General features: G+C 41.9%; 3 protein-coding genes and 2 non-coding genes across 7 annotated transcripts; 1 reads left to right on the top strand and 4 right to left on the bottom strand.

Annotated features, from left to right (window-relative positions):
* The first annotated feature begins 5,670 nt into the window (after positions 1-5,670).
* On the top strand, positions 5,671-25,120 carry slc6a17 (solute carrier family 6 member 17). The gene is made up of 12 exons (XM_034590474.1): positions 5,671-6,037; positions 10,291-10,718; positions 14,482-14,639; positions 15,846-15,972; positions 17,205-17,386; positions 18,306-18,416; positions 19,721-19,962; positions 20,065-20,257; positions 20,849-21,041; positions 21,125-21,284; positions 21,461-21,623; positions 21,729-25,120. Exons 2-12 carry the CDS (start codon positions 10,418-10,420, stop codon positions 22,089-22,091), a joined length of 2,193 nt encoding a protein of 730 aa, XP_034446365.1. The 5' UTR covers positions 5,671-6,037; positions 10,291-10,417; the 3' UTR covers positions 22,092-25,120.
* A 16,254-nt stretch (positions 25,121-41,374) lies between these two features.
* kcnc4 (potassium voltage-gated channel, Shaw-related subfamily, member 4) lies at positions 41,375-61,471 on the bottom strand. The gene is made up of 4 exons (XM_034592031.1): positions 60,087-61,471; positions 48,075-49,011; positions 47,129-47,305; positions 41,375-42,906 (listed from the first exon to the last, which is right to left on the bottom strand). Exons 1-4 carry the CDS (start codon positions 60,702-60,704, stop codon positions 42,839-42,841), a joined length of 1,800 nt encoding a protein of 599 aa, XP_034447922.1. The 5' UTR covers positions 60,705-61,471; the 3' UTR covers positions 41,375-42,838.
* Positions 53,010-69,392, bottom strand: LOC117765415 (heat shock 70 kDa protein-like). Of its 3 annotated transcripts, XR_004614572.1 has the most exons (4): positions 69,372-69,386; positions 63,678-65,674; positions 54,313-54,321; positions 53,010-53,020 (listed from the first exon to the last, which is right to left on the bottom strand). XR_004614572.1 is itself a non-coding variant. In XM_034592029.1 (3 exons), the coding sequence occupies exon 3, from the start codon at positions 65,651-65,653 to the stop codon at positions 63,731-63,733; it is 1,923 nt and encodes a 640-aa protein (XP_034447920.1). In that variant the 5' UTR covers positions 65,654-65,670; positions 66,412-66,416; positions 69,372-69,392; the 3' UTR covers positions 63,422-63,730. The 3 variants fall into 3 exon arrangements, 2 of the variants coding, with proteins under 2 accessions (XP_034447920.1, XP_034447919.1); XM_034592029.1 differs by lacking the exons at positions 53,010-53,020; positions 54,313-54,321 and adding an exon at positions 66,412-66,416 and having other exon boundaries at positions 63,422-65,670; positions 69,372-69,392; XM_034592028.1 differs by lacking the exons at positions 53,010-53,020; positions 54,313-54,321 and having other exon boundaries at positions 63,422-65,674.
* trnae-uuc lies at positions 53,173-53,244 on the bottom strand. Its single transcript has one exon. It is a non-coding gene; the product is annotated as a tRNA-Glu (tRNA).
* Positions 54,292-54,363, bottom strand: trnae-uuc. Its single transcript has one exon. It is a non-coding gene; the product is annotated as a tRNA-Glu (tRNA).
* Positions 69,393-72,089: the final 2,697 nt, after the last annotated feature.

Genomic DNA, 72,089 nt, shown 5'->3' with positions numbered 1-72,089 from the left:
TTTCCTCTCACCACTTCTCCATCTTAATTTCATACAGAAGAAATAAATGTCCTGAAATGATCTTCATATATTTGTTGTTCTTTAAATTCACATTATATGGTGATGCCACGATTCTAACCAGCAGAGGGTGCAATAATATCACAAGCGACCCTCCACACAGTACTTTCTCTTCAGTACATAAAAGATGCACAGATTGGAATAATAATTATATCAATCAAATTGTATTTGCATAGCCCATGTTCACAAATCACAACTTGTCTCATGGGGCTTCACAAGGGGCCACATCCTCTGCATACTGCATACGGTCAGTGATCATGTTATTTGCATTGAACCAGGTGATTAATGGACTAATGGAGATCACACTGTTGACCAAAGCAAAAACAACATACAAGTGGGGCAAGATTTTTCAAATTTAAAACCAAAAGACTGCAAAGTACTACTTTTTTTTTAAATGATTGATATAAAAAATGAAATATCTCAGTTTGTGCATAATTTGCCTGCCTGTCTTCTCCTTTTTGCAGGAAGGTGGGGGTGTCGTACGCAGTGGAACATGAGTCACCCTGTGGACTGTTTGCGAGCAGTGGCCTTTTAAAGTGCATGGGGCCATTAGGTGTTCATCCATGAATAAATAAGTCTCACTGCCTTGGTTTCCTCTTGGCATCAGAGCTCTGAAATAATGTTATCCAAGGCTGGATACCTAATATAGATATGGCATGTTGTGTTAGTTATGTTTAGATAAATATACAGTGTCGGGTCAACAGGGGGGGGGTCGTGATTATGTAAATTTGGCAAACAGGAAGTGAAGTGGAAGTGCTCCAGGTGTAGCATGGATTTTAGAGAAATGCGACAAAGAGAGACCTCGTTACATCCTCTGCTCTTCATTGCACTACAGCATCTGAAGTGGTCGAGGCTGGTTATTAGGGAGTTTAGTTAATAGAGATGTACAAAGTACCACCAACCATACACAAACACATGTACAACTTACAACACAATACACCATTTGACAAGAATGCAACCGACAGCATCACAACAGCCTGGTAAGCAAATATTTTGCTCACATGTCGTTACATAAAAGACGGTGCATGCTCTGCTTCTTTAAGCACTGTAGTGGCCTCTGGCACCGGGCGCTGTGGATTACTCATTGTGAGGTGGGAGAGAGGTGTCGCTCTCACTTGGACTTTTCACAGGCCATTGACTGGGTCTGTGGGGTTTTGGTATCATGTCAGTGTGTTTAGATGTGGTTCTCTGCCTACAGTGATACATGTCACTGCACTGCTGAGGTAGTAGAGGTACAATAATTATCCATATTTCATAATAAAGTAAAACATAACTAGAATAGCATTCAGTAGATTGCAGTCCCCTTATGAAACCATATTTAAATTCACTAGATCTGAATTTTTCTCTGAAAAATCGGTGAAATGTTGAAATCTCACAATATTAAAGAAATTGAAGGGGGGGAAATATCCTGGATCAGCTCCCTGATCCAGATTAACATCAAAGTTTAATGGATTTCTCCTCGACACATAGGCTACTGCATCCTTCCACTAAGTGTCTGGGTAATCTGCCCAGTAGTTTTTACGTAATCCCAAACCAACAATCAAAGGGTTGAAAACACAACCTCCCTGGTGGAGTTAAATATAAACGGTGTGAGTTAACATCTACTTTTCAAATTTTTTTTTTTTACAGGATTTTAAAAAGATCATACGTAATAACTTTACTGTTCCTATCGCAGCAAAATGTCTCATGCCTATTTATACTTACAAGGCCTGGTTCATTTTCATTATTCATGATATGGTTGAATGCTCATTGATCTATGAACTAGAGTAGAGTCATGGCTGTTTGCTTATTTCTTTTACTGTACAGCCTCGGACCAGCGTGGTGCTGAGCAGCCATCTGCTGTACTGGAGGAGCCGTGTTCACACAATACCCCCAAAACCTAAATAGATGACTTTAACCCTCTCTCAGCTTTTAATTAATGCTGTGACCTTTACATCTTGTTGCGTTGCTCTGTCAATTACCTGAACCAGCTGGTGGGAACGCTCTAAACTAAGAAATCAGGAAATGCGACATTTGTTTAATTTCACAATCCGTCGATTTCGCTGCAAGCAAATTAACATTCAGAATCGTTTCTGCTGCCTTTAGCAAAGCAATCGCCCAACGAGGCAGTTACACTATAGTACTGATTGCTTCAAGGGCACTGCACAATCGTTGCATCACATGTTCTACAGAGAATAGAAGGGACAGTGACGTGATCATCCTGCTGACATGATGGGACGTGTGATCTATTTCCAGCAGCTCCCCTCGCTCTCCTCACACACCCACACACACATGCTGCATGCATCCACAGGGCACAGGGCTTTCATGGAGGAGTTGGGCATTACTTGGTTTGTGATGCAGTGAACAGACCATCAATCGTCACTCGACCAATATGAATCTTTGCATCTCAACACATCCAGTTTTTTCAACGGATTGACAGGATATTAAAAGAGGTCGTGATCATCAGGGGGTTGAAGTGATAAATGACAGATTTCAGATTAAGAGATGTTTGAATGGTGAAATGCCTGGTGAGTTATGTCTAAAGTCAGGATTTTATAGTTATATCTAAGTTCATTTTTCTTCTCTAAATAACAGGCAAACTGTTGTAAATCCACTCTCTCTCTTTTTATCAAACACCTTTTTCGTCTATTCCTCGGAGAGAGCCAGACTTCTTTGTAGTCATCCAGCAGAATCACAGCCAAAATATTCGATGAGCCAAACCTGAGTGGTGTCTTGTTTCAACCGCGCATCATCATACATCATCGGCTTACATTAAAGTTTATTACACGGCCTCAAGACCATATCTCGGTTATCGATTTTGGCGCTGCACATTCATCACGGGTGTCAATACTCGTGCTTGTCCTCTTGCGGTCGTGACATTTGAGCATGTTTCTTTATCTAGGGAGGACGTGTGAAGCCTTACCAGAGAGCTAATGAGCCTCTTGTCACTGAACAGCAGGGATGGGCGATTAAAAAGAAACAAGGCAGGGGAGGAATATCAAATGAGTTGTCTCTCCTGGAGCAGCAGACACCAGATGAATTAATACAGGGTTTTTTCAGTTTTGGGAATAAATGTGAATGTCTACCTTTTCAGTGCTGTTACATCAGCAGCAGTATTTCTGTAAAGAGGACAGACAGAGGTTTAGGTCAGTGTGTTTACAGCATAGGTACAGTTCCAACGCTTTCTCCTAATTCATGGACGGAGAAGCAGCAGGTTTAGGAGACTGGCTGAGGCGTCCCTCTCTCCTCATTTGTCCATCTCTTTCCAAAGGTTGTACTTTCACTCCCAGAGGGGAGTAGGCAAGGTGTCAGAACATTGACGGAGTTGGGAATGCACCATTAATTGCGGGCAAAAGGGGGGAGCAGAGAGAGGAAGTTGAATCGTTGGTGCGGACGAGGCTCAGCTGCACAGCAACACCCCCCGAGACACGGATCAGATTTTGCCCGCCGGTGTTCGTCAGCATGTTTAATTTGCGACCTTGGCAACCTGCTTCTCCTGAGATTTGAGGTAACGGCTGCTGCTCCGCCAATGATGAATGGGAGTTCTCACAATATTATCAAAGGTATAAACATCACCACCATTCATAAGGAAAACCTAGCATCTCATTGAGCAGTGAGGTGGGGAAACATGTTATCTCTCATCTGTTGCCAGAATTCCCACTTAAAGAGTAAAATCAATATTTGATAGTGTACCTTTGGATCATATCATTGCATATGACTGCAATCAGTCTGTGGAGGCAGTCTGACCTCTCTCTATTCACTGGGTCTTTAGTTGTCCAACTCCACAGAACTAAGCCCTTATAGAGGACCTTAAAAAGCTCAGTAAATCACAGCCCAGTCTAACGGCTCATTACCCCTCCATTCGGAGCGCTAATATATAATCTAATGTAAACTACATGTGAAATATTAAGGCTGCATTTAAGGGCCTTAATGCAGTTTCTGCCTCAACAGCCCTCTGTGCTGTGGGAGACAGATAACAATAAAAGCACCCAGCTCAAGGTCAAGACTCTTAAGGTCAGAGCTGCAATGATGGAGAGCTGAGTGACATTTCTTCCTCGTTGCACCATTTATCAAATATGAAACCTGATTTTTTTTTTTTTCTCCCAACCAACCTTACCTGCCTCAGTGATGCTCTGTAACTCTGAGACTTACGACCGGTGAAGGTTTAAGATGAATAATCCTGCAGCAGAGCCCTGACTGTGACAGGAGACATGACACATTGTGTCTCCTTTTGCATAATTTAAAGATGTGATACACTGGGTGATTACAAGTCAAGTCAGACATCAGCGGCAATGAACCACAGGAAGGAAAACCTGGCATTGTGATAAGTTGTGTTTTGTAAGGTGGAGGGATGTTGTAGACTACTATACTTCAGGGGCTCATTCACAGCTGTACTGCAGAGCACCAGTGGGTGCTGGAGAGGAGGAAAACCAAAAAAGAAAGAAAAATGCTCACAGGGTGAGTAGCCATCATATGATCTACGGTTGCCATGGCAACTGATCCCAGCAGTCAGCCCTTGGAAAGTGAGTCACATGAGTGAATTGGAGGAGACAGGAAGCATACTGTGCATAGATGTTGTACTACTACTGTGCATGTGAGAGAAAGGAGGGAGGTGTGTTTTCGGGGGTGTCTTGTGATAGGAGCACCTGGGGTTAGCACGTGCAGCTTTGTTCATTTTTTACAAACCTTACTTATCATAGCAAGGGACAAGATTTACAGATAGAACAGGAGCAGTTTGAAAGTGATCCCTGAACACCTTTACTGTGAAAATCTGACAGCCCTGACACTTTGGTCGACTAGTCGATGCAGCGATATCCAAGATGTTTATCAGTGGAACAGCAAACTGTCACAGCAGATATCAGACACACTGGTAGCACATTCCACCTCTAATCCCTCAAACAATATCCCTGTCCCTTTTTGACTCCCACCGTCTCATTTCCCCCCCTCTAAGCTTGTTCTGGTGAAAGAGGGAGGATGTTGATATAAGCTGCTCTATGAAACACCTCTGCTCAGGCTGCACCTGCACTATTATGTCCCTGACACTTGGGTTGTCTTGATAATGCGACATGCAAATTTCTCTGGTGTCTATTTTTGTAAAAATAAAAGACCTTCCAGACAGGCAGGAGAAAAACTATGGAGTGTGGAGCAGTGGCAGGCAGAGCCGAGGGCAGAATAAATTGCCGGTGTCAGGGAGAAAAATGAGTGTGCAGTAAATGATCTATACACTTGAGAGGGAGCCATTAGGAAGCAGTCTTTTCACACCTGAAGTAGAAGCAGCATCACCATGGACACCACAGCCAACTCTGACATGTCCATTAGGTGTAAACAGCACTTCCTCTGTCATGGAGGTAAACTGTGTCAGATAAGCTTCCACTTATGACAACTGGGGAAATGTGGTGAATCAATTCATTTCTCATGATAATTCTGCAGAGAATATTTGTATTATATTTCATGGGGCTGTTGGGAAAGCATGTTGACCAATCCGAACACAATTTACACAAGAATCATCTTCAATCGATTCCCGTGGTGGACCTGATTGAAAGCTAATACCTGTGTGATGCTTCCACTATCGTCCTGGGAACACTGCAGATGTTTTTTTTTTGCAGGATGAGCTGCTGACGTACGCACGGACGGCGGGTGAGTCAAACCTGCGTCAGACTTCGTCGTGACTTGCCATAGTAATTTCTGCGTTCTGTGGGCGGCGGATTTATCCCACAACACAACCACAGCCACGTGGAAACCAGAGGTGTGAGCGGCTCCTGTGACGGGTCGTTAAAAACGCCATTACCTGCAACGGTGAATGTTACTGTAACGTGTGGCAGACTCTCAGCTCCTGCGTCAGACTTTACGCACCATGCGCCCTGGTGCGGTGTGATTTCGCGTCTCTTTGCGCGCAGATATGTTGGAGCCTGAGCCTGAATGAAGACACCGTGCACTCTTCTCTGGATTCACCCCGTCACGCTCACTCTGACTTTACAGCCCATCCTGCAAACGACACACGGTAAGACCGGCTGTACCCACTTCCACCATGTGATCGATTTAAATGCATCCGTGCCACATAAATTCGTCCGCATTGGTGTGAATTGCGCGAATAACCAGCTTTAGTTCCTCTCCTCCTGCAAATCAGCTGATAAGAGTCGAGAGTCAGTTTTCACCTCATCACCTGAAAAAAATGCTGTTTTCGTCGCAGCACCGGCGGTGATCGTCGCACATTAATCCTCTATCTTCTTTGACGATGGCGCGCCGCGTGTGGCCCCGTTCGGCTGGAATATGACAGATTCTCTGCTGATCACCACGCTGCCTTACATCGGTGTTGTGTGTGTGTGTGTGTGTGTGCGTGTGTGCGCGCATCTCTGCATTGCTTTTATTTGGGTTATTCACTTGACCTTGACGTGGCATCAGAGGTTATATCTACGTACAGTCAGCCCCCCAGCTTTGGTGCATGGGCCTGTGTGTAACGTGTTTTAAAGGATGCCTGAACATGAACGTGCAGGTGCAGTGTTTTTTTTTTTAACCTGTCACAATCACTGTGCTGTTCAGGATCAAATCTCAGTGAGAGGTAGTTCATCACAATCTTATATTTTTCAATGACATGTTTATACCCAGAAAGGGTTTTAAATCCAACATGCATCTGCCTGTGTCTGGCTGCAGGATTCACACTGCAGCAGATCCCACAACCCACTGTTCCCTCCTGCAGCTTTGCCACAGTCACAGTCACAGAGGCTACGTGGTGTTTGCAGACGTCCTTCAGGAAATATCACGCCTGTCCGTTTAAGAAGTTGAGAGCAGAGATAGGCGACCACTGATGCTGCAGGGACGGGATTTCAATTTTGCAGAAAGAGCCATTGCCTAGCAACCAGACTAGATAAAAGTGGAGCATATCTTTGTGGCAGGGAACAGAGAACCTGAGCAGGTATATGATAATCAACACCCAACTGTCTGTGGAGCTTCAGGAATACACATATCTGCCTCTGAGGCCTATGCACATGTTTGTTACAGGGGTCTGTTACCACGCCTCCCATAATGCCTTTCAACAGCTCACATGTAGGCTACTTAAGTGTCTGCAGCACAAGGTTCTTAAACACTTCTAATTCCTTGCATCGTTATCTCTTTAGTACACTCGTGCAGAGTATCATGGAAAAGAAACCCACTTGTGGCCACTTGATTACTCCTAATACTGTGTCGTTCAGTGGATGTTGAAAGCGGCGTTCTCTCTAATGGGCCATCTGTGTCAGCACATACTGTGAAAGTCGTGAAGTCGCTTGTGTGTCTCTGCATCAACATTGAAAAACCTTCACTCCACACACGATTAAACAGCCAAACAGAAAATTGATGCCCCCATCTTCTCGACCCATAGTTAGTAAATGGGGCTGGTTGTTACTAACTATACCAACATTTCCGTTCATATGAAAATAGGGCAAAAATAGAGTGTGACAAGCCTTCCGGAGCTCCAACTCTACACAACTGAAAATCCAGGTCAGCAACCTGACAAAAAGACGCATTTTTGTTTTCAAACATTCACACCGTCGCCCCCACACCTCATTCACAGAGTTTTGGATGGTGACTCAGTGTTGTGTAGTTGTAGGCTGCTGTGGGAAAAGGGTCATTGCAGCTCCGGGATCTCTGTCGAGCTTGCAGCCTCGGAGCTGCTGTGTGTCGTGACTACAAGGGGCTCATCGCCACCTTTGAGGAATGTGATGTGCGTGCTGCTGGTGTGGCCTCTGGGTGGGCTTTAGCGCTGGCAACCCTGCTTGCGAAGTCAACGTGAATAAAAGCTGAGCTTTAATCTCTGTTGCCTAGTTGACTCCAGATCTCATTTATCAGCTAAACCAGAAAACTGTGCACAAAGTCGTTTCAGTCATTTTCTGCTCTTGAAGCTCTGTAATTTTGTATTTAAACACATATTATTATTGTAAAGCCGACCTTTAGGTAATTATAGTTTATTTATAGTAGAAGCTAAAGACCTCACGTTGATTTCATGACTTTCCAAACACTATTGTTTGGAAGAAGAAAAGAAAACTTGTTTGTTATCCAGTTGTGCTTTTACACACAGGAAAATCCAACTGCATTCAACTCATCTGTAAGTAGTGAACACACGTGGAACCGGGATCAATGAGCACACAAACACACACACTGGGAGTTGTGGGCAGTGGCATCAGTAAGTTGGCTTGGTGCCTTGCTCAAAAGCATCACTTCATCTAATGATGTTGAAGGAAGCTTCCTGCCAGCTTCTGTAAACTCGAGGCCACAGCTGCATCTTCAGCACGGTCAAGCATCGTGTCATTTTGTGCTTGCAGCTACAAATTTTCATTTTAATTTTAAACGATCATGACTCCAGATTATAGGGGTTTACAGCAAAGATAAAGAGAGATGCTTTGTTGTTTAGAAATTCCATATGTTAAGGGGCAAAGACTGGTACTTTCATGCTTTATCTGTAAGAAACTGACCATTGTGAGTCTGACAATGTTTTAGGAGGGCAATTGGCTGATAAATCGCCATAGAACTGTTTTAATCACTGTTTAATATCTCAGACAAGGATCTGAGTGGTTTAGTCCTGCTGCTAAAACAAATCGCAGCTGGTATTTGTAAAATCCTCATGTTCACAAGAGTTTCAGACCTCCTGGAATTTCAGATGCAGTAGCTCATATGCTGCAATGTGATTTAGACCTTTACACCAGTTTCTGTTGTAGGAGACTTAAAGGAAACAGGTCTGTAGGACTATTAAAGGGCCTGTGATAAAGTAGTACATGCCAGAGAATGTGGAGACACTAACACTCCAAACAAATGCAGTACAACAGCCAGTAAATACTGGAGCACTGGACTCTTTCAATACAACAACTGAAACGTTAAAACAACCTGCAGACAAGAAGCTGAAGCTGATGTTTGTGCTCGGAGGCGATAGTTTTACTGCAGCGTGTTCCCCTGACACCAGACGGCTCTCTGCTGTTCACATGACTCAACTTTAGTATAATGGGCTCTGCTGTGAAATGGATTGTAATTCAATCTGTGTCTCACTCACCATAATGAAGTGGATTACTGAAATACCTCACTTATGGCCTTAAAGTGCTCTGTAAAATACTGTTTTCTCCATAATAGGAGGAGCAGCAGAACCAAAATAGTCACTTGTCATAAGTCTGACTGTTTCCTATTATGCTGCCTTAAATACCAATTATTATCTTTTATTGATTGATTTATATAAATACCCAATACAAAAATCACAGTATCCCAAAGATCAACAATGCAAATTCTGATATCTTGTTTGTTCAATCAGCTTTTTAAACCCAAACTATTTGGTTTATTATCATAGAAGAAGAATAAACACAGCGAATGTTCACGTTTGAGAAGCTACAGCCAGAGAACTTTGGACATTTTGAATTCAACAAAACCCATAAAGCTTAATTGATACATTTTGCGATTAAACCAGTTCATTAGCTTTTTATCATCCAGTAGCATATTGGTGGATTTACTGTAGAAGTGAAATAGCTGAAATAGCACTCAGTAGAGCCAATACCAAGCCCCAACAGTCCCCTTAAATTCAACTAAGCTGCACTGAATTTCACACACTCATAGACATCAGTCCCCTAGGCGTCCCTGATATATTTTTTTAATCAACATCCATCAATTATTCCCTGCAAAAAACCGTGGAGATGTTGAATAACGCCTGATCTCAAAATGTTGAAGAGAGTGAAAAACTATTTCCTGGAACTGCACCACACATTAATGGGTTCTTCCCTGAGCCATACCGCATCCTTCTATACCAAGTTTCTTGGAAATCTGTTCTGTTGTTTCTATGTAATCTTGTTAGCAAACAAAGAAACAAAAAACAAATGGGCATCGGTGAAAATACAACCTCCTTGGCGAAGGCAATCAATCTCATTGTTTATTTCATTTAAGATGTCAGAAAATAGTGAAAAGGAAAAATCAAGTTGTCAATAAAAAAAATTTTTGCAGCTCTTATTTACTGTGATCTACGCTTCTTAAGGTGGAATGGTTACTGTCCCTCAACTCTTTGACAATTCTTCAACCTTCGTAGACATCTGCCAGTTTGAACGTTCTGTTATTCAGCTTTTTTAGTTAATGAGGGAAATGATGTCTAAAGGTAGATGATGACGTAAAAACATTATGAGAAAAACGTGTGTCTCCTTATGGAAAGTCTTGTTATAATAACATTGTATGGTATAAGTAGAAAGTGTGCAAAAGTTTTAACTAAGCACCTACATTTAAAGGTCTGTCTCCAACCATTTTTCTTCACAGATTCAAGATAAAAGCACACCTTTCTCTCCCTGGCACCTTCCCATCTTCCTGCACCTCCTGATCTCACGCTCTGCTCTCCTTGCTGCTGACACCTTCACCCCTCTGAAAGACCTCCTGGGCTGCTGCCATGCCAAAGAACACCAAGGTGACCCAGCGGGAGCACAGCAATGAGCCCGTCACTGAGTCTGTGGCCGACCTGCTGTCCCTGGAGCACCCCATGGACTATAAGAGCAGTCAGATGAGTATGGGCCTGAGCCCTGGCTCGACTGCTCCTGTAAAGGCCCTGCTGCCCTCCCCTGACCCAGACGCTGAGGACGGCCGGCCGGCCTGGAACAACAAGCTCCAGTACATCCTGGCCCAGGTTGGCTTCTCTGTGGGCTTGGGTAACGTCTGGAGGTTTCCCTATCTGTGCCAGAAGAACGGTGGAGGTAGGTGAAATGATGTCTGTACGAGATTCTGTTGCATTTGAGCAGTTCAGTGTCTGTCTGAGCCACAGAAATCTGAAAGTTTTGTTCAGTCCAATGTGCAAAGTGCACTAACATTCCCAGATCTGGAAGTTTCTAATTGTGCCACCCATAGGTAACATCTGTACCCTCGGGGTGCTGACTAATTGGTAACAATGAAGAATTCATGGCTGTTTATGTGAGCTTTTTTGTATTAGTCCTGTAAAATAAGTGACCATATGGAAGTAGTAAATGAAATTGTATGTTTGATTTTGTTCATTCACTTGAATAGGGGATTTGTTTGCTGTCCACAGTCTTGTCCAGGATCCTGTTGGAGTCTGGCAACTACTCACACATGATTTGATTGAGAAAGCCCAGGAGCCTTGGTGATTGTTGTGGAGTTCAGTGATGTAAAGAGTTATCTCATGAAACCAGAATTTTGCATCACATTATAGAAATAAACACTGCAGCAATTACAGTTGTTATTATGGTCAGTACCAGATATGGTCAGTGGTTACTGCTCTGGAAATTCCGCGTTCTGTGGGGGCGGCGGAGTCTGAACATTTGTCAATGTCTGAACATTTCACCAAAGGACGTGAACATTTTGCACTGATTAAACTGCGTTACATATTTTTTTGTGGATCCATTTGCCATCTGCTGACAGTCTAAGGAGTAACTGTGCAATATCGTGCTCCGCGGAATGTCCAATTTCCCGAGTTGTGAAGTCATTGTTCCAACTGTTGGAATGTGGAAAAAATACGTGGACACTGAATAAAATGTGTAAATGAAAAAAACGAAACCTGGACACCAATTTCCAATATTTGCAAAATAACAAAAAGCATAGAAAACGGATGAGGTGAGGCAGGCATATAAATGATTTAAAACACATTAATGAATAAAACGTCTGTTTTGACTAAAAAGTGAGGTTGAACACATGGGTTTGATTGATATGCAGTTTGCATGTGACAGATTGACATTGGAAGCTACTATTTTAAACTGATTTTAAAATTACGTTAAATTGGTTTATAAGGGATGATGTCAGCAACGTTTGTGTGCAAAACATTCATTCAGTTTGTTGCTATGTTTGTTCACATCATGTATAAATATTGGTGGAAGGGCCTTTATGCTAATTAAGCTAAGCTGCTGGTAGCAGTGATCTTCACATCTAACTCCTGCCAAGAAAGCAAAACAGCTCAATTGCCAAAATTTCAATTTCATTCCTTTAAGGTAATAATTTGATATAATTGACTGATGCTGGAAATGTATGGTGGTGATATGATCATGAAGACTGAGTCAAATAAAAAATATGTCTTGTATAAAACCTTCCAAGGGAAAACTTCCTTTAACATTGGTTTCATATTTTAATGCGTAATTTTGTCTACATTTTCATAGAGTTTTAATTTTAGTTTTAGTATTCAATAATTACCAGTATCATGGCTTGTATACGTGAGGGTTACGGAAAGAAGATGTAGCTCCCTGTACAGATTGTTAAGCCCAATGGTGCAAATTGTGATTCGTGAACATCGGCTATACAAATACAATTTGATTTGATGCAGTACTCTCTCACTTTTTATTTAAACCTCTTTCTCAGTTCACATGTTGACGGAGATGCAGCCTCCTCCTCTTTGATAAATTGCGTCCTGTCAACCAATCAGCCAACTAATCGCACAAGTCACAGGAGCAGTCTCTTCAACGTTTCTCAGTGAACTTGAGCCGCCAGCAGCTACAAGATGAGGAACTTTCTCCTCCGAATAATGTGGTACCACTGAGAGGTTTAGCATCATATCGGGAGACCCTCCAGTCTAATCTGTATTTGTTTTTCTTGCAGATTTCTCAGCCTTATCTGATCGGTATTTTGATTTACTGGTATTACGATGAGATGAAAGGGTTGTGGCCAAGATGTATGAAGTGGAAGAGTAAACATTGATTTTCTGGGCTCTCACCATTGTGGGTGCGACCTTGTGTGGGAGGTGTGTGTAAAGAGGGTATTTGAAATGCATGATATAACAAAGCTGAATGTGTGTGTGTGTATTTGCACAGTTTAATCACAGCGTGTGCAGTAGAGTGTGTATCCCCCGCTGACTCAGTGGTATAGGTGCTGCATTGTCTTGTCTGGGCTTGTCCTCGTTATAAGAACAAACTGCCAGAGACTTACACATATAATTTAGTTTGATTTGTTTTTTGTTCATTTTCTAAATATAGAATATAAATATAGTCTTATTAAAGTGTTGGACAGAAAAACATGAAGATTATCTTCCCACTTGATCCTTATTGGCTGTTCTGCAAAAACATGTTCAAAAATAGTCATTATAATCAAAACTGGGACAAACTAATATGCAGTAATTCACTAACCTGAAATGTAATGTTTGATATCGCCACAGTAATCTCATGATAATGATAACCTACTTCTATTAAGACTACATTTACATGCAGGTTATGTTATCATTGTTTGTTGGTTGGTTGGTTTGTTAGCAGGATTATGCAAAAACTACTGAGCGGATTACCATGAAACTTGGGGGTAGTAGGAAGTAAGGGTCAGGGAACAACCCATTACATTTGGAGACAGATCCGGATCTTCACTTCTTCACGTCTTTTAACATTGTGAGATTGAGCATTTTTCAAATATTTCCTTGATTTCTCAGAGAGTAAATCTTTATGAAAAAATGCAGGTACATTTAGGGAACAGATATTTATGAGTCTGTGAAATCTGATGCAGCTTCATTGGATTCAAGGGAGCTGTTTGGCCTAGGGTTAGGGTTTCTTTTAATTACAACTGGCTTGTAATCATTTATTTTCAGGACATTAAGTGTGATTTAGAATGTGAACGGTTGTCGTCTCAATGTGGACCCTGTGACACGCTGGCGTCCTGCTCGGGCTGCACCATGCCTCTCGCCCATTGTCAGCTGATAATAGAGGGATATTTATGGTCTAAATTCACATTTTATTCTATTTGTCTTATTATGTGTTACCTAGTGATATATATACCACTAGGTAACACATTCATATAAGGTCTCTCCACCTGCATGGCTCATACGTGATATTTGGTAGGAAAAACAAAGCTCCACAGTTCCCCACAAACACATTTTCTTTTCCTCTGTCTGGTGCATTTGTCTCAGAATAGACATCAAAGATCTGTAAAAGTCGGCAGCAGCACAGTAGTCGCTTGTAACAGTCCACATAATAATACCTCTCTGTAACACAACACTGTGTTCTTCTCTTTGTTTCCTCTGTCTGCTGCTGTAGCTCTAATAGCCACTCACAACGTTATCAGTGTGTCTGATTGAGTCAAACATCACAGTCATTTGTTTTTCATCTGGAAACAGCGGCTGTCCATCAGTGTGAGCCCGTCCTCGATGGCTCTGGATGGTTTTGTCACCATGGTGTCCATTCATGTCTTGACGTAAGCAGGTCTGAACGTGCTTTCTGTCTCTCTCTCTCCATTGTTCCCTCTGCAAAAAAAAAAAAATGTTATCTGACAAAGTGGTGAAAGGAAATTGAAGATGAAGAAAGCGAAAGTGTGAAAGGGAAAAGGAGAAGACAGGAGTGGAAACGGTGAAATTAGAGCAGTGGATAGAGAGAATAATCCTCAAAATAGAACCAGAAGGAGAGAAATTAATTATGTCCCAGCTTCTATTTGTACCATCAGATTTTGTCCTTCACTACACATGGATTTCCATCACATAAAAATGATCAAAGCATCGTAGATTCTGCAATAATTCCTCCTCCCTCTGACCTCCCTCTGTCTCAGGTGCCTACTTGGTTCCCTACTCTATTCTCCTCCTGCTCATCGGCATCCCCTTGTTCTTCCTGGAGCTGGCGGTGGGTCAGAGGATCAGGCGCGGCAGCATCGGAGTGTGGAACTATGTCTACCCGCAGCTGGGAGGCATCGGAGTTTCCAGCCTGATGGTAAGTGTCGACATTAATCCATTATCACAAACTGAAATTAAAATTAATTATCTGAGAAACATAAAGATCTGTACAATAGCTGTGTAGACAAGACTGTACATAAAGATGAAAGATATTGCAGCTATTTTTTTATAGCCAGATTGTTACATGTAAGTTTATATAAAGCACGGACATCTAAAATCTGTGATTGAGTCATTAAACATTAAAACCACATAGGATTAATAAATAGGCTGTAAAATGGCTGTGTACGACTGATATACTGATGACATACTAACCTTTGAGGTCCTGTTATTGGCAAAACAGTTTTTCCCACTTTAAAGTCATTGAGACTGTAAAACAATTAAGCAAAGCTTCAATTACAAAAGATACACATGCACCAACAAAAGGGACACGGCACAATATGTCTTTTGTATTTTAAAGCTGATCTGGTAAACAATCAAACATGGTTAATGAACCATTAATAAAGATATTGGTGACAATTCATGATCTCTCTACAAAATGCCACTCAGTATTGTGGAAGCTGTAATTATTGAGCATGACAGTTAAAGTACCCTGTGAAGAAATATAATGTGTATTTATGACCAGTGTCTCCATGTCACTGGATTGGAGCTGGATTTAATTTGTCTCACTTTCACAGCTCGGCTCAGCGTTACACAGAGACAACAAACGTGCTGCAGACCTCAGTCCTCTGCCTTCTCACGTTACTTCCTCTTGATGCTTTACAGCGACTGGCATCCAAAGACCAGTCCCCATCACTGTCATAACATGTCCCCATCATCAGCAGGAGTAGTGACCCATCATGTCCCCACCTCCTCAGCAGCATAAAAACATATTCATTCAGCCGCTCAGTCAGTGATCTACTGCGTCACTTTTTCTGTCAGTCGTCATGAGAGGGATTTCATCAATTTAGTGTCAATGAGGGAGGGGGAGAGGTTTGGCCTGGGGCAGTGAGGCGTGTGGCAGCTCGGAGGTGGCACAGGGAGATTCAGCAGCTATAAATAAACACCTTCTCAAACAGGACCCCAGCCTTGGCTGCTGAGAGCAAACGGCTCAATAATTCATACGCTCTCCAGCTTAAGCTGTGTGCCCTGACTCAAGAAGAGGTAATCACCTCCACAAACCCGCTGGCTGCTCCTCCGCTGTGCTGCTTGTATATTGTCTCTTCAGGAGTGACACGTGTTGTTGTTTCCTCTCATTCCCCCTCAGGTTTGCGGTTTTGTGGGCCTTTATTATAACGTGATTATCGGCTGGAGCATCTTCTATTTCGTCCAGTCCTTCCAGTTTCCACTGCCTTGGGCTGAGTGCCCCATCCTGATAAATGGAACCCAAGCCAGTGAGTCACCAGAACACAATACACTGCACAACACAGCTGAAAGTTTAACAGAGATGAACAGCAAAAACACAACATAGTGTTTCATTGTTCAGCCTTTGACATCAAATAGAGAAAAAATGAAGTGAATGCTTCAGAGTCCTGTAAGACATATATTCTGTATGTATTCAGCAAAGTATCCCAGCAGACGCAGATAGGCAGCCCAACACTACACTGCTTAAATCTGAACGTGTCTTTGCTTCGAAGCAGCTCCTCGTCTCGCTGTGGCTGTGCACAGTTGTGTCTCTGCTGACTAACAGAGAAGTGGTTGAGCTGTCTCTGTAGTCTGGCTGTCCCTGCACTTCATCCTACAGAGCAGCTCTGTTGGTGAGGTCTGTCAGAGAGTTTGACCCAGACCACAGTGTCAGGAGCTCGAATGGGTGGCAGCCTGTGGAGAGGGCTGTGGCATCATAAAGTGCATCAGCTTTTATTAGCATTCAAGGGCAGGATGTCGCCTCTTCTTAGGGTTAAGAATGCAGCCGGGATAGAGTATTCATATATAGAATTTTGTTTGGCTATGGGCAGAGCTGACATTTACCCATGTGCACTTATTATGCACTTTACAATTGTATTTCTATTTCGTCCTTTTTACTCCTCTACATATATCTGAGCGCTAGTCACTGGTCACTTGACAAATTAAGATTTTACATTCAGTCACTACACTGGACGATTCTACTTATTAGGGCTGCAATTTTTATTATCACAAAATCTGCAGATTATTTCCTGGATTAATCGAAATTAATACAAAAAATGCCACTCACAGTTTTTTACAGCAGAAAGTAACTTATTCAAAGATTTTGCTTGGAAAACAACTGGATATAAAGGACAGATAAAGTATCAAAATCATTGGCAATTCATTTAATGTCAATTGACTAATCTTTTTTTTCGACTTGTGGATATTATGTAAAAATAAGTCCACACACACACACATTTATATATAGAGCTTGAAGAAAGGTGAAAAAATCAGTACAGTAGAGGATTTGAATTTTATTTTATTGGTTTTCTGGAAGTGAACAACAGTGATAAGTCATATTAGATTTTACTGCATTAAATCAAGACAAATGCCACAAATATTATAAATACTTTAAACAAGTTGATCTGTTTCAAAAAGTACGTATAACCTCTCTGAATTAAAAAAAATAATAGTTTAAGCATTGTTTAAGCCAGTTCCCTTACTTTTCTCTTTACTCTTATAGTTGTGGAGCCAGAGTGTGAGAAGAGCTCAGCCACCACTTACTTCTGGTACCGCCAGACTCTCAACATAACCAGCTCCATCGACGACACCGGTGGCTTGAACTGGAAGATGACCCTGTCCCTGCTGGTGGCCTGGATCTTGGTCTGCCTGGCTGTCATCAAGGGCATCCAGTCCTCTGGGAAGGTACGGCTGGTGTCTGTGGCTTCACAGCAGCAGCAGAGCCTGCAAACTGTAGAGATTAACTCTGTGCACGTAACTCACCACAGCATAGACTCTGTGTGAAGACGTAGACAAAACATCATTTCAGCAAAAGCTTTGAAATCCTTTTTCTAATCAATGATCCTTATCGGCGAGTGTTTTATCCACTGTGCTGATGCTTTTCAGTCATAGATAATATGCTAAAGTCTCTCGCCAGCACTTGTCTATTTTTGGAATCTCATCTATATTATGGAGGAGAGAGACATGCAACATTAATAAGCTTAAACTGAACCAAGCAAAGACAGGATGGAAAAGGATGGGAAAAACGCTCCTTTTGGCAACAACAGCCTGTTATGTCGATCCAGAGAGTGAGTCATGTTCCACATCGCAACATCCGGCCCGCTGCTTCGATAGATAAACAGTGAGTCGATCGCCGAGGTCTGACACGTTTTGTTTTCTAACGCTAAAATTGGCGATCCAGTTATCATAGTACTGTATGTGCTGCGGTGGTTACCCACAATGCTGCAGGAAGGATTTTTGACTCATCTCCATAAACCTCAAGGAGTCTTCTCCACATTTGGTCGGATTTCACAGATTTAGTGCCAAGCAAACACAAAATAGTTCTGGGATATGTTCATTGTGTGTGTGTGTGTGTGTGTGTGTGTGTGTGTGTGTGTGTGTGTGTGTGTGTGTGTGTGTGTGTGTGTGTGTGTGTGTGTGTGTGTGTGTGTGTGTGTGTGTGTGTGTGTGTGTGTGTGTATGAGTGTATTGTCACAGTTCCTCCTTCATGTGTGGGGCCTCAGAAAACTGTGTCCATGGCAACACTGTGTGATGTACTTGACTCTCTTTCTCTCTCTCTCTCTCTCTCTCTCTCTCTCTCTCTCTCTCTCTCTCTCTCTCTCAGGTGATGTACTTCAGCTCCCTGTTCCCGTACGTGGTGCTCTTCTGTTTCCTGGTACGAGGTTTGATGCTGAAAGGAGCAGTGGACGGCATCGCTCACATGTTCACCCCCAAGGTGAGATGAAAAACGGAGGCCATTTTGGCTCAGCGAAGGTGCAATTCTAAAAGAGGGTTAACTCAGCAGGATGTTGGTGAAATTTACACAATGGAGAGAGCTTTCTCTAACATGTAAGTGTGTGGTGCTGGAGGGCTAAATGAATTCTGAAGCCGGCTGCCGTCTCAGTGCTGATCACTCATACACGGATTACTGGCAGAGCACATATTTAACTTGATTTTGTTCAGCCTTGAGCAGCTGATGGTTTCAGCACCTAGACCACTTACACCACTCACATTTCCTCATAGAGCATAAACATAAACAACCCTATTATGTCAAGTGTTGGGTTGATGTCTCCCTCTAGTGGTGTCTGTGGTTGCATACCAAAATGCACAGTTAATAGGAGCAGTGTTACTTACTGTGAACTACAACGCTTTATAGGATTTAAATTTGCACCCAAATGACACTGGCTCATAAATGAGCCTGGATTAATGGATTATTCTCACATAAATTGTTGGAAAAGTTTTAAGACACCCCATCTGTCAATGTGGAGGATAGTGAAAAAACATTCCCTTGATCCACAGCTTTGTCCGGATCTGCTCAATAATTGACTGTGTTCTTTCTTGTCCCATCCTTCCACCAAGTTTTGTGGAAATTTGTTGAGCAGTTTCTGTGTAATCCTGCTCACAAACAAACAAATGGGGTGAAAACATCACCTCCTTGACGAGGTTATTGCTGTGTAGTTATCTGATATCTGTGATCATGCAATGTGAGTTAATTTGTAGTTGGAAGAAGAGTAGGAAACAACAAAAATATGGCAGATCCATGGATTCATGGCTTTTACGTTTCACTGTGAGATCAACATTTTAGCCTTTGGTGGAACTGTAAGTTGACTTCATACTGCCATGTATTGCAACAGGGGTAGTTGTAGAATTTACTGTTGTAATACAATATGTATATTAAAGATAAACCAGGTATTGTTTGTAGAATTTAGACTTTTTACTGAATATTTCTGTATCCACAGACTTGAATGTGGCTGTTATAACAAATACATGTTTCCAAATACAAGAAGAAAAAGGACAAAGAACAAAAATAAAAATTTAAAAAAGAAGAAAAAAATAATAAATAAAAGAAGAATCAAAAATATATTTAGAATTTGTGAATATGCTGTCAGTCATGTGTTCAAGGAGGCAGATATCCATTTATCTATCAATCAAGAATATCTATGTAATACTATAATGTAGCTAATTGAGAGGAGAACATGATAAATGCCAATAAATATGACGTAATCCATCACTGATCTTTTTCTCTCCTCTTGTCTTCAGCTGGAAAAGATGTTGGAGCCGCAGGTGTGGAGAGAAGCAGCCACTCAGGTCTTCTTCGCCCTCGGTCTGGGCTTTGGAGGCGTCATCGCTTTCTCCAGCTACAACAAGCGAGACAACAACTGCCACTTCGATGCATTGCTTGTCTCCATCATCAACTTTGTTACGTCCATCCTGGCCACTTTAGTCGTGTTTGCTGTGCTGGGCTTCAAGGCGAACGTAATGAACGAGAAGTGTGTCGTCGAGTGAGTGTGTCACACTGTAACACACGCTGCATGGCTTTCCTGATTTTCACTCTAACCTTCCCTCCCTAACCCGAACATCCTCTCCACATCTCTAATGTGCAGGAATGCAGAGAGGATCCTGGGCTTCCTAAGCACCGATGTGCTGAGCAAAGAGCTCATCCCACCTCACATCAACTTCTCCCATCTGTCTGCCCAGGACTACGAAGAGATGTACGGCGTCATTAAGACGGTAAAGGAGGACAGCTTCGACCAGCTGGGCCTGGACGCCTGCCTCCTGGAGGACGAACTCAACAAGGTCAGTGAGCCAGATGTTTTCATGTTTTCATGTTCTCCTCCCTCTCCGTTTGTTTGTTTGTTTGTTTGTTTTTAAGCAAGATTACGCTAAAACAACTGAGCGGGTTACCATGAAACTTTGTGAGAGGATGTGTTATGGTTCTGGGAAGAAACCGTTACATTTTGGTGTGGATCTGGATCAGGGGGCAGGTCACTCTGTTTAAAATGTATCTATGAGTGTGTAAACATTTGGTGCAGCTTGATTTCATTTAAGCAGACTTTTGGGCCTTGGCTGCGGTATGCGCTTTACTGAGTGCCATTCTAGTATGTTATTTGTCTGAGTCTTCATTTCCAATTTATATTAATATTTGTCACAACTTCAAGGAAACCGATCTCGTCCATTTTCTTGAGTTTTCAATGTTATGTAAAGAAATATTGTTCGGACACTGTGATCATTTCCTTTTCCCCTTTTTTTCTCCTTTGTTGGTGAAGGTGGGATTTTAAGTGTCATCTAATATCACATCAATTAATGGAAGTAGTTTTTTTTTCAAGCAGCACATTAGCCATCCTTGACAAGCGTAAACCTCTTCACCTCCTTCTCTCCATCATCCAGGCTGTTCAGGGCACAGGCCTGGCATTCATTGCCTTCACAGAGGCCATGACACATTTCCCCGCCAGTCCTTTCTGGTCCGTCATGTTCTTCTTCATGCTAATCAACTTGGGGTTAGGAAGCATGATCGGCACCATGACCGGCATCACCACGCCCATACTGGATGCCTTCAAGATCCGCAAGGAGATCCTGTGTGGTGAGTCTGGATTCTGGTTGTTAAAATAAAAAATATTTTTACTTGATCTCAGATTCTGACAGTTTTCTTCTTCTCTCCCTCAGTGGCCTGCTGTGTCATAGCCTTCCTGTTAGGCCTGCTGTTCGTGCAGCGTTCAGGGAACTACTTTGTCACCATGTTTGACGACTACTCAGCTGGTTTGCCTCTCACTGTGGTGGTGATCCTGGAGAACATCTCTGTAGCCTGGATCTATGGCACTAAGAGGTAACTTTATATTCATCACTTTTCCCTTCATTTTAAAGGAAATGTTCACCACAGATCAATATGTTTTTCTTACCTAGAGTGTGTTTAATTTAGTCAGCACAGTGGCATCTAGGATGTTGGGTCAAAGACATATATCTGATGGGACATCTATTGTTCCTTCTTTCATTCCTTCACAGGTTCATGCAGGACCTGGAGGACATGCTTGGTTTCAGGCCCTACTCTTTCTATTACTACATGTGGAGGTACGTTTCTCCAGCTATCTTGGTGTTGCTCATCATCTCCACTGTCATTGAGATGGCTGTGAGTCCTGCAGGATACAACGCCTGGGTGGAGGCCGAGGTCAGTGTTCAGTTTTCTCCTGTCTATGACTGTGTTCTCTCCCTTCTCTTCTTTCCCTTTTTTTCATACCTTTTTGTCTCTTTCTCTTTCTCTTCCCGCTGCCAGGGCGCAGAGCGTTTCCATAGCTACCCCCCCTGGGCTTTAGCCATGGCCTACGCCCTCATTTTTGCGGCCATGCTGCCTTTACCCGTCGTCTTCCTCGTCCGCCACTTCAACCTGATCTCAGACGGCTCCAACAAGCTGTCTGTCTCCTACCGTAAAGGCATGATGAAGGAGATCTCCAACCTGGAAGAGCAGGACGAGCAGCGCTTCATCCTCAGCAAGAACCCCAGCGAGGCTCCCTCCCCGATGCCCGCCCACCGTGCCCAACTGGGCCCTGGCGGCACTCAAGAGATGACCAACACCAACTACGGCACCAGCACCAAGACGGGCTACCAGAACATCGGCTCGCCCGAGTCTGAGCTATGATCCACTGAGCTTGTTGATCCTCCCGCCAGTTAAACCCCGGCTCTGCTTCGAGAGAGGGAGTCAGAGGAAGAGAGGGAGGAGCAGAGGAAGTCAAGAAGGAGAGAAAATTCACTGCCAGTTGTTGCAGCGTTCATCACACCTTAACCCCCAGAGCTGAATCCCACTGTCCCCCCTTCTCTGGTCCTATGGTTCTTCCCCATCAAAGGATTCATGCTGCTGATTGCCCATCGACCCCGGCTGAGATGAAGGGATCATGGGAATGTGAGTCTCACCAGATATGATGAGCTATTTCATCTGTCAAGATATTACAGGGGCAGAGAGAGGGGGATAGAGGGGGCAACAGACGGAGGAATGAAGCTTACATACAGGCTTTGTTTTGTAATAAGCTCTGGCCGAGGTTAAGGTGTGTGCAACACCAGATGATTAATGTTATACTGAAATGTAATCCCACGTGTTTACCTGTCTGGAGAAGGTTCTTTTTTGAGACAGCTGGATGTCCGTAGCTCTGGGAGGTCATCATCTTACTCCGGGTTCGGCTGTAGAGGATTGTTATTTGTGGGGACAGGGTGGAAGAAGACTCCGAAAACGAAACACACTCATCTTTGTCCTAATCTCTATCGCTGTATGGGAACGTCTCTCATGTACAGTATTTGACAAAATGATTCCATCGCATCCATAGCAGTGTGTAATAAGTGATTCTGATCGTGTACACAGTGTTACAAGCACATTAGTATATCTTCACGTTTATTGTGCCTATCATGCATCAGCAATAATGACCAGTCAAAGTAGGGTCCTCGTGAAGCTGGGGATCTCCTTCTATTCCCCTTTTCCCCACCGGTGTAGAATACTATACATATGTGTCGTGCAGTAGTCTGAGATGTCACCGTAAATCGTGTATATACACCACTGTAGTGCAAAACCAGCGGAAACTATTCGCGTCCTCATTTATTTTCCATCAACACTGAAGCACAGACGCCCCCTATCGTTAGAGCATCTCTGCGCTTGAACACAGAGACGCACTTTTCTTTTTAAACAATCTCCTCCTCGATAAAAACAAGGCTCTGCACACATCCTCTCTGTGCCGCTCCAGTTGCAGCTGGGTCAGACAAAGCTTTTCCATTTGAATCAATCACTTTAATCAAGCGATTCCATTTTTAATCAATGCCTTAGAAGGCCAGAGGTGACGGTGCACAGGTAGAGATAAGCAGAGCGGCTTAGAGAGGCAGACACAGAAGGAATAGGTTATGTGAGTTTTGTCTTTGTGCGCAGGCAGATGTGCATGTGCGCGTGTTAGTGTGTTGTCGTCCACCGCTGAACGAGAGCTCCCGGTGACCCTGCCTGGTTAAAAATAGAGTTGTGTTACCCGGGGGATGCCGTGGCAACGCACCATAGATACGGATCCTCTTCTGATGTGCAGGAGAAAGAGAAGAGTTGGCACCTTGCTTTGTCTGCTCCACCTGCACATCTGTTTGTTCAGCAATACAGGGATGAGACATTTTACTGTCCATGTCCTTCAATGATATTAATGCTACAGTGCATTGAACAAGAGGTTCACTGCCACGCTGTGGACCAATCCCATCTCCTCCCTGAGAGGTTGATGTCTCGGGCCTAATTGTTGTACATTCCTCAATGACGTCATTTCATAAGCACTACGATATACACTTTGATGTCTTTTTTGTGGAAAACTTAAAGCTCTTTATTTTGTAATGTATAATATTGTATGACAATGTATGTGGAAGGGTGTGATGTGAAAAATGTACCATGATGTAAATGTTTGGAATAATAATGTTTGGTCCTCACCACTGGGTGTCTCTGATGGCCAGCAGGGGGAGCCAGTGACTCGCGGTCTCCTGTGGCCCCTCCCTGAGACAACACAGATACTTGAGACTGAACAGATGTAGTGTGAAGCACAGTCACATTGTTTTGGTGCCTGAGCAGCATCTCCGTCGTCTGTATCGCCTTATGCTTTTCTCTTCTTCCTTTCTCTTGATCCCGCGTTACTGTCGACGTCTCGTTCACTTGAGCACTTTAATTAGACCGAGACCCTGGAGTTGTTTGTGAAGCACAAATCTGGCAAAAAAGGCTCTGTGGAGGTTAAACATTTATCATTCCAATACCATCACTGAATAGATAAGCAATATTTATACATATTCAGTAAATACAGCATGTACTGTGTATATACAAGAGACACAAGTCACTGTCTAATGTATCTTATCCTAGAGGATATTATTAGTGTATTAGGTACAGTAAAAGCACAAGAGTTGCTGATTAGATTAAAGTGGCCTCTGTTCAGTTGTAGTGTCCCAGTCAGACATGACAGTGTGAGCCAGCTTGCAGAAAACAAGGATCCTGAAACTGAAGAAGTCGTTATTTCAATATATCTATTTATACACGTTAATACAAAACACAGATATGGTCATAAGGGGCTATAATCTGGCTTTTAATGATTTTGAAAACATGTGTTGGTTGATGCTTCCATTCCTTTGGTTGGTACCGTCGTCACTCTGTGTGCTGACCCAGGCCTGTGAGCTATAACAGGCGGTTAATGCTAGCGCTTCACAGTCAGAAGGTTGCTGGTTTGAATCTCAGTTAGACCAGGGTGGAGTTGACACCTTCTTCCCATGTCTGCATGGGTTTTCTCCAGTTACTCTGGCTTCCTCCCACAGTCCAACAACATGCAGATTTCAGTTAGGTTATTTGGACACTGTTAATCAGCCACTGCTTTGAGAGTGAATGTTTCTGTGTTTCTAATGACAAGCTGGCGACCTGTCAACAGCACAGATAATGGATGGAGGGTTGGTCTCCATTTTGAAGGAGTTAGGACCTTACAAATGAGTACGTGCACAACTGTTAATGTTAATCTTCTGTGATAATATACTGGATGTTTAATGGCCAATCGACTTGTGGCCTCAGGTGAAGGCTCTCACCTGTGTAAAAAAAGTTTTGGCTCGGGAGTAAAAGCACATTTAGGGGAAGCACAGGAACGTGAGCACAAAAGTGAGCTTCATGTCTGTTTCGAGGATCAGAAAGTACAGAGTCAGACACTTGTAGATCACGTTAGTTATGGTCTGATTGCTGCATCTGCCGAGAGGTCAGTGGAGGGTGAAGCTGCTCTCTGCACTGCCATCCTCACTGGACGCTTAACTGCACCAGTAGTTTCTGTCGCTGTAGTTACAGACTGATGTGCACGATATAAAGATGGAGTCTGACAAACTACTGATGTGGTGGATCTCACACAAAGAGCACAGAGTTTTTTATTTTCCTCTATTCACTGCTATTGATAGAATTACAGAATTACAATTAGATCAATCAAAAATTAGAGTTATTTCCAGTCTAGGCACAGCAGGTCTTGCCTCTAATATTTAATAAATTATTTCGAATACTGTTCAAGTGAATAGGATATTGTGATATTTATTATTGAAGAGTCCAACACCAGGGTCTTTTTGTATCGTCCATGTGTCGGCTGTGTTGCATTACGTACCACAGAGCAACTTCTAGAGCTTAACTCAGTTTAAATACTGCGATTATCTCAACAAAGGTAGAGTAATAGTGTATTTTATTTTATGTGCAGATAGTCTTTATGTGAGCAAACCATAGTTATATTTATAGTATTTAAGATGATGTATTTAATCTGTACATATTGATGTACATTCTGATGAATTCACACTGAGCATCTATAGTAAGAGTGACAGGATGTAAACTTGAGCTGTAAATAATAATTGTATATTTTGAGATATTTTTGATTTTTGTACTGTAGGTAATGTTACTTTAGAGTCTGTTGGTTTGTGGTGTTAGTGTGTGGTTGTTCTCAATCCAAATAGCTGAGCGACTGTGACTGTGTGTGTATCCGAGTGTGTGCGTGTGTGTGTGTGTAAATGTAGGTTTTTGATGTTTAAATGTGTGGTTTCTTTCTCCTCTGTCAGTGTTGTGTGCTGCTGATCTAATCCGGTAGATTAAATCCTGTTGTTACAGTGACCTGGGACCTCTAATGTAAGCAATCTCTTCTTATTGTTTCTCACTGGAGCTGCGGTGGTTTCCAGCACAAAACTGGCAACACCATCACGAAGGAATGTTCGACTGTAACAGAACGTCAGAAACTTTAGTTTTTTGGACTTAGAGTTATGAACTGTACAAACATGTTGGACGAAGCAAACCGGAAATTAAAATCACCACTTTTATGAAACAGAAACACGTTGTCTGTGTAATTTATTCTGGGTTCGAATGCAGTGATGTGCTGTTGAGTTTTATTTATACTTATGTGACGTTAATAACTTTACTCATAATAAATATTCAGAGGCGCTCGGTAAGATAACTTCTAACCATGAGGAACATTTTTATCATCCTAAGCACATCGATGGGTAAAATGACTTCCTACTAATTCAAAGTTTAATATTAATTTATTATCAATCATATATTTTATCAAATATTATAGATCACATGCTTTATAGCAAGTACGGAGGAGGTGTATGACAATATACATGTGTGTGTGAGAGGCAAGTAGAGGACATATTTTTAGAAGAAGCAGAATTTTAGTTATGTAAAAGAACTGATACCAGACAGCATTTAAAGAGAGAGTTCACCAATTGGAGATAAGATTTAAAACCAAGATCAAGCAGTAAAATATACTCATGTATCAATTCTCAATTTGGAAAAAAATATATTAAACGCTGCAGAAGTTGAGTTGTGTTGTGTTACAGTTTTATTTCCATCGAATAAATCACCTCTACAGGCTGAGTAGATTCTCTAGGTTTATCACTATGACGCGGCTCTTTGGGAAAGGCCTGTTCACAGCAGTGGCATTTCATTGTCTCTTTATAAATTGTCACCACAGTCAAGAGATGATCTCATTCTTATCTGTGTATTAGCCTGCTCCTGATGATAAAGTGATAATCAATTGTTGTATATTTCTATTTAATAACCGAAGAGGACGTTTTTATTCATTCCTCCCTCATCATCCACCACAGCTCACTTTGTCTCTGTGGACGACTTTACCCCTGTGGCTCCTTTTTAAAACCCTCTTCCCCCAACTAGATTGGGTTTGTGTCCCGCTGTGGCAGACACTGGTTCAGAAATGGAAGCTGCAGTTTGGTCTGGTCGCCTTCAGGGTTTTCCACCATCTCCAGTTAAACCTACAACAGCACCATGAGCTCCACTGTGGTCGTGTGCAGGGCTGCGAGCTCCATCCCCTGCTGGCTCCATACGGCTGCTCACGGTGGCGTTCAGATGCAGAACATCAGTGCTCGCAATGGTGTGAAAATGTTCTCGTTGCCATTTGTAAACACGTGACTCATGGAGTTTTAATGTACTCGATTTTGAGAAATGACTGAGATGAGTCTTCCAGTCTAATTGAAGCTTCGCTTCTGCTGAGAAGTGGATTTAATAAAATGCCTCTCCACTCCCACGGGCCATCTTGGAGTCTATAGAGTGATGCACTTAGTATTCCAATAAAACGGGGACTGCTGCTGCTGCTGCTGCTGCTGCTGCTGCTGCTGCTGCTATGTTGGTTTTGGCCACACAGGTTGTGTAAATATCAAGCTATTTGTCTCCCCTGGTTGCGTCACACTTCCCCTCTTGAGTCAGCTGTCCGGTACACTTTGTAGAACTTTGAAGAACGTCAAACTATTCTGTATCCTGTAAACAAATCATTTCCCACCACAGCACATGAGACCCAAATAGGCTGCGGTGACTTGATAGTACACACACACACACACACACACACACACACACACACACACACACACACACACACACACAGTGCACATGCAGGCATATTAATGGGAATCCCACCTGCAGCTTCCTTTACAGATGATTATCTAAAAACAGCACAAGAAGCCAAGAGGCCACTTCCCATTTTCCCACTGCCCCGCCACCTGGTCCAGGAAAAGGCCGTCCCTGGATATTTTTCACACTTTGAGCGGCACTTTCCTGGCAGGTTGAGAGTGCGCGGGCGTCAATCCATCAGTCATTTTCTCACATGGCTCTTTCAGCTGCTGTCAGCTCCCACAGCCGAGGCCAGATGGTCCTGTGTGAGGCCTGTCCAGACGACTGAGCCGACAGCCGCAACAGCTCATTACTGATCAGCTCGTCTCACTGCAAACAAGGCTCGATTTAAAAGCACTGTCAGTGAAGGGGGCCACATGCCACATGTTAGAGGGACAGACAGTGATTTCATGCTTTGGAAATGGATTTTTTATCAGAAGGGGTTCAGGTCTGAATGCTTGGATCGTCTGCCCAGTAGATAAAAACTGCACGACTGCAAAGATTGTTGTGTGAATGTGTCATAACGTCAATGTAAAGCATCAAAACAAAACCTCCCCAGGATACAACCAGTAATCCTCTGTTATCCTTCTTATTTTACTAAGCTAGTGTCAAATACTAAACATTAAAAACAAATATTTTATTTGTTTATTTGTTCCAATTTGTTTTTCAATTCATATCTGGTGTTCATTATGGTTTTAGCTGCCTGCTTTTCATTTCTTCACATGTAAAATCATTTGTTCACACTGTATCTTCGTTTTGTCTATCAGCAGGCTATCTTTAAACTTGTCAAATCAACTTTATCACATACAGATAACAGGTACAGCAGGCATTTTGGCAGAATTAAGGAAACACTGAGCACATCTAGACATTTCTGCCACCAGACAGATTCTGTTTTGAGCAATTTAACTCCACCAATTTACCGTTGCACGCATGAGGAACAAATTTGATAAAATAAAGAGAAAAGATAATCAGGTTTAATTTCCCTACAGGTTGAATCTACTGTGTTGCAGCTGCAAAGGGAACAGTAAAAGATGAGAAACATCAGTAAAAATCAATGAATAAGTAAACATCCAATATAAACACAAGGAAATATAAAAAAGAGTAATAATATACACAATGTAAACCAAATATATACATAACGTAAACAGAACATTAACAATGTAAACGGGATTGCACTAATACTGTATCTAAATGAGTTTACCTTCAATGACAAAACAAACTGCAGGTATTGTCTTTTTAATGACATGCATTCTTCTTCCTGGTGAAATCCTGGTGTCTACATTACCCACAATGCACCTTGATAACTGACGAATCTGTCGGAGCCACAGGTGAGTTAAAGTAGAGGGGCAATGTTGACTCAAGCCTTAAGCTTCAAGCAGAGAGGAAAACCAGGCTACAGAGTTCTGATGCACTTATTTCTATATTGATAATAAACTTAACTCATAATAAAATAAAGAATAATGAAATAAAATAAAATTTGATTAAATTAAATAGACTTATAATATTGTAAGGCCTCAACCTTATTATGTAAAGTCGAATACATGTTGTGATTTGGTGCTATACAAATACAATTGAATACAGAATTTCTCACTAGTTCCAAACCTCAGGTTTATTTTTACTTCTAAGACTTTCAGCCCCAACAAACGCTGACTTGAAAACCTGCGCAGCTTCCTTCTGGAGCCACAAAATTCCCTATACAATTGTTTTTTTAAAGAAAAATTTAAATTGAAAATGTATAGTATTTTGAAACAGGAATAGAGAAATTGATCCTCATTGTTCCTGGACTTGCATGTCAGGGAATAAAATAGCCCAACAGTCACAGGTCTGATGTCCCTGGGTTAGACTGTTGACAAATGTTCCACAATTTCTTTACAACAAGGCGAAAAGAACTGATGTTGAAATACTGGATATCCAGCAATGTCCTCATACCCTGTTGAATAGTGGGAAGGTGATATGACGATGAATGTGAGCAGTATTCACAATCAGCTGGGACTCAGAGAAACAGGTAGAGCAGGTCACGAGAGGCGGCCGTTTCCGCTCCATTTGTTTTTTCCTGTCGGATGAGCAACAAGTTGAACACGAGGATTAGAGCAGTGCTGCGAGAGCTGGAGAGGTCAATCATCTGACGCAGAGCGAAGGGAAGCAGGAAGCAAAGAGACAAATCTAAGAAACATCCAAATTTATCTTGTAAGATTTGTTTCTCTTACATGTCATCAGACGTGCAGGAGCTGAGGAAAAACATTGATCTTTACATTAGAGTATAAAGTAATGTAAAATTATCAAGAAAATAATTATCCCGCATAAGACGTGAGGAACATGGACTGCTGCATTTATCTCCACACTCAAGCACCGCTGGACCACAATGCACCTTGTCTTCCTGGATCCCAATTACATGGCTGAGTCGACTGCGGCCCCAGAAACCCACTGAAAACCAGTTCCGACTTTTAACGACTGTTCAGAGGAGAACATTTCCTGTTTCACTTGTGTTGTATACACGCTGTGCCAGAAATATCTCAGAACGGGCGATAGAGACAGACGACTTTGTTTTTACCCGAAGCAGAGCTGATTGGCCGGTAACAGCAGCCGTTGATGGACATGGATAGAAAATCTCTTTACTTGACAGTAAGTGAACATGGGAAGCTAAAACAAAACAACGATACATTACAGAAAAAAAAGTTGAGCCGTCCTCTTTCTTTTTATAGAGATAATGTTTGCACACACAAAGCAGGTCATTTCATCTTCATATACGTAAAACCTGGCCGAGGTAAACAGGAAGACTTTTGAAAACCGCCAGGAAGAGAGAGGGGAAGCGCAGAGATCACAGGATCCTTCAGAAGTGAAACAGTATAAACAGTCGGGTCCAAAGACAAACACATATGACTGCATCATTTCTCAGATACATGGATGTCTGACATTTGTGATTTAAGACGAAATATACTTTTTGTATAATCACACTGCACTTTGTTTTAAAGTGAAAAAGCATGTTGTTTGTAGACAAGTCGTAAATCATATAATATAATATAAATCTAGTCTTTTTTGATATTTTAATGAAGAATTGTTGCATATTTTATCTTTAAGTCAAAGTAAATAACGAATTTTTAAAATACTCCCACAACACATTACTAGCTACAATTGCACAACAATAATTCTGTTTCAGTAAGTAGAGTAAATGTAACTTGTTACGTCCTCACCTGCAAACTGTTGCAAGTACAAATCTTGAAAATTTAGAATGAAGGCTTTTAACACAAAAACAAAACACTCAAAGTGAACTGATGGAAATATCGACGTGCGTCCTGGGGGTTGGCTCACAGGGAGAAATCTGCCAGCGAGCAGCAAGTTCTCTGGAAATATTCGGAGCCAGTTCATTCTCTCATTTTCTTCTCCAGCAGCACTTGGCAGAAATCTTGCCAGTCAGGAATGTGATATTGATCTCACTTAATCGGGCATCATAACACGAAATACGACATCCGAGGACATGTGACAGTGATGGCTCACACCAATTTCAACGGCAGACATTCTGTATTTCCCACATGAGTGATTTCTACCTCTGATTTCCTGCAGGGAAACCCTTCAGAAAATGTGAAAAACAAAAATGTACTGCAAGAAATGGGTTTGTGGCTCCAGAGCAAATCACTGATAGAACTGTGGCTGAATAATCATTTGTCTTTCAGGTATGTACAGATTTGAACATTCATATTTAATTTACTTTTGCAGCTGTCCCACAGGGGGTGAGGGGGGGGGGGGGAGTGGTTTAAATTTCTTCAGATGGTTGAGGAGGCTGATTTGTTGCATTGATCCCTACATTGATTGAGACTGCTCCTATAGAGATCCTCATTGGTTGCTATGGTTTCGTGTCTACGCTATATTTGTCTGTTGACGCAGCCTCGCAGCAGCTTTTGCTCTCGCCAGACAGGGGGGTGTGAATGAAGGGCGGGAAAACACCGCCTATGAAGAAATGACCCAGATGGTGATGACTTATTTACAGAGAAGTTGTTGCAGGTAAACATGTCGCTGCAGATTCAGCTGCCAGAGCTACAGTGTGCTACACTATTTCCTTTTTATAGTCGGGACAAAATGGTTTCTGTGCATTGGTCTAATAGTCAGAAATTCAAGATGTGTCACTGCTGTTATTTACCAGGTCACAATATACACTTTTATTTATCCCACGTCAAGTTAGGTTCAAGTCCACTTCCATTTTGAATCAAACACAGGAAATATGACTTCATTAAATACACTCAGACATTTTATCACGTAGCAAAATTGTTTTGGCCCAGATTTGTCATCCAAACAACACACCGCATGGAATGATGGCTCTTTGGCTTTCAATCCTTTTTGCCAGAAGTGAGCCACAGTAATACCACATGTCAACCAAAGGTGCCAAAGTTAGTCCAGATGTGTTTTGTGCTGTTAGGGCCACATTCATAATTTACCACATTGGCCACTTTAGGTTCACATCCAGATTACACCTTCCCTAGAGCACTGCATGTTTTCGGGATATTGGGCAAAGTCTGATATTTGACAAATGGGTCACTTTAGACTCACATCCATTATGTCCCGGGCCACAAGACGGCCTGAAGTGCTGCATCATTGCCTAACCGCTAAAAGAAGGCAATTGACTCCTTTCCCATTGGCAGTAGATAAGTTTGCCTTTCTGTGTTTTTCCCCTTGTCATGAACGCACCAAAACGGATGTTGTGTTATATTTCCATCACTGCTGATCAGAGCCTGGAGCAGATAAAAACCTGTGTCTACTGCAGACTCATTTGACCCAGGAGTGAAAGCAGATTGTATCCATTCCTATTGCAGACAAAAGCCAGATGTTAGGTGACAAATAAGGGTGACGGTGGTGTCCTTCCAGTCCATCTTGATGAGATAGATACCCAAGTATCTGTAGGACTGAACGGCCTCCATCTCCACCGGCTGGATGCTCACTGGGCTTTCTGATGAAAGGTTTGCACCAAGAACCATCTCCTCAGTCTCATTGGCATTGAGCTGGAGACAATTTCACTGGCAACACTCTCCGAAGTCACCGATGAGGCCCCTGCACGTACTCTCCACATTTACTGATACAGCCAATAGAGAAGTCTGCCATGCCCAATGTGAAACGAAATGGAGCCAACACGGTTCCTTGTGGAGCTCCTGTGAACTGTCATCAGTACATATAAGAATTTACCAGGGCTCTGTCTGCACACAGTTCTACAAAGAGTCTACCAAATTTTAACAATGAAAATAATGTCAATGTTGATCAATGCCGGTCAGCTATTGCAGGCCGCCACAAATAAATCAATATCAATAGATCAATGACTGTAAAAATGATTAACTGTAGAGTAGCGTCCTCCAGTGTGGCCCGGGATGCATTCGTGTTACGCTGCTAAAGGAATGTGGGCAGATCCATCCCTGACCACATCTGAATGTGGTCTGAGTGATCGGACCTCAAATAGGTCCTCAGCGGCTCTCAGCTGCGTCCTCTTAGGGTTGCCCACATGTGATCGGACCACTCAGGAGGGATGAGAATCCAGATATCTGAACAGGATCTGAGCGAACGCAACCTTCTCGGTCTTGTTCGTCATGTTGTTGTTAGATCAGGCCCTTTTGATGTAAGTCTGACTCAAGTTCAAGTCACAGAGTCGCCTCCAACCCAGCTTCAAGTCAGATAATCTACCACTAGTTACTTGACGTGGCTGCAATTAAAGCACAAAAAGCAATATGAAATATTTAACAACTTTCCGTTGTATTGAGGAGCTGAACGTAAAACACAACAATCCCTTGATGAATAACCTCGGCGCCATAATGATTCCCCTCCTATTGTGGGGATGCCTCATCACTAATGCATTAGCCATTTAGTGTGTGCTGGCCCGGTCAGAAGAGATGATTGCACTCATTCAAGCGTTCTGCTGGAGTGCAGCTCTGAAACACCGTAATGACGGTTGAAGAGCAGTGGGCACTGATTAGACCACCGCTGAGAAAAGACTACAAAATGCACGTGTTCTCGCTCTCTAACTCATCATTGATCTCAGAAGGATGTAAAGACTTCATTGTGCATTAGGGATGACGCACTGTCAGATCTGAAGTGTGCAGTGTGGTGTTACTGTAAAGAGAAGAGATAGAGTCTGCTGGCGGGTTTTCACCGAGGCCTTTACAGTATGTGAAGAGGAGGATTTGAGGGAAGCCATTGTAGCGATAAATATTCATGAGCTCCGACTGTCCACTTCTATTATCCATTTCTTTTTTTCCTTTCAAAGTGTCAGGAAGTGACGGCATGTGGACGTATCTAAATGGACCCTTTGTTTCAGAGACTTGAGAGGGTACGATAAAGAGGCAAATGCACATACTAATGGCTGTTATTTCCCGCCTGTCTTTAGACATAATGGCCAAGCTCTGAGACGTCCCTCCCACTTGAGGGGAAGAATCTCATCCCCAGAAACACGAATTTACTAAATGGTTGTAAAGAGCCTGTACAGACAACACTCAAAGTTTCATATGCTCTCCTGCTGCTGACTCCAGATTCCAAGACGTACAGACACAGCGCACATGACAGTTACATGTCAGTTTTATGAATGGTATTATTTGTGAGTTTGTTCAGGGTGAATAAATATTTCTTGGAAAAACTCCTCGTGATTGTCAAACAGTTTCCAGGCACAGTCCACCTGGGAGCTACGTGTGAAAGTTTGACTTCTGAGAAAAAGCAGAGTTTTATTTATTTATTTTTTTTCATTTATTGGCACAAATCCAATCAGGCAGGCCACTCGGTGAAGGTTGATTACTGAGAGTTATTGTTCTCTCATGAAGCAGGAAGCTCGAGAGGTAAAAGGTTGAGCACACACGGCTCAGATTGTGTAGAGTTCACACTCTGTGTTGTTTGAAATACGAACGCGTGTTTTTCCTGTTCCTTTTTATTATTTAAAATTTATTTATTTATTTATGTCGATTCTTGTTTCACAAATAAGCAAAATGAAATGTGTAACTTACAAAATATACAACATGATTAAGTCCCTGTTCTTAAAATGTGGAAATATCTGTGTTGGACACTGTTCATGGTCATTTTATAACATTGTTTATTTTTGGATTATTATTATTATTATTATTATTATTATTAAAGCTTGTTCAAATTATATATATATATAATGTCTTACTATAACCTTTAACTATGGATATCTTATACGGCTGGACAGATCTCCCTCCATCATAGATATAATTTGGGCCAAGCACATTTGGCCCAAATTACATTACAAATCCTCATCATCATATATCGTCTGACATCTTGGACCCATAGACATCAGCAGTAGTGATGCTCCACAGTCTGCTCAAGCTGTTGCTTGTTGTTGTGTCTCTCTGTCCTCTTCAGCAGGTGGACCACTGTCACTGACACGAGGACATTCAGCGTTCAACATTTCAGAGTAAGGAGGCACTTTTCCCCCGAAATGTTCTCTGGTTGCTTTTGTTTGGAATCGTTGTGGAGTGAGTCAGTGTGCCAGTTTCAGCCATGTAGAACCACCACCAGGTCTGACAGATGATGTGGGGGGGTCATGAGCCTGTTCCTTTTTTTCTCCACACTTTCCTCTTCCCTATATTTGATCGGGGGTTTATTTTTTCATCAGTCCACTGAGCCGTGTTCCGGGACTCCACCGCTCAGAAACACAGCTGTATATAGATGAATCCAGACACCACATTCTCATATTTTCCTCCCTCGGTCGAGGCCAAATGAGCTCAAAATGAAGTGGCCCTGCTGGCTGGCCTTTCCACAGGCTCGCAACCCACACACCTCCAGTCTCTCATTTAAATGAAGACGCACAACATCTGAGTCATCTGGACGAGAACTGAAAGCAGCCAGTTATTCACAACCACAGGCATTTATCATCAGCCCTAAAATCTAACTATCAATTCAAATTAAAACATCAATATCTAATATATATTCTTATATATTCTAATCCTATCCTATCCTGATATCAATATTTATTCTTACCTCATCTTAAAAACAACTCATGAGGTCATTTACTGGGTTTTCACGTGTCATTATTTCCGTGCTCTGTGGGGAAGCATATTCAGCAAGAATAAAACGTCACTGATCAAACCTTTCTTGTGTTATTTTAGCCACAAGCTGTCTGTGACTGACTCATCTGTCCCCCATATATCTCATGTATAAACTTCATCAGTAGAGTGTTAGTAGTGGTCATAGTAGTGATCGTTAACCGGTCCAGAAAATAAGGATTTATGTTCCATTTGAAAAAAATGAAATAAAGTTTTTGATTACACAGTTGCTGGTTGTTCGGCCGGTGTGTTGTTGATGGTGTGATCATCACATGAGGGCTGCAGAGGAAGAGAGTGGTGGTAGGAGTGTCGGGAGTGGTGAGATGTTGATGGTCAACGTTGATGGAGACATAGATATTTGTTCTACTTTGACATAGAACAAATATCAAAGTTCTTTCACTCTGGGACATTGTGTTTCCCACTTTTTTCTCTCTCTCTCCCTCTCCTTCTCTCTCTCACACACTCTCACACACACACACACAAATAGGGGCACAGGAGAAAAGGGAGCAGTGTCCATTAGTGGCCCACAGGAGATTGGCCTTCTGCTGAACACGTAATGCTTCTGCGGCGGGGGGAAAGTCCCTTTAGGATAGTTGACTGAGAAATAATTCTCCTGCTCGCTACAGATCATTACGTCTCCATCCCCACTTACAGGTCTGTGGGCCTTTCTCTTCAGGACAGGGATGATCACAAAGCGCTGAGGCAGAACGGTCGTCAGCTGCTGAGACAAATGTTGATTTTTGGTGCCCTGATGACATTCCAGTTGTAAACGAGACTGTCAACAGTTTATTAAGAGCCTCCGTTGCGATTTATCTTTTATTTTATCTTTTTTAGCAAACTACATGGGTACGTTAAACTGGCAGAGCCCTCTAGTGGCTGTTGTATTAATGATGCACGCAAAGGAGGAAGTCAGGAGACGTAGAGCAACAAAGTCCACATTGGGAGGAGGTCGAGGTCGATGGATGAGTCAGTAAAAGTTTTTTTAACATATGTATCGTTAGATGTTTCGGTTGAGTCGAAGCATTAAAACGTAAGCATCTGACGTGTGGGTCTCACCGCTTGGCCCTGCCTGAGATGGATCCACCCTCGGAGTCCTTCAGTCCTTGGGGATGAAATGATGCTCTTGCAGGTTGCATTTGAAGAAACTGTCAAAGCCGAGTCGTGCTGCAGAGACGCAATCGGTCTTCAAATGGACAATCCCCTGAATTTTGGCACAGATAGTCACATGATTAGATAGAAATTGGGCAAACTATACAGATAGAAACAGATAAATTAGCAATCTTAAATTCTAAAAGTAATATTTTTACAAAGTGGGTTTAATGAACTGATTTATTATTATTATTATTATTATTATTATTATTATTATTATTATTATTATAGTTAAAAGATGGATATTAAATACATTCGCTATTTAAACCCACCCTCTAAATTACACCCTCATAAATAATATATATAAATGAGAGAAATCTTGTTACTGGCATGATAAGAAGTCAAGATGGTCTCTTTTCCACAGTTTGGCACGAATGAATGAAAGGGTGTAATGGCTGGGGCTCAGCCTCTCTCCATGGAAACAGTGTTCAATATTGTCATGACAACCTTCAACAGAGGAGGGGGGGGAAAAAAGAAAACATGGAATGAGGGAAACAATGAAAGGGAATAATCTAGGATGACAGGACAAGCCCTGACAGATTCTCTCTCTCAACCCCGACTCCTTCTCCTCTGCTCCGGCTCGTCTTGTTTCTTGAATCACAGCCTCGCCAATCCGTCCATCGCCTTTTTCCCCAGGCCCCCTGAGCGGCCAGTGTGGCTTTAGTAATGGAGTAATTCAGGTGTGAAAAACTATTAGCTAGTAATGCGATAGCTGCTTTGTGTTGATAGAGTCATCAAAATATGACATTTAACCAAATCACAGGATCCAGCCGGGCAATTATCACCTCTGAGCACAGTGACTTAAAGACGACGGTTAAGGTGGCATTTCCCTTCGGAGTCAGTGAGATCCTCAACATCTTAAATTAAAAGATAGAAATGACAAGCTATGGACAGAAATCACTTTATTAGGGACAAAATTAAATTGAAATTTAAGAAGATTATAATGTTCACTTTCTTGACTTTCCATATTGTTATTGTTGAGATCGCAGTTAATGGTCCTGAACATATTTCTGCTATCTTACACTCCTTGTGCTTGTGAAATAAAGTGGACAAAATATTAGAGACACTTTTCTATATGATGTAGTCCAGTACAACCCCACTGCAAATAATCTCAATAATAAACATATATTTAAATTAATACTTTGTCTCTGACAGAATCAGTCATCTTAATCTTAATTCGTTCCTAATAAAGTGGCCACTGTGTGCACTTCCTCACTTATATCTACAGCTAACCAGTCACGCAGGTATTTATATATTTTTTCTTAATATGTCTTTTGGTTTATTTGGAAGTTTTAAAAACCGATTCGATTTCTACTTCCACCCAAATATTATGGATGTGACTAGAATTGTGTTTGTGGTGCCCACACTACAGACAATTGTCTTTTAATCGTAAATGTGCCAGTGATACTTTGCCTGCTCTCAATCAGCCGTGGTTCTTTGGAAACTACTTCAACGGAAATGAGACACCAGAATGACGACAAAAGCAACAAAATCAGCATGCACAGCACCAAGCAGCGAAACAACAATATAACAATACAATGACAATGACACTATTCAGGACGTGTGTTCATGTAAAGCGGTACCAAGAGGGACAGAACACAAAAGAGCAACACTGTTAATAAACAGCATTTCATAAGAAAATACTTTGTACTGAAGAAATACCTGCAATGAATTATTTTCTGTGAAGATTCTTGTTAATGATTATTTTTCATGAGGAATAAGAGATTAGTGCTTGTTCAAATATAACTTTTCAATTCTGTTGACACCATAAATCCTTTCATTTCTATCTTGTTGTGGTGAAAGCAGAAGGATTACATTACATTTCATTTAGCTGACGCTTTTATCCAAAGCGACTTACAATAAGTGCATTCAACCACGAGGGTACAAACCCAGAACAACAAGAATCAAGAAAGTACAATTTCTTGTATGGTGTGTTTCAAAGCCGGGAGAAGCAAATCTGAACGTCAGCATGAGATACCTATAGAGCTTGTAGCTTCGGTAAAACACGTGTCTGCTTTTATATGACCACATAGTGTCTCATTTTCATTCATCCCTGATGGTGTGGTCTGACCCGTAACATCGTACTAGCCCCCCCCCCACCCCTTTCATTAACCACAACGCATCCCCTGAACATCAAAATGTTCCTTGTGGGCAACAACAGCAATGAGGATCCCACTGGGCTGAGGTGGAGTGAGTGTGTGTCTGTGAGGATGTGCGTGTGTGCGTGTGTGTGTGCCTGTACAGACGTCTTTGTGAGGACCATTTTGAGCCTATAACCTTCAGAGTGAGGACATGTTGGCCGTTCCTCACTTTCTGACCCACTTTATGGGCTGTTTCAGGGTAAAGACTTGGTTTTAGTGTTAGGCACTTTGGTTCGATGGTTTAGGTTAGGGGCTAGTAAATGCATTATGTCAAGAGTGTCCTCACCATGATAGATGTACAAAGATTTGTGCATTTCTCTTTTGGGGTTTGAACTAGGTTTAGGCAGTAGTTTAGGAAGTACAGGAACATTTTACTTACAAATAAATAAATTAAAATGTACTTATGTAAAAGTCAAAGTACCAGAAGAAAAACTTTTCTATTGAGTAAAAGAAGGAAAGTGCTTGCTTTTAAATGCACTATAAGTATTAAAGTAAAAGTACTTGCACAGAGAGGCCTATTTGTTAATGCAACTGTCTACTATATCATTATGGTTGAGTCTCGGCGGTGGCCTCTTCTGAATCCATTTCAGCAGTGATGCTCTCATTGAAGGAGGCGTGGTCTGTTACCTGCCTGCTCTGATTGGATCAGTGGACCAATTGCCCATTTGTTATTGATTACTTATAAGAAAAATATGAGAAACAATGTGAAGATGTAACGCAATGCTTTATAAAAGTGTGGTGGAGTAGAAAGTGCATATATTTGCTGATATATGTAGAGGAGTAGAAGTAAAGCCAAGGAAAATACATCGACTTAAGTAAAGTATAGATACATTAAAAACATACTTAAGTACGTTAATTAAGTAGTTGTACTTTGTTACATTCCACCCCTGGGTTTAGGTTATGGTTAGGGAATTAGCTGTGATGGTAAAGGTTAGGGTAACAGGGTAGAAAATACATTATACCTATGAGTGTCCTCACTAAGATTCTAGTACAAGATTTGTGTGTGTGTGTGTGTGTGCTCTTGTACAGCTTTGTGAGGACCAGTTTGAGCCTACAACCGAATGAGGACATTTTGGGAAAGTGAGGTCCTCACTTTGTGACCCCCCCCCTTTAATGGACTGTTTGGGGATTAAGACTTGGTTTTAGGGTTAGGGTTAAAATATTAGGTTTAGGTTAGGTTAAGGGTTAGGGTTAGACATTTAGTTTGGATGGTTAGGGTTAGGGTAAGGGGCTAGGGAATGCATTATGCCAATGAGTGTCCTCACTAAGATAGCTGTAAAAACATGGGCATCTGTGTGTGTGTGTGTGTGTGTGTGTGTGTGTGTGTGTGTGTGTGTGCGTGTGTGTGTGTGTGTGTGTGTGTGTGTGTGTGTTTGTGTGTTTGTGTGTTTGTGTTTGTGTGTGAATGAGTGGTGTTTCTTTGCATGTGAAAGACAGAGGGGCGGGGGGGCGGGGGGGGGGGGGGGGTGGAGGGTTAGGCATCCAAGCAATAAATAGCGGTGCCTGTCATCCCAAATCTCCATGGAGATGAGCTCTGTGAGCCATCTCCACCTTCACTACATCCTCACAGAGGCACAGGAGAGCAGGAGGCACGGCCATGACTGTTACATTACACCACTTTAACCGAGCACAAGATCAACCAGAATGCACTTGTGTGTCACTGGGATAAATAGTCGTACAGTATAACAGCTTCACTGTACTGACGCACACTGTGCAGTTAATGACCAAAATTCAGATTCCACAGAGCAAGCTGTGAATGGAAATAAAAACAAGAGTGCACGTAAACAATGAGATTTCATATTCCACACCAGGAGGGGAAATGGATTTTATTTGTATTTCTGCAAAGAAACACATGCCTACATTATACAACACACACACACACACACACTCGCACACACTCCCTCACACGCATACATCTGACACCATAACAGTCACCTATATAATCCATAATGGGGAGAAATGAAATTGACGTGCTCTGTGCTTCTCCATCACATTCGAGTATATATACAACAGAGGAAAAGAGAAAATGAGGCTAAAAACGTGAATTATCAAAATGATAATCTGCTACAGAGATGGTTAGGGTTAGAGAGGAGAGGAGGAGAACAGAGTCAAAGGAATGATCCAGAATATTGTCCTGTGCTACATACGTGAAACTGTGCTTATACATAATTACAGAGCTGTGGGTCAGCAGAGAAACAGAGTCTAATGAAGATGAAATGAAGTTTCTCTTTGTTCATTAAACATAAGGCCACTATGGTCGACCACAAGGAACATATTATATAAGTCACGAGTGAAAGAAACATTCCTTCTGCTACTACAGAGGGTTTCTACCAAATCTAATGAAGTCACTGCACATATCTAAGCTCCATTACTCAACATGAGGCACAAGTGGAACTGATGGCATTGCACTGCGTGTATGTTTTACTAACAATGGTACTGAAAATCTACCATGTGATCTACTGGAGTCTTTGGTCCTGACTCAACCGTAATGATGCATCAACTGTATGCGGCTAATGTAATAGACAGGCAATACTGCTCCTTTTTTTCTCTTATTGTACAAGGATTTACAAACAATGTGTTGCCTGAGCAGCATTCATAACCACGGCTGTGTCCCCTTGTAAGGATATCTACGCGTTGGCCCTGTGGTCAGTGTTAAGAAGCAGTGGCACGACAGAAGGCAGAGACCGGATGATCAACATAGAACTCTGGGTCTGTTCGGTCGAGAATCAAACAAATTATTTCAAGTTTTCATCTAATCCTAGTTCACAGTTACAGTTTTGCTGTACAGACTCATAATTACAAGTGTCTTGGTGTTCTTACTTGACAGTTGATGACATTTATGGATATAAGACACGAATCCAAAGCGAGAAGGCAGTGTTTTGAGTTCCAAAAAGAGCTCAAAGTGACTGTTTCTGTACATAGGACTACAAACATGAACGGACAAACACGCAAACAAACGCCAAATCTCATGAGCGAAGAAGGTTGCCAAGCAATTAAAACAGACAGCCTCATGATTACAGCCCCTGAAATATCTCAACCTGTCCTCTATAACATGAAACATTCATGAGTAAATAAGCTGAAGTGTGAAAAATATATATTTAAAGTCTACAGACCTAAAACTAATAAGATTCGTCAGGACGCTGTGGTTTGATGAGATTTGATTAACAGTGACAAATCCTGATGCAGATTCAAATGTTGCTAAACCCTGTTTGCTGGATAGAAATATGTCACATTTCTCATCAAACCAGGGAGAAGAATACAGATGAAAACCAAATCCCTTGTGTGAAATAACCAAAACTCTTCCAGCTCTGGCAGAAACTTCACCGGTCATGACAAGAAAATACACTCTCGGGGTCTGTACGACAACCAGTGACAGTTAAGTGTATTAACAGTGAATTAATGGTACAGTACATTTTACAATAATTGATCATGCATACATGCAAAATGCTCTGTAACATGTAAATGAATGCACCTATGGCAAATCTGCTTTGCAGCACCACAAGGTCCAGGATGTATGACCGAAACCAAACAAAACAACAAGACTTTGTCATGACTAAAAGAATCAGGTCTGCAGTTCATTTAGGACAGAAAATAAATCAGGGTGAATCTCTGAACAGCTTGGACTCCACTGCGGGTTCACACTCTTCTTCCTCCTGGTGGCCAATCAGCATCAGGTCAGAGTGGTGACCTCGGGCTGAGCGTAGTTTCCAGTGGCAGCGAGCATGTCTTTACAGATGTCTGTTAGGAGAGACAAAAGACAGCAACACACTGACTTATGGTACGAGCAGGAAAGACTATAGAAAAAAAGATCTTCGGTGTGCGACTTCTACTAAAGTATTTGTTTGAATTGCGTATGATAATTTTCTGTTGGATGCCTCAGCTCTCCACCACAGAGAAGCCGTTTTCAGACGTGAACTCTAGAAAATGTCAGGAGAGAATTTGCCTTTCACACATGAAAACTGCAGCAGAGGACACATTCACAACAAATGGAAAATGTCTGGCGGCTCATATCACCAAAAGAGATATTTGTTTTCCTTTTATTTTTTCGTTTTTTTTGCATCTGTTGCATATTAAAAACATCATTAAAACACCCCACTTGCTTGTTGTGAATTTTCCAGACATTGTCTTGCTACATTCTCATATGGGCTCACTCTGACACTTTCTGGATATTTTACCAGACACAGGAAGGTCCCAGAAAATGTCCTGTGGAACTGACATGGACATTTGCCTTCAAGCCCTTCCATATAATGTCAGGAAAATGTCCAGAGTTCGACGCATGGGAAAGCAGCAACAGAGGACTTCTACAGATCTAAACCCAGTAGAAGACATCACTTTCACCACCCATGTTGTTAATGGAAACCTATTAGTAGCAATCATCCAGAGGAGAGAGTTCATCCACGCTCAGCAGCCTTTTCTCTGCTTGTCTGAATGGCCACCTGCTGCCTCCTCTTAGCAGCGCTCATCATAAGGAAACACGCTGGTGGTTGTCACATCGCAGGGACCACGTGCTTTCAGCCAGGTCACGCAATCCGTGTGACTGACTTAATGACCTCAAATCCACCAACGTTTTGCTCCAAACTGCAGGGTGGGCGACCATTTCCTGACGCCGATAACCATCGGAGCATCTTCAGACCTGCTGGCCCTCTTTCTGTTTCCTGCCATACTGCTCTGTTGAAATATTATCCATACCTTCTATCCCCTAACCCAGCAATTAGCCAAACACCATCCCCTGTGGGCATAGCTCTGAACAGCAGAGCCGCGGTGCCTTCGTCTATCTCCATCTAACTCAAAACGGCTGCAAACACACAAAGGCCTTGAAACTTTGAATTCTGCCATAACAGATTCTTCAGGAATATTGAGATTCTACTTGAACTCTTTTTGAATGTAATGAGCACAAAATGTGTTGTGTATGTGTGATCTTCTCCTGTAATAGACTGGGATGTCATTGTCCACATACTCAGCAGACACAGAGCTCCAGATTGAATTACCCCCCCTCCTCCCTCTTGTCTAAGATTCATTTTGAGGTGTTCTGGCTTTGCTCAGCTTTCCATGGTTTTTGTCTTTGTGATCAGAAGAGAGCTCGGATGATCTCATGAGCTGACCAGATCATTTAGCTTAAATGTAGGGTACTCAGCGTGAACACAGGCTGTGGACGCTTTGTGTTTGTCTTTCCCACTGTGACTGTGGGGCTGTAACATTTATATTGATTTCCTCCCCTGAGCAGAATTAGATCTCCACACACTTCCCTTCTATCTGACAGATAGAAGCAAGGTTGTGGGGTTTTTTTGCATATGACAACATGCCATTAACCTACACCAGTCTACAACACTCAACACATGCAGGGACTGACAAGGCTTTCAGGAAAAACATTCGGACACAATTTCCTTGTAATGGGCTGTCGGGGGGGGGGACGAGATTGTATACATCTCAAAGGAGCCAAGCTATACAGTAAGTGCCCCATTTATGTGCTGTTTTTTCCTCAACAGTGATGTGCTAATGAGCGTCGGTAGAAAAAATGCACCTCCGTAAAGTGCAGTTTCGCAGGAAAACACCTTTACTGTCGCCGGGCTGTTTGCAGACAAGAGTCAGGATGTTGACTGGGTGGGATGTGTGCTCAGGATGTCAGGAATGAATCCATGGCTGCCAAATATAGAGCCTCTTCTCACAAGTGGCTTTTGGGTACTTTGGGAAGCTCAGATGTGAGATCCAGGAGAGAGATAGCAGGCTGCAGCGGATGCCAATTGAGAGAATTGCAAGAACGTCATCTCCTTTATTGTGTTACCTCTGTCAGATGACTGTTTAAAATAGTCACCAATACAAAGCATCGGAGGGGTGATACCCGCGCTGTATCTACCCCAATCAGGCAATGCTAATGTTTTTTATATTATAATGACTAATGCAGTGCCCATTGAAAACCTGCCTGTTTGGAAAGGACTGTTTGCTTTCTCTGTGGTTGACCTGCAGTAATTCAGCCGCAGCAAGTAGCGACCGACGACAGGACTCAGTCCACAGAACCCTTAACTGCACCGCTGCTGCTGCTGCACAAAGAGCTGTTCACCTGTTTAATCAGTGTTCGGTGAAGCTCAGCTCAGTACACAGAAGCCCGAACAGGAGAATCAGTACCATTGCCCATCTTCAACGTGCCGTTGTTGTGATCTGCAACACCACTGATGTTGATGAAATGAACGCTTCTCCAGACATGGCTAACACATGCAGACAGACAGACTGCAATCATAAGATGCCAGCACTTAGTGAAGCCATCAGGATGTAACAGTATATTAGGTCATTTTCTGACTTCATTGTGACACAATTCCTCACATATAGTAAACACATTTTTAGGTTCATTCATCATTTTCCGGCTTCTGTGTGACTTCTTCATGATGTCATATGATATCATGAGGTGGGGAGTCATGATCTATTCGTTATAAGCTTTAGATTGTCTCCCTGTTATATGTCTTTGATAATGTGATTGTGGACCTTTTTTTTTTTTTACCTTGACCTTTGACTTTCGATTAATCAGCTCCAATAGGTCTCTGGAGAAACCCTAAGTTTGGTAAATATCAACTCTTGTGTTAATAAGAAATTTTGCATGTAAGTACAGACATGTGCGCAGGGTGAATATTAGTAGTGTATCGTTAAAATGTGTTGCTAAGGCATCATTAATGCAGTCTGTGAACAATCACAGCAAAACTATTTTGTGGTATTTCCTTGACTGAACCTGAGTGTATGGGACTTTTTCTTCCATATTTAGACACAACAGGTTGATTGGTACCTTATGCTGCTGCTTACCCTAAGCTAGTACAGCTCCTTGAGACACACAGACAGATGGATGATGCAATTAGTACTGCAAAGCTCTCCCATTGATTTCCTTTGGATCTGTCAGCTGAATAATGACAGTGGGAGGTTGCAAGAGATGATTGAAGTTAAGGTAGGAAGAGGCTACATACCCTGGAGTTTTTCTTTCACCTTCTCAGCAGCAAACAAAGCTTGTTGTGGTGAGTCTATAGACATTTACACCTCGCCCCAGAGCTACAGGGATGACACTGTCTGTCAGGTGATCACCAAAATAGCTCTATTTTTCTTCATGGGTTATCTAGTGTCATCATCAGGTCAAAATTTCGTATCATATCTCTTCATCTATATCCTATCTTACATTATGTATCGTACCCTTAAACATGTCTTACAGTAAAACACAGGAACATTTAGCTTCCACCTTCTAATAACACCAATCTAATAACATGGTCCTTTGTCTGTCAACACCCTGAGGCCAAATCTTAATGTTTTCATCCATCCATCCATCAGCTGTGTTTTTCTGGTGTATATTTACAGTGTGGGCTCCAAGCCTGGCTGTAGGTCTCTATTCTTGTGAAACCTTTTATTTTGAGGATTATTGCACGTCTTTGCTTTCTTGCTGAGAGTTAGATGATTGTTAGATGACAATTAATAACACATAATACCATTTTATATCTTGTTCGGTTTTTTTATTTGTACAAAAAGTTTGGAAATGACAAGTGCTCTTTATATGGTTCTGACCATTTATTTGGCAGGCATGTAGACTTTAAACAGTAGGGACTCCATGAAGTTGAGATAATTGCTGATCGGTCGTATTTTGTTGCCCTTGGACAGAGCCTGTGTAGCTTTTTCCAGTCTTATGCAAAGCTAAGGCCTCCTGGCTATAGTTTTATATTGAGCATTCAGAAATGGTACGAATAAAGCAAATAACAATAAATATGAGCTAAGTTGGGAACTAGTTCCATGTGGCTAAATCCTGGTTTTGAATAATACAACATTATTTCAGTCCCTGAACGCAACAGTTGAGAAAACACCACTGACCTGCCGAAACGCCTTTGAATTTTCCCAGGGGAGTCAATTAAAACCTACAGTGCAGCAGGATTGCAGTACAACATGCAACACTGTAAATGTAGCTGGTCATGTGCAAACTGACATGTATGTAACCTACCAGTATGGACAGATGGGTCTCCTGATGTCAGGAGGAAGCAGGTGGCCTCTTTCTTATTCTTGTCTCGCCCTCGGGTGCACCGCAGGGACCACTTTTCACTGGGGGACAGCGGCTGGGTCAGGCTACAGCCTTCCTCCTCTGAAAGGGCCACTTTCGCATCACCGTTCTGTTTGGAACCTGACAGGATGACAAAAAACACACAGCGCCGTAAATGCCAAAGCTTTTACCGAGCCTCCCCCCAGGGCTCAGACAAAGGCAGAGGTATATTGCGTGAAATCTGTATTTTTCTGTGATAAAATCCAATTTGACTGAGATCTCATGAGGAGTAATTTGATCCCGGTGTGTTACTCTCTTTGTGACTAAGTGCGGTTCGTCTGTCAGGAAAACTCTGAGAAGCCTCAGGAGCTGTGAGACACAGTGGACGTTTACGTTACTATCAGACACTCTGATGTCTATCATGTGGTTTCTGGAAAGATGAACTATCCAATTTAATGAATGGTGTAAAATTCATCTAAATTAAAAGCTTATGAGTAAAAACTAAAAACTGTAACATCATCTTAAAGGTGGAGTTCACCCAAATTACAAAAGTAAGCATTTTCTCACTTGCATCTAGTGGTGCTTGTATTTAGCCGTGCTTGGCTTAGTTGCCCAGGTTTTGAGAGTTCACACGATTTATCATTACAATGGAGGTGAATAACTTAAAAATTAAACATCTCTTTCTACCAAATATGTGGATAAATCAATATTTAAATTAAAGGGTATTTTTTCATCAAGGTGACAATTTTTTTTACATTTTTTTTTATTGGATCAGCAGCATCCAACCTGAGAGTGAAATTTACAGTAAATTAGACTAAAAATATCTGCTTGGTTCCACACCACAAAAGGCGAGTGAGAAAATGTTTTCCTATTGTTTGAGAGAACTGGTCTTTTATCATCACAGTCTGACCTGAACGATTCCTGCTGACACTCTCCTCAGCAGCCAGCGGACACGTGTCACTCTGCGTGCTGTCTCTGTGTGAGTTTGTTTCCGACTTCCCAAACGAGGCTGAGTCAGTCGGAGCGTCTGGGTTCGGGTTGTGCTTCTTCTTCTTCTTCGGCAGTTTCTGTTTGGCCATAGCCAGCGAGTAGTACATCCCAAAGTTATTGACGATGACGGGGACCGGCATGGCAATGGTCAGGACCCCAGCCAGTGCGCACAGGGCCCCCACCATCATGCCCAACCACGTCTGTGGGTACATGTCTCCGTAGCCCAGTGTCGTCATGGTAACCACTGCCCACCAGAAGCTGATGGGGATGTTCTTGAAGTGTGTGTGGTTGGAGCCCGTGGGGTCGTCGGGCTTGGCCCCGATGCGCTCAGCGTAGTAAATCATGGTGGCGAAGATGAGAACACCCAGTGCCAAGAAGATGATGAGGAGGAGGAATTCATTGACACTGGCCCTCAGCGTGTGTCCCAGCACGCGCAGGCCGACAAAGTGTCGCGTCAGTTTGAAGATCCGGAGGATCCGAACAAACCGCACCACTCGGAGGAAGCCCAGCACGTCACTGGCAGCTTTGGATGACAGACCACTCAGGCCCATCTCCAGGTAGAAGGGCAGAATGGCCACAAAGTCAATGATGTTGAGTGAGTTCCTGATGAAGACCACCTTGCCTGGGCAGCAGACGATACGCACCAGGAATTCAAACGTGAACCAGACCACACAGACGCCCTCCACCACGGTGAGGATGGGCTTGGTCACCATCTCCCTCCTCTCCACGTTGTGTGTGACGTTGCCCACGATAACCTGCTCCGTGCGGTTTTGAAGTTCATTGAAGGCCTCGTGTGTCTCCAGGCAGAAAGTGGTGATGGACACCAGGATGAAGAAGAGAGAGGCAAATGCAACTCCCTGAACGAGACGAGATAACAAAGTTAGTCATCGATAATCAGCACAATGTAATGTTTCGCTCAATTAATATGCAATCAATGTTGTTTATCAAACTCGCTTGTGTGGTGCAAGAGCTCCCATTCAAATCTTTGTCTGCAGTACGTGTGCCTCCTGCAAACCATTTTCAATCCCTGCACCATATTTAATTATAATCATGTGTAAATCAAGTCCCTAAAGAAACATGTTTAGAGGGATTATTTTCCAGCCGAGGCAATGAGATCCAGCTGATCTACAGTAAGTGAAAGTACAAAAAATCCATTAAGTCTATATATATACAACAGGGCATTTTCTATAGGAGACTGTGTGTCTGAAATATCCTAAACCCAAACAAAAGTTCACATTTTTACAATAAAGGGTCATTCCAGGACAATATGAGTAGATTTACCTGCTGATATGTGGCTTTGATAAACTAATAAATAAAGGAGCAAAAATACTCCACAGTGAAACCAGTGAATTGTTAAAATCCCCAAAATGTTATATAATTTTGTACTAATGCAGCCTAATATTGTCATTTTGCTCCTGCCTCCTCGTAAACACCTATTTCCTTTAGGAAACAGCTCCCTGTTGTGATTGTCCACTACCACTGCAGTTTGAAGATTAGGGACTAAAAAAAACACAGTGTCCACAGGAGAGAGCCAGGACAATCTCCTCGTAAAAAGCATAGACCAATTCAAAACCAATTACTCCCTTGTACAAAGAGACTGGATGATGCTGAGAGAAAACCTGATTCAATTAACATGAGCCCTGCTGGTCACAGACAGCAGGGGGCGCTCACTGTGTGAACTGACTCACTCTTGTCAGTTCTTGGGGCTAACGTTACACCTGTCAAATGTATGTATGTCATTATATTGCATACTACTTTTTAAATACTACTGTGTTTAATGCAGGTGATGTTGTATTCTCTTTGGATTTTATTTATATACAGTATATAAACGGTCCTTTGTAAGATTAGATAAAATAAGATATAATTTAATGTCCTAGAGGGAAATTTGACATTGCCATCACAGTGTCTATAAAGTATAAATGACACACATTCAACAACATAGATACAATTTAAATATATTCCAAATTAAAACAAGGCAACAGTAAACATATATCTTATTTTTATTTTATTGTTATTATTTTTATGATTGTCCTGGTTTATGAAATATGAGATATAAATAAATTTGGTATTTCAGCATACATCATATAAAGATTCTTCTTTTGCAATCTGAGCACAAAGGATGCGTGAGAAGAGGAGCAGAGCCTGCAGGCACTGGGACGCAGGGACAATGGACAGGACTCACAGTATATTCACACATTCAGGTTTATCAGACATGTCACAGAGTGGGATTAAAACATCTAATATAATACAAATATCTTGAAAATACAAATCCAAACCACATAGAGAAGTAAATCCAACCACTTTTAAAATTCCCGGTAGGTAAAGTGAATAATGTGGCTGCACGGCACACACCTGATCCAGCACAATGGGCGCAGTGTTTGTGTTAACATTGTGTGCTCACTCATACCTGATCTGTCTTTATTGTTTACTAAAGCCGGGACAAATTGTAATGCCTCCCCAAACCTTTCTAATCTTGCAGCTGGATAAACATGTACGTCTGCCCTGCATGCACTTAGGCTTTTTTCCGCCTGCAGGGCCTCTCACATATCAGTCAGTTTTTTTTGTGTTTGGACCTAAAGTCTGATGAGGACACATCGGAACAAGCAATCTAAATAAGTACTGGATAGTTTGTGGAGTTTATTGAATGGAAAGGAAAATAACTGGCCGGTAGCAGTTTAAAACAGCAAAAACTGAGATACTGCACCCATGTAAACAAACCCGCACTGTATGTTGGTGTATATATTTTGCACACGGATCATGTACTGCTTTCCCCTGTGTCCCTACAGAGCTCTGGGAAGCTCACAACACCGATCCCTTGAGAAGACGAAGCCAGCGCTGCAAAACAAAAGGGAAGGCCGTGAAGCCTCGACTCGGCCCCAGGAGGAGATCAGAGATCCCCCTGTTGCGTGGACACGGATTCCCTGAGCATCAGCAGGGCTAACCGTGCACATGTGTGTGAGCGTACTAGAGAAGGAATCACGAGGTGAATCACAACAAGACAAGCAGCAGAAATGCAGAACGGACGAACCTGGGTGGATTAGCAAGTGATGATTGTGACATGTAAAATTGTTATTATGATACCTTAGTATGATTCATAAGCATCAACAAAATCAAGATCTATTTTTGGGGTGGAACTGGAAGATGAAGCTGATTAGACCTGATTAGATTGACCAAAGGTCAAAGGTCAAGGTCACTGTGACATCACTAAACACATTTTTGGCCTCTTGAACGCAACATCTGAGGAAAACCATGAGGGAATTTCTGCAACTTCAGCACAAACATCCACTTGGAGTCAAAGATAAACTGATCAGATTTCAGTGGTCAAAGGTCAAAGGTCATGGTCACCTTTTATGAGTGGAAAGTATGTAGCCTGAAATAGCACTGGTTGATGGAGCCATACAACTGCAGGGCCGTAATTCTATTTCATCTTTGATTCATCATTCATCTGTATTGGTCTTTTCATGATGTATTAATTCCAGGTGACTTTAATCATTTTGCATAAATAAACATGGACAAAAAAGACACAGAGAAGTCTCCTGTGCTGAGCTCTGCTACGACACAACCGACAAACCAGCTGCCACCAGATGCAACCTGTGAGTCTTGCTGCTGCTCGGATGCCTCTGATGAGCCAAACGGGCTCTGACAGCGTTCAGTTTACTCAAATGCCAAACGGTTTATCCCAGACCTAAACAGAGCCGGGGATCTGCAGCCGTGGCCACCTCTGCAGGGAGGGTGCTGGAGGTCCTCGAACGCACGAAGACTATGTGCTCTGCTCATAAAAGGCTCATGGGGAAAAGTCTAATAATAACATGAAACAGCCGGACCTCACACCTGCATGCGTGCGTCTGTATGTTGCTGCCACTACACGTGCTGAGTCTTTTTTTGTTTGCGCATTCATGTCGGCAAGTCGTTGTCTTGCTTAGTAAATCTTGCAGCATTTAAATGTGTCTGTGCAGTTTGTTTAAGGCCTGAAGTTAAGAGAGGCCACAATATCATGTTTACAGCGGTCATTTTAAACGCTGTCGGAGTGATTACCATAATGTCTCTTTGCACCACAGAGTGTTTTCCGTGTTGCTCGGCTGAGCCTGCTGATATTACACAAGCAAGAATCATTAGGAGGCCAAATGACTGTTAATGCAGAACGTTATATTTTGCAATTCCTGGTCTTCTGGCTGAGAGTTTGATAGAAAGACTATATAATATTATTTATACAACTCCTTCATTATTTGTCCACCAATCTGTGTCTGTGCGGCTGTAATGGTAGATTCTCAATTAAGTTTTAGCTTCACTTCTTACAGTACATTTACTGCACTTTTGTGGAATTTGCACAGTTGCAAAAGTCAGAGACAGATATTTTAGTTTTTACTTCACTATATTAGATTGATTGGCCATAGTTCTGAGCCTTGTCATATTTAAAACTATTTCTGATAAAGATGATTGTAATCAGGCCAGTTTCAAGTCGCATGGCAGATTTCTTAAGATTTTACATATAAAACATTCAATATAGACATTTTTGTAGATGTATAAATAGAGACATAAAGAGAGAGAGATATATTCTGTAAATATGGAATTGTACTTAAACCTGCAGTTTTAGATTCAAGCTTTAAAACTAACATGTGTTTTTTCTATTTACAATTTAATTACAGGATAGTTGAAGTGTGATATGAGGAGAGAGAATGAAGAAGACCTGCACCAAAGAGCCAGGTCAGAACCAAACCACCTGCTGCCGCTGCAGGAAGACTCAAGCCTCCGACTTGACTTCACCATACTGTGCAGTCTGTAAAAATACAGACTAGCTGCTTTAAGCCTCTTAACACTTGGCCAGATGTTTTTTAATTAAATAAAAAGATCCAATAACACTTACAACTTCAATACTTTGTGATTTATACAAACAATGATACCGATTATTAAAAAACTCTCTGAGTGCTGTACCTACAACAGTGGGAATTCTATCCTCTTTCCCATTTTAATGTATAATGAGTACCTTTTTATAAGAAAGACTTAGGTTGCCATACTACTTCCCATACCGGGAGTTGAACCCGGGCCACCTGGGTGAAAACCAGGAATCCTAACCGCTAGACCATATGGGACTTGACACACTTCAACTTTAGGTCAAACTCATCACATCTGATTATTGCTCAAATTACTTTTAAAAACAGGTCTTAATAAAAATGCATGTGTTTGGTTAGCAGGCTGAGCAAGAGGATGAGAGAAAGACTAAACAAACTAGCATTGTAGCTACAGTGTATTGTCAATGCCACTGAAGGGGGCGACGACCACACCAGCATCTAAGAGCAAATACTGTATGTTTGCAAAGAGCAGAAACACAAACATGTCCAATGCCACATGGATTTTATGATGTCTGCAGGTAAACCCTTAAGAAAGCATGTAGGTGCATTTATACAAACCATGATACAGATTATTAAAAAACTCTCTGAGTGCTGTACCTACAGCAGTGGAGATGATGTGTCATTTCAGTGGTGCCACAAAGACGCCAATTCAAGGTTGTCTGGAGGGAGTGGAGAGACACAGAGGTCCCCAAGGGGACAATTGCCTGGTCCCAGATGGGAAAATAAGGGCAGGGGGGAGTATAACACGACAGTCGACGGGCAGCAGGCTGTGCGTCGGAGTGCAGCAGCTGGGGAGTCCCATCGCAGCTATCACCTTCAGCAACTCAGCATCACACCCTGTTACTAACACAGACGCTCTACGCAGGGTCCAAAACAAGAAGCCGTCACAGCAGCTGTAAAGCCAACCACAGCAGATTTTTAGATTCTGTGTCACTCTGATTTGTGTCTGGGCTTAGGTGCGCCTGAGGATGGAGGAGAAATAGTGTCCACTACTCGGCCTCTTAGCTGCTCTTCTCCTGGGAACCAGAAACATCTGCAAAATAGTCTCACACACTTTTGTCTCTCTGTTATTGAGGGAAACTGATCAATGAATTACAGCAGCACCAGGACACTGGTAAATCCAAAATCCATCGTGGTGAGTAGATGATGGATGAATTTTTTTTTAACTATCCCTTTAAGACCAGGATAGACAATGTTGAGTGATTGTGGACAGAGAAACAGGAAACTTAACAGTTTCCACTTTCCCAATGAGTACCTTTTTCAGATAGACTTAAGTTGCCATACTACTTCCCATACCGGGAGTTGAACCCAGGCCACCTGGGTGAAAACCAGGAATCCTAACCGCTAGACCATATGGGACCTGAAACACCTCAACTTTAGGTCAACATTTTAAAAACAGGTCTTAATAAAACTGTATGTGTTTGGTTAGCAGGCTGAGCAAGAGGATGAGAGAAAGGGTAAACAAACTAGCATTGTAGCTACAGTGTATTGTCAATGCCACTGAAGGGCGACGACCACACCAGCATCTAAGAGCAAATACTGTATGTTTGCAAATAGCAGAAACACAAACATGTCCAATGCCACATGGATTTTATGATGTCTGCAGGTAAACCCTTAAGAAAGCATGTAGGTGCATGTGTGTCGAAGAACCCTGGTCTAGAGACAAAATGAAAAACAGCCATCTGTAAACAGTTAGAGTTAGAGAGGCACGATACCTCCGCCGAGCGCCAACAGTCCTCTTAGATTCAATCAGGCTGCATCAAATTACACACACTCATAGATATCAATTCCATAAATGTGCCTGATTTGTTTTATTAAGATCCAATAATTATTCCCTGAGAAATGAGTGACAATTTCAGAAACGCCCTGTCTCGCAATGTCAAAGAAAGTGGAAAAGAATCCTGGATCCACTCCTTTGACCAGATTCTGTCTTTGCCCACGTCCCATCCTTCCACCAAATTTCCTGGGAATCTGCTCTGTAGTTTTTACATAATCCTGCTGAGAAAAAAAACAGGTTTTTTACCTCCTTGGCAGAGTTAAAACACTGAATGTCAACCTGAGATTTAAAGCAGCATCACACTGTATGTGCGTCTGTGTCTGATGGTGGTGAAGTACTTTGAAATTCATTTGACAATTTGGTCTCCAAACGAAAGTACAGGCCACAGAGTTGAAGCAGAACTTTGAGGATAAAGAAAAAGTTCATCAATCCTTCAAAAACAGTGACCAGTAAAAATACTGAGTGCATTAAAGTGACAGGTAAAAATGTGATACATTCAAAGAGAGAAACACTGAGCCTCTTTTCTTCTGCTCTGTCTGAATAAAAATATACTGCAATCCTACCAAGGTGTGAGCTTGACAAAAACCCATTTAATCTGCTTCACCAATCTCCATAAATACACTGTGACTTCAGTAGTTCTATTCAAATTAAATGAAATATCTGAACTCTAAAGAGCTTTTAACACACATCGATAAATGTCAGTTAAGTTGTAGCTGAGAATGCTCTTCAGTTTTTGTGGAAGAAAGATGATATTTTAACTAATGTGTATTTATTGATTCTTTTTGCCTGCAAAACAAAGTCTGCGGCTCCTTTCAGACTCTGTGATGCAGCAACACAGTGTTTCTATTATCAGTGAACGTCTTAGAACAGAGGAGAGTAAACAGCCGGCGGGAATCACTCAGGATTCGTCTTTCACAGAGAAGTCAGTTATAAAAGTCTCCTTAGCGCGGCCACGCTGCTCTGATGATGTGTGAAAAATCAAATCCTGTGTTCCATTCGCAGAGAAGCAGGGAGAGGTGTCAGGGCTGTGAGAGATGAGCCCACAGGAATAAGGGCTTCAGCTTTATTATTTATCAGCTCGCACTGAGACTAAATGTGAGGTGTGAGAATATCTGTCCTAAGAAGCAATATTCCAATAAACTCACTGCGAGACAATGATCAGTATTTTCATATCCAAGTGAATGTTAATTGTTGATCATCTCAGTTTTACAAACGAAAGTGAGGTTTGGATGAAGATGTGGCGACTAGATCAATAATTTAAAAGTGAACATATTTCTATCATTATCTGCTGACAAAAGGTGAGATGTTGAGTTATTATGGTAAGATCTTCCTCCCAATATTAATATTTAACAAATATATTAATATCACTAAAACCATGACTCATAAGATAAGAATAAAATCTCTATAAATAATAGAGCCTTCTTGATACAGATATTTGGGGGGGTGATTTGTCAAATATCAGCCAATATATCTATTTCTTAAAAGTTGTCAATGATTTCTAAATTGTGAACAGTTATTGAGGCTTGATATTTATAAAGTTTAACCCTGAACTTTATCATAAATAACTATCGATAAATAAGAAAACGCAAATACACCCAAATATTTACAACTTAACGTAAAAAACATATATATGCGAGTGATCGATTGGGCTCCAATAAATATTAAACAAGACATAATTGTCTGTGGTCTATTCAAAAGCCACGCATTAAGACTGTAAAGATCAATTAATAAAGTATGTATATGAAAACAAAGAGCTAAACTGGTCAAGAGATTGGTTAATACTCCAGATAATACGTACCAGTCAATGCCTGGGTCTCATAACAAAGACAAATTGATTTTTTTCCTCTACGTGGGAGAAGATCCGCTTCTCTGTTCTGTGGGAACGGCAGCTTTAATTGTTCACCACTGATAACAAGCTGCAGCCCATTACCACAGCGGTGATTAATTACAGGCATCAGGGATGTGCAATTAATGAAATATTGCATAAGGGAAGACTGAACAGAGATGTCTGCTCCGAGGGCAACGTTACATCCAGGTCTGATTGTCACATGTGAGAAAACTGAGATCCATCCTCTGAGGACAACTTGCTAATGTATTTCAGTCTGGATCAACTGACACTGCAGCCGTGCAGCTGGAATTATTAATAAAATGTCATCATTCATGGTGTTAATATGATCACCGTACTGTCTCCAGCGTGATGGGGTACAGAGCCGTCACTCCTCTGACAGCAGCGTGTGTTGTAAGATGATTCTCTCCTGTCTGTGATTTGGGATCCGACCCAGGTTTCATGTGCTGACTTTCACCGAGCCGCACACCTCCAGCCTTGACCTCGTCGTGAAGAGGATGTGGCCTAAATGATGGAGGATTAACTTCCCTCTAGCTTTCATCACATTACCTAAGATGAGCTCAGAGGCTCTTTTGAAACACAGAGGCCATCAAGGTAACGTGACTCCCGCCAAATGCTCTCAGAACGCACACGGAACATTCGTATACGTACATGAATCGGTGGGAGAGGAAATGGACAGAGAGCATTAGGACTGAGTCAATATGGACCCCGCCCTCACTTATTCTTACACCACAGACTCTCAGAAAGATCTGCTTTGCTGGGGTTGTTTTGAAGAACCTTGCAGCTCTGAAACAAACCATTTAGGAATGTTCAGTACAGTTGGAGACAGACGTGATTAACTGGCAGGAACGGTGCGGGTCATCTTCAGATGGCAGCGTCGCCGTGGCAGCTGTGACTCAGAGATGTCAGCTGTTCCACTGTGACAGGCTGCAAATGCCACCTGGACAGGGAGCTAAATAAACACTAGTTGTAGCGTTACTGGCATGCAGCAAGAACATTATACATGCAAAACACAGCGAGCGTCTCTGAATAGAGCTTTCAACTTCACCAGCAGGCAAACAGAAACTCCAGAGACAATCCGCCTCTCTCTCTCTCTGAACTCAATGTGTTTTAGTTGGAGCCTGATGAAAGCTCCTGGTCCTGACAGCGCCGCCATAGAGACGCTCAGCGCTCGCTTTCACGTTTACTTCACTAAGCACTCTGCCTTTGTCTCCGAGCCACTATGCACAGCACATGTACGTTCAAATGCTTGCAGCAAGATGATGTCTCCCATAGAAGCAATAAGAGTAAATTGATTCTATTTTACAACACAACAATATTTATTTTATCCATAAAACAAACACAAGAGTATCATGTTTAATACTTAACAAAACACCTAAGCTGTGATATGATGTAGATCTTTGTATAAAATCTTGAGAAATAAGGGGAAGCAGGTGAGTTTCACTCAAAACTCTTATGTGGGTGACATACAATTTAGCTTTGTCATGAATTGATTGATTTATTATGATTCCATGTGACAGCCAGTGGCCGGTTGTCCATCCCATTCTTGCGAATACGATACCTCAAGAACACAGAGAAAGAATTACTTCAAATTTCTTACAAACGTTCAAGATGAACTAGATATATTTTATATTTTATTAAAGGTTATAGGTCAAATTCGCCTTACAAGAGACCTTACAAATTCCATTTTTGGTTTTGTGAAAACAGTAACTCAGGATCACCCTTAAGGGAATTTCTTTAAATTTGCTAGGTCATGGTGACCTCATGTACTTGTCAACGTGACAGGCTTCATCCCGGACACCCATCTGGTACAAAGAGTCTCATGGACTGAAGGTTTTTGGAGGTCAAAGGTCAAGGTCACTGTGACCTCACAAATCATGTTTTTGGCCTCTGGAACATGAAATCTCTTCCTTTCTTCAAGTTTTGACCAGTTGTCATTTGAACTCAAAGATGAGCTGATTAGTTCAGTTGGGTTCACTTTAGTTTATTTCGGTGAACAAAACATATTTTTGGAGTAGATTCAGTGGTCAAAGGTCAAAGGTCATGACCTAAAATGAGTCTGGAAAAACATGTATGTAGACTGTAACTTCACTAGTTGGAAGGAATACAATCACAGGTCAATAATTCTACTTTTTCTCTTGCCTCTATTTGCGTGTGGACCCTTTCCTTCTCATTAGCATACAGTGTGATTTAAACACTTGTGTTTTAAGGGCTTTGGAGAACAAAGCTTGGGCAGGACGCGTGGGAACACTTTACCAGCTCTGTATTTCTGTCATGAAACAGCATTTGCTCAATTTCAGTATTTTCCATATATTTAACTGAGAACTGAAAAGCTGCTCTCTGACAGTTGCCTGGAGTGAGGGCATTGTAAGAAAAAGTCTGCGTTACCTGTGGAGAAGAAAATGTCACATTTTGTCATATTTTAAACAAAAAAAATGTGTTAGAAGGCCCTTCAATTAATTGATGGAAAAACCAGAAAAATAAAACTATTTTTAAAATCACATGATGAAAAAAAATGCTACCGGATGCGAGAAGTTGCCACATAGTTTCTACTGACCTTTTGTCCACCAGGTTTACAGTAAAGAGGGTGCATTGCAACACCTCTTATTATAACCTACAGATCAACAGCACCACAAACTACAGCCTCCAAAGTGACCAAACAGCTCAATCATGAGTGTATTTGCGCAGGTTGTCCCTGGGAACTCCAGCTTCCTCCACAGTCCAAAGACATGCAGATTGGGGTTATGTTAATTGGAGACTCTAAATTGATCATCTGTGTGAATGTGAATGTGAGTGTGGATGGTTGTTGTCTCTGTTTGACACGCTGGCGCCCCCATCCACCTAACCCATGCTCTGTATGAATGTGTGTGAATGGCCAAACTGTACTGTGAAGAACTTTGAGTTATCATCAAGACGAGAAAAGAAAAAGACTGGAAAAATACAGACCGTTTACAATATGGGCTCTATGAAGATATGAACTGTGACCAAGATGGAGAGGAGTTCATTCACATCAGGCATCAACTCAACTCACCACAAACTTCACAGACTTGTTTCAAACTCCAAGAGATTTTGCTACTGAATAAAATAATCAGCTGGATTCAACTGACACCTGGATTTCACTTAACAAGCAACAGGTTGTTTGGATTATTCGATATGTTTAACTGTTTTCTTGTTGATTTACTGTGTCCTGCTCTCCACTCTCTGGATCAGATGCAGATCAGACTAGATTATCTCGTGTTAAATCCGGATTGTTTGAGGTAAATGTTGATAGTTCAGATTCACCGCTGTCTCTGTGGCTGCTGCACGCTGATTGGCTGAGCCACGGAGGCACGGACACCTGTTGATAAACACATGTGCGCCTTTTCCCTACATTGAACACCACTTGCAGGATTGTAATGTTTTGACACCGACATGCGGACACTAAAGCGCACAGAGGAGCAAACCAGCTGCTGGACTCACCCTGGCTGCTCTGGACGAGTAGGGGTCGTCAAACAGGGCCCAGATCTTCGGCTGCCAAACTTCGCAGCAGCCCCTCGACCTGTCGGGACAGTCCTCGATGCCGAACCGCCTCGGAACCTCCCTGTCGTCGTCGGTGTCCTCCGGGTCCGGCGGCTCGAATATCTCCAGGGCTTCCTCCGCGTCCCGGTGCTGCCGGTAGGTCATCCAGCAGCACGGCTCCACGTCCGTCTCGTCGATCCCCCAGAACGCTAGTTCCTCCTCGAACAGGGGCCCGCAGACGTCCGCCGGGCAGTGCAGCTTGCCAGTCCGGTAGTAGTTGAGCACGTAGGCGAAGATGCCCGGGTGTCTGTCGAAGAAGAGCTCGGTGGAGCTCGGGGGCGCCGCGGCCGGGGCGTCGGAGCCGGGCTGCGGTTCCGGGTCCGCCAGCCACGCCAGGCGGGTCCCCGGCAGCGTCCTCAGGGTGCTCTTGTAGGTCTCGTGTCGAGTGCCGCCCACGTTGATGATAATTTTGTCCGAGTCTTCCCCCCTGGCCATCTCCTCCTTCAGACATGTTTTCGACGGCGGTTTGTTGCCCGACTTGCGCCCCCGGTAAGACGAAACACACACGGAGCTGATCATTGAGACGCGGAGACCCTCTGGCCGTTCGCCTTCTCCTCCGTTACTAGCTGTTGTTCCACTCGTACAAAAACAAAATAGAAAATCAAAAAATCCACGCAAAGTGGGTCCTCATTCCAGAGCCCGGTGCTTGTGGTGGCCTGTGAGCCTCATGCATCCACCTGATGGTCCAGACGCTCCAAGTGAGACGCTCAATGAAAAACCACCTGTTACCAAACTCAGTCTTGTGCCGCAAAAAAACACAGAGATATGTATCGTCGAATGAAGCACAGTGAGATTCACACAGATGCCTCCAGATGTTGCACTCAATTCTCCGTGAACGCGAGGATGCCGCCGATAAAAAGGAGGAATATTGGCTGAATTACGCACTCATTACGCAGGTATAGCGCGGGCCTATGTAGCATGAAGCGCTGATCCTGGAGTAACGTGACACTTCTCTAAAATTCCAAGCGCACAAAAACGCACAACTGTCCCTGACAACTTTTCTCCTTTCCACAGAAGACGCCTGAGGAGGACGCAGACGCGCGTTTAAAACCATGCAATGCGTTGAGATATCCCAGCGGCTCGTCCTGCTCAATGTGCGCGGCTCAGCTCGCGTGCCAGATGTGCTGTTGTTTTGCAGCTGGGGATCTGTTGCTCCTCCACATGTAGCCTGTCCTCCCTCAGCGACACAGCCCGGTTGGATGGTGCGTTTCAACGACGGCATCGACGGTTTAACTCTTTGGCTACTGGCGGCGGTTGGCGCATTATTGAACCACTCCCTCTAATTAGACCGAGAGGATGGGCTGATGAGGTGTGTGTGTGTGTGTTCGCGCACATGTCTATAGTTTTGAGGGCCAATTTAGGTGCCATCATTGTGAGGACATTTTGACTTTGTGAGGACATTTTGGCTGGTCCTCACAAATCCAATAGATTTAATAGAAGTAGGGTAAGGGTTAGAGATCTTAATTGTGTGTATGTAAGGTTAGGGTTAGGGGCTGGGGAATGCATTATGCCAATGAGTGTCCTCACATTTATAGAGAGACCTTATAGGGACAAAAAACAAGTCCCAATAATGAAATGTGATGTAATCATTATTTTTTATGGTGAAGACACATTGTATGATTAGTTTAGGGTGAGGGTTAGGTTGTGTGTGTGAGTGGGTGTGTGTGTGTGTGTGTGTGTGTGTGAGTGTGTGTGTGTGTGTGTGTGTGAGTGGGTGTGTCTGTTGTTTTTGTAAGCTTTATCATTTTTTCCCCCTCCAGACTGTAAATATGTGCATTCTCAGGTGTGGATCCTCATGGCAACAGGCTGACATATAAACAAAATACTAATTGAATGGATGATATCCAAACCCAGTAACAAAAAGTATAAACAGCACCGAAAGTCAATAGGTTGTACAGGTGTTTATGACGTGTCTGCTGCTGCATGTGAAAGTGTAAGGGGCACACTGCGCTTGAGCACGCTGACTGATGGAGTGTTACCATTACACAACCCAACAAATGCGCACAAACAATTACATTTGCTGATGTCTCACAATACAAACAAGTACACAAACAAATCATACAATTTCTGCTCTCAGATCATTTCCGGGACTGGCCGAAGTTCATCAACATTATATTATGATGCAACTAGTGTGATCTTTATATACAGTCCATGGATCCAACAGGTAGCTCTGTCTCCTATGTGTCAGAGAACTCGTGATGTTGCTGACACGGTTTGATATTGCCACCTAGAGGATTCTTTTGTGAACAACAAGCTTCTTGAACAGAGAACAAATTTAAAAATCAAGAGGATTTGCATCGTTTTATGTCACAAATAAACTGCGTGCGTTTTCACTGTAGGTACTTTTTATTGTAGATCTGTGTGTATCTGTTCATACATTTTACACATATACGTCGGTCAGCTTGTAATTCAGGGATGTTTCGAAGGAACCTGTGGGGGAAATACACAATTGTTGTTGCAGTGGATTAACATGATCAGCCATTCTCTGGGGTCCCCTGTTGCAATGGCCCTGTGTAGTTGTGTTAATAAATAATTCTCTTTCTTTAATTATTCCTGACTGGACTCCCTTCTTTGTGTAGAGTGAACATTTTCTCAGAAAGTGCTGACTTGGACCACAAGAGGTCAGGAAAGCACCGCTTTAACGAGGTCAGATGTTATTTTATGAACATGAACTCATTGGATCAAAATGAGTTTCATTTCAAGTTAGTTGCGAAAGAAAGACATCAGGATACAGAGTCATATAACTGAGTCACATGCTGAACTATCAGATCTTCAGCTGTGACTGTGCATTAGGGAACATGGATTTGTATGGACCACCGGCAAAGCTTGAGGGTTAGGGAGGGTTAAATCCTGTTGAAGAAGTTTCTGTCCTTTGGCCTTTCCTTCCTTTTTACTTTTCTATTGATCCCACCCTCTCTTTTCATCAGCACATGAAAGAAATGACCAAGTCGGCCTTTTGACTTACAGTGTGCAACATGACACCAAAACTGTCTTTCATGGCCATGACTGATGCTGAGACCCTGATTCTCTCTCTCTTGTTTGATCTAGCTTTGAGTACTACACTTTGTTTTCAGGCCTCATGCTTGTAGTGCAGTACAAGCATTCAAGTTTAATTCCTACCTGAGGTCTTTGCTCTGAGAAAACAGGACCATTACTTCCCTGACTGCAGGGTATTTGTCTTCAATTCTAGGTGCATATTTGTAAATATGTTTTAGAAAATACATTTCAAATATTTCAAGGTTTGGATAAAACTTTATTTAAAATGTGCTGTGAGAGGACACAAGAGGGAAAAGTGAACTAAGCAGAATAAACATGTATAAAGAGTGCAAGTTGATTGAGGGCTAATAATGGTGAAGTGAATTTTAGCTACACCTGCTTGCTGACTAGGAGGAAAACTCAATTTCATGTTCAAGCATCACAGCCATGTAAAATATTTGTATCATTACTAGTGAATAATAATAACAATGAATAACAATATTTGTGCAAACAAACAACTGTGACTAGGTTATCATATTCTTGCAAACAAAATGCTGACATTCATGGTATTAGTCCACTTCCTCAATAGTGGGACCCTGAGCGTTGCCTCCTGCATGGCCGCTGCTGCCTCCTGGTGGTGGTGCCGCTCCCTGGTACAGCTTTGTCACAATGGGCTTGCACACCTTCTCTAGTTCTTTCTGCTGGTGCTCATATTCGTCCTTCTCTGCCAGCTGGTTGTTCTCCAGCCAAGAAATTGTCTGGTTGCACTTTTCAATGATAACTTTTTTATCCTCCTCCTGAATCTTTCCTTTCATACTGTCATCCTCGACACTGCTCTTCATGTTGTAAACGTACGACTCCAGTGAGTTTCTTGATGAAATCGTGTCCCTCTTCTGGTCATCATCAGCCTTGTACTTCTCAGCATCCTGTACCATTTGCTCAATCTCCTGTTTGCCGAGGCGGCCCTTGTCATTGGTGATGGTGATTTTGTTTTCCTTGCCGGTGCATTTGTCGACGGCGGATGCGTTCAGAATGCCGTTGGCATCAATGTCGAAAGTTACCTCCACCTGCGGTACACCTCGGGGAGCAGGAAGGATGCCAGCGAGCTCAAACTTGCCCAGGAGGTTGTTGTCCTTGGTCATGGCTCTCTCCCCCTCATACACCTGAATTAGCGCACCAGGCTGGTTATCAGAGTAGGTGGAGAAGATCTGGGTTTGCTTGCTGGGGATAGTGGTGTTGCGTTTGATTAGCAGCGTCATGACTCCACCAACAGTCTCAATACCGAGAGACAGGGGAGCCACGTCCAGCAGCAGCAGATCTTGGACGTTCTCCGAAGTGTCACCCATGAGGATGGCAGCCTGGACTGCTGCACCATAAGCCACTGCTTCATCTGGGTTGATACTCTTGTTCAGTTCTCTGCCATTAAAGAAATCTTGCAAGAACTTCTGGATTTTGGGAATTCTTGTGGAGCCACCAACCAGGACGATTTCATGGATCTTGGACTTATCCAACTTGGAATCTTGTAGGGCTTTCTCCACTGGCTCCAGTGTTCCCCTGAAGAGCTCTGAGTTGAGCTCCTCAAAGCGTGCCCTTGTGATGGATGTGTAGAAGTCAATGCCCTCAAACAGAGAGTCGATTTCAATGCTGGCCTTGGAGCTTGAGGAAAGGGTCCTTTTCGCTCTCTCACAAGCTGTGCGCAGTCTCCTAACTGCTCTCTTATTTTGGCTGATGTCTTTCTTGTACTTTCTTTTAAATTCCTCTAGGAAGTGACTGACCATCCGATTGTCAAAGTCCTCTCCACCAAGGTGTGTGTCTCCTGCAGTGGCTTTTACCTCAAAGAAGCCGTCCTCAATGGTCAGGATGGACACGTCGAAGGTGCCTCCACCGAGATCAAAGATGAGCACGTTGCACTCTTCTCTTTTACCTTTATCCAAGCCGTAGGCAATCGCTGCTGCTGTGGGCTCGTTGATGATCCTCAGAACATTCAGACCAGAGATCACTCCAGCATCCTTAGTGGCTTGCCTCTGAGAATCATTGAAATAAGCTGGCACTGTGATGACTGCATTTGAAACCTTTTGTCCCAGGTAGGCCTCGGCTATCTCCTTCATTTTAACCAAGACCATTGACGAGATTTCCTCAGGGTTGAAGGCTTTGGTTTCACCTTTATACTCCACCTGAACTTTGGGCTTTCCGTTATCACTGATCACCTTGAAAGGCCAAAGTTTCATGTCGGACTGGACGATGGAGTCACTAAACTTTCTTCCGATTAGTCGCTTGGCATCAAATATTGTATTGGTGGGGTTCATGGCGACCTTGTTCTTGGCAGCATCTCCAATGAGCCTCTCTGTGTCGGTAAAGGCCACATAGCTGGGAGTTGTCCTGTTGCCCTGGTCGTTGGCGATGATCTCCACTTTGCCATGTTGGAAAACCCCAACACAAGAATAGGTGGTCCCCAAATCAATGCCAATGGATATTCCCTTCGCTGAAGACATCCTGCCTGTTCCTTTAAGAACCTACAAAAATTTGGCGAGAAATTACATTTACAATGTTTAATGCTACTCATAAAAGCACCAACCAATATAACCAATATTTCAAAATTGCTTGATTACTGATGCCAGTTAGCACAAATAAAATGTTTGTGTTGCTATTAATTTTGTCCATCTATTTATCAGAGATATAAACCTATGTTAAAGGTGCAGAAGGAAACATAAAAAAAACTATTGCTAAGACCATTATTATTTTTCTTTAATCAAATAAACTAATTCTCAAATTTAAGTGTTTCTCTAATAGACTAAAATTCACCTCATGTCACGATTAATGAAGATATATCTGGAATGCCGTTTGAGTCCAAATTAAATAAATAAATAAATATGGCTATGAAATAAACCCTGAAATAAAATATATGGCAATAAATATATAAATTTAGCATAATTTAAATATATAACTGAATCCATTTACCTTAATAAATAAATGAATACAATTACTTATTTCAAAATGATGTTTTTCAAAAGACAACCTTTATTTATTTCATGGTACTTTTATTTCATAATGAAACATTTATTTCATGAGACTATTTATTTCAATTCTCACATGCAAATGCAGGGGGTGTACGCACACGCAGTGAGAGCAGAGCTCGTTCACGGGAAGCAGCCGGTCAGTGACTTTGTTGAAGAGCAGTGGAAACAGAAAGTTTCTTTGGTCACAGCTGCTCAGTGATAAGAGCAGAAGCTGCAGGTGGATTGTGCTGGTCAGGTCCTGATAACTAGTGATGAGTGTTTATTAGTTACAGTGAGAGCAGAGTGGAGGAGGACACAGAAACTCCAGCTCGGTACAAACCAACTACACTCTTAACCCGAATAAGTTGACTTTACTTGAAAATTGCGTGGAAACCCGTTGCCTTAAACCATTTAAGTTTTTACGCAAGCTAAAACTCAACCGGTCAAGTTGTATTAACACAAAAACTTAATTAATCAGAGCACATATACAAGTTCACATTAGCTATCTTCACTCAAAATCATTAGTTAACATAAATTATTTCTTAGTTTAATGAAATTATCATTTTAAGTTTAACAGAGTGTAAGTAATGTACTTTCTTTTAATTTTATCATATGAGATAGCTAAATACATAGTTTCAACAAAATTGTGTGGAAAGTAAGACATTAAACAATAATTTAAATTCTCAAATGCATTTTATTGTTCACAAAACCATTTAAATATTTTATCACAGCAGTAAAAAAGCTTGTCAATCTAAAGAAAAGTAAAGACACACAAGAACTAGCACCATTTGTGAACGTCACAGACTTAGGGTAATAAAATAAGTATGCTAGTCCAAACAGAATACACAGCCTTTGGCAGGCCCATCAAAACTTCTCCCTCGATGATGATCTTCATTGAGGCTGAACTGAGATGCAGGGAAGACGAGAGCACAGCACTTTCATGCTCAACAAGGAGGATCCCAATATCAATATGGTGGAAGGAGTCATCATCAGAGTCCTTAATAAAGAAGATAAACATAAGAGCACAATGACAACTCATTAAATAAATATCACAAATGTTTAGCGATGTAGCCGAAAAAGGCTATTGCTAGTTTATAAGTTTACTCGTGTAAATGTCTTAACAGTTTGAGCTCAACAATAGACCACTTATCCAGCCTCAGTGGATTGGGGTACTCAGTGAAGAGAAATATTTTTGGCAGATTAAAAACCACAATTTTCACATGAAAAGTGGAACAATATCTTATTATTTTAATTGTATGGATAAAACTATGCCCATATGGTTTTACAAATAATATGTTTAGATACGCTTAAATAAAGAAAGAAGTTACTTACAAGAAGTAGAAGTGAAGAAGTCTGTCGGGTTGTCTCCCAAGAATAATGGGAAGGCCTCCGTGTGGATATCAGCTCTGTCATTTTTTAGAGGGTCAAATGAAACTTGTTAGATAATATAATGACAAGAAATGAATGGTTTATAAATGAAAGCTGAAACAACCAAGCACAATTTGGATTGTATTGCACAATTACACAAGTAGAAAATGTTGTCATGACATTGGCAAGTAACATGATGGGTATGCACCAACCTTGGTATCTTGTGAGAACTGTGAAAAGCTGCCCAACCTTCCCTCTATTGGATCAAAATATTTGAATACGAGCAGGACTGTGCCCATCAACACCTTCATAGAATTTCTGCTTGAGGTTCTTGCCCCCAAACCTTTTGAACTCCAAGTAAACCTGAAAACAACAGAGAATGTTACAGTATTACATTACAGGTCATTTCTGCTCAAGTTGTTTCCTTTCCACTCTACCTGTATTGTGTGTGCATATCAATACCACCCTGCACCTCTACAATCACAGTCATTTAATGTTAAAATCGTGAGCAGTTCATTAACAAGCCTCATTGTTTCAACAAAGCACAGTGCACATTTTGAATCGGTATGAACAGCGAGCATGAGCCCCAAGTACATGCATGCTAGCATCATGCTAACACATGCTAACACTAAATTTAGAGTTTAGCTGACATTTTAGCTAAGAGTTTTGCAGAATTTTTCCTTTACACACACACACACCATTTCATTTGGTGTAACTTTTATTAACACTGCTTTTTAAAAAAAACTGTTTTCATAACTTAAAGTTAATGTTTCGCTATCGGCAGCAGTCTGTGAGCCAACAGAAAATTGATAGCACATTGACACTTACTTAAGCTTGTGTTGTCACTGGACCATCTTTTTGATAATAACATGTTCCAGAGCCTGTCTGAAAAATACTTAATTTGGTTAAACACACTCACCATTCCACTTGGTGTTGATGCTTCCAAGCTCTCAGTTCTCACAGGTCAAGTTCTCCTGTCTGACGCAGCAGCAACGGACTCCTCACACAGAACATGTCCCAACTTGTTACCGACAGAAATTCAAATAAGCCCCTCCCCTCCCTTACAGAAAAGCTAAATGTTAAGTTACCTCTGCTTAACATGGTCATTAACACTGGATGTTACAGCTGAATAGTACAAACTACTAATTTGTTTTAGTAATGACATGATGTTTGTACAAAACAAGATAGAATAAGTAATGACCACTAAAGAAGTTTATTTCAAATAAAATCCGGGTTTAGAGTGTACAGCTTCTGCTCTTATCACTGAGCAGCTGTGTTTCCACTGTTCTTCAACAAAGTCACTGACCGGCTGCTTCCCGTGAACGAGCTCTGGTCTCACTGCGTGTGTGCGCACGCCCCCCGCATTTGCGTGTGAGAATTGAAATAAATAGTCCCATGAAATGAATGTGGCATTATTAAATTAAAAGTCCCATGAAATAAATAAATGTGTCATTATGAAATAAAAGTCCCATCAAATAAATAAATAAATGTCATCTTTTGAAAAACATCATTTTGAAAAAAGTATTTCTATTTATTTATTTGTTTAAGTAAATGGATTCAGTTATATATTTATATTATGATATGTATATATTGCCCTTTATTTTTATTTCAGGGTTTATTTCATAGCCATATTTATTTATTTAATTATCTATTTATTTATTTACCTACTTATGTATTTATTTAATTTTGACTCCAACGGCAGCCCATAGATACAATGGCAGAATTGATGCACTTGTACTTAAAGTGTCACCCTCATGGATAGATTGTAACATTAGTCTGCACTAATGTCAACATTTAAATCCTGAAACAATCTAAATCTAAAAAGTTATAATCAGCTGCTACTTACTTTCAGAGAGAAGCTCTGTGTTGATCAGAGATGTTGAAGGATCTCAGCAGACTCTCACTCAGGCCACTGCTTATATTGTTACATCCGGGTTTCCAGAGCACTCCAAGCTCCTCCCCAAGCTCCTCCTCCGAACTCAGCGACTAGTGCAGCTGGCTGGTGCGAGAGAGACGGGGAATATTCCAGAATGAGACAGAAGTTTGAGGCTCAGCCAGCGGGGCAGACTGTCATAGGAACCCAATGTGGAGAATGTATGTGCAAGGCTCCTTCAAGTGTGGAAGTTTTTCTACCTTAACCATTCACCTCTTTCTCATTTGTCTCAGAATGAACAGTTTCACACATGTAACTGTTAAAGGACTGGCTTTATTGCTGATTGAATGCATTCTTTTACATACTTAGTAGACACTTGTGCATTTTGATCACATGAAACATTTGTTTAGGCGACTCCACTGGATCAAATTAAGACAGTGACAGTAATGTGGCAAACATAAAGATAATAGTTCTTACAGTAGAGTTACACTTAGCAGCAGAAGCAGAGGAAAGAAGACATTAAATGTAGCACTGGTGGGTAAATGGAAGCGATGAATGTTCATTTATTTAAGGTCATTTTGGAAATTGAATTGCTGTGAATGATTTAAAAAGGCACATTCCTAGCATGGCCTGAAAGGTTTTATCCAGTAGAAACACTCTTCAGCGAGACACCACTCTGCTGGGATAAGAGTGAGCAAATGAAAGATCGGTATGAAATGAGGAAAGCTATAGTCTCTGCCTTTTGACTTACAGTGTGCAACATGACACCAATTCTGTCTTTCATGGCCAAGACTGATGCTGAGACCCTGATTCTCTCTCTCTTGTTTGATCTAGCTTTGAGTACTACACTTTGTTTTCAGGCCTCATGCTTGTAGTGCAGTACAAGCATTCAAGTTTAATTCCTACCTGAGGTCTCTGCTCTGAGAAAACAGGACCATTACATCCCTGACTGCAGGGTATTTGTCTTCAATTCTAGGTGCAAATTTATAAAAATGTTTTAGAAAATACATTTCAAATATTTCAAGGTTTTGATAAAACTTTATTTAAAATGTGCTGTGAGAGGACACAAGAAGGAAAAGTGAACAAAGCAGACTAAAAATGTATAAAGAGTGCAAGTTGATTGAGGGCTAATAATGGAGAAGTCAATTTTAGCTACACCTGCTTGCTGACTGAGAGGAAAACTCCCAATTTAATGTTCAAACATCAAAGCCATGTAAAATATTTCAAGATTCAAGATTTGTATCATTACTAGTGAATAATAATAACAATGAATAACAATACATTTTAAACTTTATTTAAAATGTGCTGTGAGAGGACACAAGAAGGAAAAGTGAACAAAGCAGACTAAAAATGTATAAAGAGTGCAAGTTCAATCCAAACTGAAGCTGCTGGCTAAAACTAAACGTAAATACAGTAAGATCGTAATTCACGTCGGCAGCAACGACTCCCGGCTTCGTATGTCGGAGGTCACTAAAGTTAATGTGGAGTCGGTGTGTGCTTTCGCAAAAACGATGTCGGACACAGTAATTTTCTCTGGCCCTCTCCCTAACACAACAGGTGATGACATGTTTAGCCGCATGTTGTCTTTTAACCGCTGGCTGTCGAGGTGGTGTCCTGTAAACGGTGTGGGCTTTGTAGATAATTGGCAAACTTTTTGGAGGAAACCTGGTCTTGTTAGGAGAGACGGCGTTCATCCCACTTGGGATGGGGCAGCTCTCTTATCTAGGAATATTACCCAGTCTATTAAATGACAACCCAGAGTTGGGACCAGGACGCAGAGCTGCAGTGCTCTCTGCGCTCCCTCTGGATCAGTCACACAACCACAAACCCATAGAGATTGTGTCTGTCCACCGTCCCGTTACATTATTTAAATCAAACAATAACAGAGGGAGAATTCCACACAAAAATCTAATACAAATTAACACAACCTCTGCAACAACTCAGGAAATAAAGACTTTTAAATGTGGTCTGTTAAACATAAGATCATTGTCATCAAAGGCTATTTTAGTTAATGAACTAGTCTCAGATCATAAAATAGATTTATTGTCCCTCACTGAGACGTGGCTGCATCCTGATGAATATGTCAGTCTAAATGAATCTACTCCCCCAAGTCATGTAAATACACACGTTCCCAGAGAATTTGGTCGAGGAGGTGGAGTTGCTGCTATTTTTAACTCCAGTCTATTAATTAATCCTAAACCTAAACTAAGCTACAACTCATTTGAATGTCTTGTTCTTAGTCTTCCACGCCAATCCAAGAAACACCAACAGCCAATCATATTTGCTGTAGTTTACCGTGCCCCTGGGGCTTATACTGAATTTTTAACAGAATTCCCTGAGTTTTTATCAAACCTAGTCCTAAAGACCGATACAATTATTATTGTTGGTGACTTTAATATTCATGTTGACAATAATAAAGATAGCCTTAGCGTAGCATTTATTTCGCAATTAGACTCAATTGGTTTCAGTCAGTGTGTACACCAACCTACTCATTGTTGTAACCACACACTTGACCTTATATTATCATACGGTGTCAAAATTGAAAATCTAACAGTACTTCCGCGCAATCCAATTCTATCAGACCATAATTTAATAACCTTCGATTTTTCACTATCAGAATATATGCCACTAATAATGAACTCATTTTCAAGATGTTTACCTGATAGTGCTGTAGCTAAATTTAAGGAAATA

This window comes from Hippoglossus hippoglossus, chromosome 7 (assembly GCF_009819705.1).
Source record: "Hippoglossus hippoglossus isolate fHipHip1 chromosome 7, fHipHip1.pri, whole genome shotgun sequence".
NCBI lineage: Eukaryota > Metazoa > Chordata > Actinopteri > Pleuronectiformes > Pleuronectidae > Hippoglossus > Hippoglossus hippoglossus.
This window is presented reverse-complemented; position numbering and strand designations above follow the sequence as displayed.

Bases quoted from the DNA above. Each gene is read 5' to 3' on its own strand.
- slc6a17 (XM_034590474.1), top strand. From the start codon at position 10,418: ATGCCAAAGAACACCAAGGTGACCCAGCGGGAGCACAGCAATGAGCCC. The intron at 18,417-19,720 runs GTGAGATGAAAA...TCTTGTCTTCAG, and splicing joins CTCACATGTTCACCCCCAAG to CTGGAAAAGATGTTGGAGCC. The intron at 21,042-21,124 runs GTGAGTCTGGAT...TCTCTCCCTCAG, and splicing joins CCGCAAGGAGATCCTGTGTG to TGGCCTGCTGTGTCATAGCC.
- kcnc4 (XM_034592031.1), bottom strand. From the start codon at position 60,704: ATGATCAGCTCCGTGTGTGTTTCGTCTTACCGGGGGCGCAAGTCGGGC. The intron at 49,012-60,086 runs GTGAGTCCAGCA...CGTCTCGTTCAG, and splicing joins ACTCGTCCAGAGCAGCCAGG to GGAGTTGCATTTGCCTCTCT. The intron at 42,907-47,128 runs GTAGGTTACATA...CTCTCCTAACAG, and splicing joins AGACCCATCTGTCCATACTG to ACATCTGTAAAGACATGCTC.
- LOC117765415 (XM_034592029.1), bottom strand. From the start codon at position 65,653: ATGTCTTCAGCGAAGGGAATATCCATTGGCATTGATTTGGGGACCACC.